This window comes from Artemia franciscana, unplaced genomic scaffold, assembly GCF_032884065.1.
Source record: "Artemia franciscana unplaced genomic scaffold, ASM3288406v1 Scaffold_188, whole genome shotgun sequence".
Taxonomy (NCBI): Eukaryota; Metazoa; Arthropoda; class Branchiopoda; order Anostraca; family Artemiidae; genus Artemia; species Artemia franciscana.
This window is the reverse complement of record NW_027062997.1, coordinates 320,025-386,169: the sequence shown is the minus strand read 5'-3', so window position 1 is coordinate 386,169 and position 66,145 is coordinate 320,025. Positions and strand designations below refer to the sequence as shown.

Sequence of the window (66,145 nt, the reverse complement as noted above, 5' to 3'; positions counted from 1 at the left end):
ACTTCTCTGTACCATAATTTTAATCCAAAGGATTGACAATGAGACTTTAAACTGCCTGAAAATTGAAATAATCTAACAAAAGGAAATTTAAAATTTACTTTACTTTAAGTCCTAAAATCAAATTTAAAACAAATGTTTTGCCCTAATATCTGGTGCAAGAGAACTCAAAGGAATCTTTCGTATACATCTTGTTCCATGTCGGGATTTCCTGGTCTTGGAATCTACATTCCACTTCTTTGACTACCCCACACCTATTTTGCAATTCCTTAATATCTCCTCCCATCATTACAATGCTCTAAAAAACAGTATGTCCATTTTATCGTTGTCTCCCCTTCAATGCCATAGCAACAAAAACTAAAGGTGAATGTAAAGAATACAACAATGGACTTTATAGCTCCTACTTGCGGTGCTGATCTCCATTTCATGGCCTTTGAGCTAAAAGGTGCAAAGGGAGGGGGACTGGGGGACAGCTACCCTTTACTCTCACACAACCTTCCTCTTTATCTTCCCAAAATTTCACCAGGTACCCATTTAGAGCTGATTTAACTTTGGCTAAGCATATAGAATCATGCCGCTGGGCCCCTTTCCAAAGTAAATAACCAGTAACTCCAGGATTTGGACCCATCTCCTAAATCAAAAGAGATTATACGTGTAACGCACTAATTTTGACCCGACTTTGGAAGCAAATTAGGGGATAGCTAATTGACATAGACTTCTGAAAAGCTGTATGAAAATTGTCCTATTCTTAGAGTTCGCATTGCCACATCAAACCACACTTGCCTCTAAGCATTAAGTTAAGCAGTCCACACAAAATAAAGGGATGGTTATCCACTATTTCATTACTGAAAGCAAGTCTTAGGAACGTTGAGAATTTCATTCTATTTTAAATTTAATTTTTTTGTGGAAGGGATTCTGAAAACTCACAAATTTATAGTTTTTAGGGCCAAATTTACCTGAGCGGTTCTTCCTATAAATATTGAGACAAGATTTCACTTCTAGTTTCTCTTCAGTCTGAGGAATATATTTAAACCATGCAAGCAATCAGGCTGTAAAATGGACTTTTAATCTCCAATTATTAAAAGTATTTTTATAGTTAAGTGAAATACTATGTGGTGAAATGATTTATTTACAGTATATTGTTAGGCGACTTTTTGTAAATCGCATTATTTTGATAGGATCCTATTTAGTTAATATTTTTCTAAGTTTTGTTTTTGCCCTTGCCCAGTCGTCTGTAATAATTAGATGTGGAACATATACCAGTTTTGTAACTTTTCAGGAGAGTTGTTTAAAATCGAATGTCTGTGGGTATCATGCCATGGCTAATAGTAAAAAAAGCCAAGACGAAGAGTCTGATTGAGTGAGAGGCAAATCTGGCTTCAACCCCCCCCCCCCCTATTAGGATTGTACAAAGTTGATATCAGGTCATTTGTTAATAGATCGGTCCATCTATTATCCGTCCATGTGTCATTCCTAGGGCAGAAGAGCTAAGGTAGATAGTCATAGAACAAAGATAGTAATAGAAGTGGGACATATGTCAAAGAACAGAAAAATTTTGTCGGCTGTGGTCGTTCTGAAAGACGAAGCAAATAGCAATACCTGATTAAAAAAAAACATACACCACTTAGAGACTTATGTATCGTTTTATATTAGTAAAGGTACGATATAATACAATTCTGAGCGCACTTTTCAATTGATCGTGCTTAGTTTAGCCTTGACACATAGATAACTCATTTCCGACCAAAAAATTTCATTTTCATTTTCATTTTTAAATCATTGTAAATGCAAAAGTTAAACTTTGGCGTAAAAGCGAAAGGTGGATTAGAATGAGTGTGATAGAGAAAATGAATAGAAATGAAATATACATAAGATTTTTATGAAGCAGAAAAATACATTAGAACATAAAATAAGTATTCCATCTACATAATTAGAGGGTTGATACTTCCGAACATTTTACTATCTACCCTCTACAGTTGACTAGAAATGAAAAAGACTAGTGCCCATTTTAATATTCAAAAGTGATTGGAAGGTAAAAAGCCCCTCACACCCATCATTTCTATAAAAACATATCTTCAAAATTTTGAGATAGCCATTTTGTTCAAAATAGTTAGACAATCCGAAAATTATGTCTTTGAGGATGCACCTCCCTATATCCCTCAGGGAAAGAGCTGTAAGTTATAGCCTGGGGGTATAAAAGTTTTCTTATAAAAATGTTTAGAGGTCTTATAAAATTTGAAAGGGTTTTGTTCGATTGCAACTTGAAAGTTCTAGTGGCCTCTTTAATAGTTATTAGTGATTTGAGGGCAACCTCAAGTCACTAAAAACCCTAAAACCCCATGCATATCATTCTTCCCAACCCCTCCAATAAAAATTTTGAATCAGTGATTTTCTTCAGCATAGTTTTAACGTCTTGTAACTAAGTCTTTAAGGAGGACGATCCTGTCCAAAGCTCTCAGGGAAAATATGTAAGTTATGCTCCCGGGGTAAGTAAAAACTCCATGTAAAGGGAGGTCGTATACACTTCGGAAAGGGCTGACAGGATTAGAAATTTAAAGTTCTGGTGACATTTTAAAGATTCAAAGTGATGGAGGGTGATTAGCCCCCCCCCCCCATCTAGACACCATTTTTCATAAATGCATCTGATAACAACTGTCACATGGCCATTTTGTTTTAAATAGCCCAAAAGGCATTTAACAATAACTCCAGGGTTGAAATAACCCACCAGATCCCTGGGGCAAAGGTTTATGTTATACCCTTTTTGCAAATAAGGCTCTTATGAAATAAATGATTATATAAACTTCAGATCGGGAATTTCATTTGAAATCGTAAGTTTTCCTTTGTAAGAGTCAAAAACAATTTGAGGGCAATAAGTCGCTCCCCCTCTCCATCCATCATTTCCCAAAAATAAAATTTTATCAAAAGTTTGAGACATCTATTTTGTCAACATTTAGTTTCAGCTAGAGATGACATTAGGGACAGTTAATTTCTTATATAGGGATTTAAGACAAAATGGTTCTAATAGTGTACTTCTTTTTTTGATTTGACTCTAGTTTCAGGAATAATGGGGTATTTTGTTTTTTACTACGGGACGAGATCGCTTTTTATTAGGCTGTTAGCAACCGCTGCGACCCAGATATCTAATTAAAACTCCTATCATTCTCTAAATTCTCTTAATTGGAATTGAAACCCCTATTATCTACAGATAATGTCTTATTCTTTAAGTTTTTGGATTTATGTCCTAAAATGTCAAATTGTTAGTGTTAATTGACTGTAAGAATGAAGCTACAAGGCCCAATAGTAAACAAAACTCTAGAAACAAAATTGTATTATCAATGGATATGTCATCGACTGATCAGGTTGATTCCAAATATATAAGACTTTTTAGACTTAGTTTAATCAATAAATGGCTAAGAATCTGCAAAAATTTGCCTGGTTCTGAAAGAAGGAGGAAGCACGCACTAATAGTCAAAGAATTCAAATTAAAATCAAACCATTAGATCATGCATATCAGAGAACCTTACAGTAGAGGGTCCAAGCCCCTACAAGTTTCTAAGTTTTGATTTGTAAATTCTACCAAAACTCTTTGAAGATGTAATGTCCTTGCGTCTTTCACTTTCAATCGACATAACTGCTAAATTATTTAATTTTTCTTATTTATTGTTGATATTAGATAGTTTTTATTTGTTTTAGCTAGGAAAATGAATATTTCAGAACTTTCAAATTTTGTTTATTTTGATGGCAGCGCGGGGTCTTTACAAATGTGGAGCCCAATTGGCTCCAATCATTCCAATCGCTCTTTAGCCGACCCTGATTTTTAAAATCCTGAAGTTTGTACAGTTTCATAAATTAGGTGAGAACACTAAGTTTCTTATGTATAAAGTTACAGCTGAGCAATATATCGTGAGCACACTGAATAAGGTAAAAGACCAAAGAACAAAATCCTGAACGGATGATTTTTACCTTATTTTACATTAATATCTTCATTTAAGCATACACTATCTTAGAAATCTCTCTCAGGGTTGCCACCCCTAGTGATCTATCACTATTTCTAGTAATTATTTATCTTGCCGGGTGATTTTCTTCTAGCTAGTTATTTATACTTATTTTTGTTCTAAAACTAGTGATGTCATCAAAATTGAGAAATTTATCTCAATATAGCTCCTAGATTCATAATTCAATCTAATAAATCATACAAGAAGATAACTATTTAAAAAAAATGCAAAATTGTGATTCACAACAGTTCTTAATATGTTCCAGATTTGCATTTACGCAAATTAACTGCCTTTGAAACTTTTGACTTCCAACCATACATTCATAGCAGATATAGACCCAAGAGTGTTATCATCAAGATAGCTGGTGTAACTATTTAATCATTGTATCGCAAAATTTTTCCATATTTCCTATTTCACAACATTAGCTCGGGTTGAATTTTTGTCTTCACATGAGTGTTTTTTTCAACTGCAAAGTATCACTTATGATACTTTAGTATGTTCTTAGTATTTAGTATTTAGTTCTTAGTATTTGTTCTTAGTTCTTAGTCAGTTCTTAGTATGTTCCAGATTTGGATTTACGCAAATATACTGCCTTTAAAACTGTTGAGTTCCAACCGTAAATTCATAGCAGATATAGACCCCAGAGTGTGGTATATATCTGTGGTCTATATTTCAACCCGAGCAACATTTGCTCGGGTTGAATTTTTGTCTTCATATGAGTGTTTTTCTCTCTGTAAAGTACTACTTCTAAATTAGATTTTCTTCTGTTGAAACCTTTGAAATAGGAATAATTGATGGATGTAAATACACCCTGTATATCTGCACTTAGAAGAGAATTGGAATCATTGAAAAATAAACAACCTTTTATTCATATAATATAATTTTCTAAATGAAAAAAGAAATCACTGAAAAAGAAAATAGGACTTGGTACTTTTTATAATAGGATTCGTAATATAGCCGGATAGATTAAATCAATCGTAGTTTGACGACTAAAGTCGGTTGAGAGTAAAGAGTGGGGGCTTTCCTCCGAAAATGGTATAAATATTTTAATTTTTACCACTAATACTAAGAGACATGATCTTCTCTTACTAGGTCGCTAGCTTCCACTAAAAAGCAGATTTTTACTTTTTTTTTTATTCTTTTAGTAAATTTACCTCCAAACTGTTGTAAAACCAATTCTTTATTAAGACTTTTTACTTACATAGGTTAGATAAAACATTAAAATGAAAAGATAAACTATATTATATTATATTTTTAAGGATAAGTGTGTCATATCATCACACATATAATGATTTAATTTTTGTTAAAATTGCATTTTATTTTAATATTTCACTTAATATGGGCTAGAATTCATTTTTTCCTATAACTTATTTTAAAATAAAAATCAGAAAAATAGGATATGGATTTTCCTCATTTGGAATAGTTAGAGACAAACTTCCGAGAATAGGGTTACTAACTAAGTCAGATATGTGCCAGAGTTCGTTCTTCACTAGGTTTCAGCCATCTCTACAGCCATGATACAGATGAAACTTAGATAAACCCTAGGCGTAATTGAATCGGACCCACGGTCCTAGAACTTTGGAAGAGGGCTCATTTCAATGGAAACTAAAATTTCTGGTGTCCTTTTTATTTGAACTAAACGATTGGATGGCTATAAGCCACCCCCACCCTTCCACGTCCTTTTTTCCTTAAAAAGTTGCTAGATCAAAAGCGTCAGATAGCCGTTTTTGTAAAGCTTAGTGGAAAGGTACCAAAACTATACATTTAGATTTAACATGACCCATGCTGCCCCTCAGGATAGGTTTTGCGATGAAAGTTTTCTAAAGATAATTTGCTAAGTATAATTAGGATGATGTACAATCTATGAAAACCAGTTCCATTGCCACCAAGACAAATAATGGGTGACGGAATTCATTGGACTTGTTTTCTTTGGGCTATATATGTGCATATTTGGAGGGTGGCTTAAATTTTGGGTTATATTAGATTGCCTTGACACCCCTTAATGTGCAAATATACAGAGCAAATTATATTAGTATATAAACTAAAGAATTATATTTTCATCATATTTGGCTTGTTTCACTAGGATTAACATAACTTTACTTCTTGGGTGTGTTCCATATAAGTAAAAAGTACCTCATTTTTTAAAGAAGCAACCTAACCTGTGCTTATCGAAATCTGTGAAGAGTAAGGCACATTTAATTCATGAAAATATAAAAGTGCCGTTTGCAAAATTGCCACTGGTGTCTCAATTATTATACTACCTCAAATAGAGGAAAAAAGAACAATATTCTCGATAATTTTTTGGATAAAAACTGATGTTTTGGGTCGATAAGAAAAAAAAATTAAAAAGCAAAATAATTATTTTGATTAGATCCCTAATAACCAATTTTCAGTGTGCAGGGTAAAAGCCAAGGGTATCAGATAAGGAAAATACAGGGAGGAAGCAAGGATTTTGTTTAAAAAATACAAGAGGGTGTTTTTCAAAATTTCAAGGGTAATTTTCGCTTGTGAAAAAACAAAACATATCTAGATATTTTTCCACACCTGGGAGTAATTTACCCCCTTCCTGTAGATGCTTATGTATAAATATAGTACGGATACAAAAAATTGATTAATTACAATAATAAAAAAAATTATAATTATAGTAATCTCTAGTCATTTATCAAGGGATTTACACGCTGGTTTAGTGATTTTTATTTAAAGTCTCTAGTAATTTTTTTACCCAGCGGCAACCCTAATCTCCCTTGACGTTGAATACATCCTGTTTTCAAAATGGAAGAAAGCACGGAAACTAGAATAATTGAAAAAGAAAGATTGGAAGGACTTTGGAGTTGTTTACCAGAAGAGGTTAGAAATACGGAAAATTCTACTTTTGGCCATTTTGGAAAGCGGTTAGGCGAGGAAAATGAAACTTTCAGGGATGGGCCTACAGGGTAAAGTAGGGGTTCCGGGAAGGTATTTTGAAGTATCTAGGCTACCTCCGCTCCTTCTCCCTCTAGAGGGTCCTGACCATTGATGACATTTATAAACCTGTTATTTACAAAAATGAAACCTTGCAAAACAGATGTTTTGCTTAAATGATGTAGCCTACATAATCATTGTTTTGTACTTAATTGTACATAGTTGTAAAACTTTGCTGAATTTACAAGGTTTTAATGATTAGGCCTACAAGGTTTAATGCAAATGTATTTCTTAAATTTTCCAAAAAACATTAATAAATTCTACTCAATTAGTAGGTATTGCATTTTCAGAACTAGAGCCAAAGAAAAAGAAACTGCTAATTGAAAATTAAGGTAGAATGTTGTTTTTCATAATTTCAAGGTAAATAGGGCCTATATGACTATCCATAGCCTATTATTGGCTTAGCAATATAGTGAACATATCACTTGATGCCTTTTTTATGCTCTTTACAAATATTATAGTTGCCTCTATAGCAATTTCAAATTTAAGCACTTTAGGATTTAACCTAGAAAGATGTTTTTTGTGTACCTTCAAACCAGAAGACCTAGAATAACCTAAGCTAAACTAACCTTATTATAAACATATTTGTGGTAAATATTTTGTTTCATCACAAGATATCTAAAGTGTGTATTACTGCATTTAGCAAGATTCTGATGATTGTATATTGTTTCTTTGTCAATATTAAAGAATCACATCCATTTTTTAGCTTTCTAAAATCCAATGAGATAAAGATGCATTAATTGGGAGATGCAAACCTGTAAGCATAAAGATGCTTACAGGTAACATTACCTATAGAGCAAAGTGTATTAATCTATAAGCCCTGCAGGCAGTAGGGCAAGGTCTATATTCTCTGTCTGAATGGTGTGTATTCTCTGTCAAGGTCAATATTCAAAGTGATAAAATCAAAAAAAAATATTAACAAACCTCAGTAAAATTAAGATAGTTCATATAACTGACCTACCAATAAAGTGAACATACCACTCAAAGCCTTTTTTTTATGTTTTTTTACAAATATAAAAATCGCTTCTACTGTAAATTCTAATTTAGGCACTTTTTAACCTAACCAAAACTAACCCTATTATAAATAATTTTAGCACTGAGAAAATGTAGTAGTATTTTTCAGAAAAGTATTATTGCATCAGAAAATGCATTTTTGTTTTGCAGAAAATGAGTGATAACTCATAGGCTACTTTAATTGAAAATTTGTCATTTTTAAGAGTTCAAAAATGCTTAAATTTGATTTTGCAGTATAAGCAATTATTATATTCATAAAGAACATAAAAAAGTCAAAAAGTGGTATATTCAGTTTATTGGTTGGCCAGTTATATGAACTGTCATAATTTTACCCAAACTTCAAACAAGGCTTATTAAATAAATATAGAATACAAACCTCAGCCTGCAGGGCTCATGGACTTATACAATTTGCTCTATAGGTGATATTACCTGTAAGAAAGCCCACTAAATACATTTTTAGTTTGCCCCATGGAGGAGGAGGGTCAACCAGAAATGGATGTGCTGCTAGATTTATAAGCATTTATATGTATAATTAGAGTATAGAAACTATGTTGCTTTGCAGCATAGTTTCCAGTTTAGACAGCTTGTGACAAAACTTGACAAAAGTTAGCTCTACACTCTAGTTTATATTAATACTGTACTAATTATTGTGTTTCACAGCACTTGTCTTAGATAAAGTGCATCCAATGTCAACTGTGTCTGTCAATAGGGTATTTTGTTCTAATTGTAAGATCCTGTGTCAAAGATTAGATTATGTTTTCAAAGATTTGTTACTAGATTTAAATGTGCAGCCAAGATTAAGCTTCTGTGTTGATACAATATTCAAGCTAATCACATACTTAATTTTTTTTTTCCACCTCTAATGGTAGAAAAATCCACTTTCTAAGTGTAATTATCAAGCTATGATTTAGCTAGTAAAGAGAAGATTAGCTAGCTGACTATTGGGTATCTTACCCTTATTAGCTTTTAACCAATTCTTTAACTATTCATCACTATCTAAAAACTAAAGTTACCTTTTGAGGCTTATATTTAGGCTGTATATTCATCCAACAACTACAAAAGTGAAACCTGAAGAAATAGGTTTTTTGCTCAGAAGAGGTATGATAAAAGTATGAAGTTGCCAAGCTACTCTACTGAAAGCACACTATTACCAGGTTACAAAACAAATTCTCCAATCAGGTAGTCAGCCTATAGAATTCCCTTATAAAAGAGAGCATCCTGGGAAAAGAGATCATCTTCTGCTCAGATGCTCTCTTGAAGGAGACAAACAAAAAGGAAAGATTTAATTTTTGATAATTTTGTTGTCATTTTCCTGATGGTGCAATATCATATATAGTCATACAATGTAGGCATATAGTCGATCAAACTAAAAAAAAAATACATTTTTAGTTGATAATATGCAGCATCTTTGAGTCAATTAGATTATAGTATTTTTTATTATTATTTGCATTATTGACAGTTTTAAGATATTGTTTTTTTCAACCCAAATTTTAAGTATGATTGCTCAGGTGAAAATGGATATCTTGAGTCTACACAGAATAATTGGTTTTATGTCACAACAAAGTTGTTTTATCAACCAACAGAGCAGACAACAAGCAAATGTTATTAGGACTGCAAATGTCCAAAATGACTTCTTTGGAAAGGAGGATAGATTAAAAACCTAATGGTTTTATTTTTTATTGTAAACAGTAAGTAAATACATAATTCTTGTTACAGAAAATGATTGAAAATTAGAGAAACAAAACTGGAAATGTTAACATTCTCATAGGCAGAGCTGTTCCTAGGGTTGGTGGTGTGCTGGGCAAAATGAATTACAACAACTCCCTCCCAATTTAAATATATACAAAAAAAATCAAAAAGGGCAGCCCCCTCAGCAGCAGCATTAAGGGCAGCTGACCCAGTTGCCCCCTTACGCTTTGAATAGCCCTGCCTATAGGTCTATTTTGTTCTGAGCAACAAAGCCCTTTCTAGCTACATTCCCATAGACCTGGTAGTGCTATATTCCCTTAGACCTGTCTCATGACAAAGAACAATAGCACTTCTTAGAAAAGTATAAAAATATGCAATTAATAAAAGAAACAGTAAACAAAGTAAACAGAAACTGAAAATCTGACTGTTGATTGGAACTGTAAAGAATAAATTTCATAAGCTTATAACATAACAAAAACAAACAGATACATCACAATTAGCAAGAAAGATACTCTTAGCAGTTCCCTTAAGGGGTACTAAGTAAAGAATATCACTCTAAGATCATATATATATTCTAGTTTGCCTTTTGTAAAGAGGTTTTAACCAAAGCTGTTTTGAAAGCCTTAATACTGCTTGTTGAAACAGGATTGTTTAGCAACATATCCAATGATTTAGTCTTTTTGTCAGATTTCATGTTGCTACTAAGACATCCCAATGATGCTGTCAACCAGCCCAAGAACTAAGAATAATAGCTTGACAATAATTTCTCAGGATACACCTACAACCCTCGATTTATTCTTCAGTTTCCTTCTCCTTAATTAACTTCACTCCAAGAAAAGCAAGAAAGTTTTACCAAATATAGATTTCGACAAGCATTGCTAGCTGCAAATCTAGTTATATTGATTCATGGTATTTGCTTTCGAATTGTGAAAACCACAACAACAAAAAATCTAAAATACTAATATTATTCCTAATATGAAATATATATATTTCACATATTATGTGAAAGTGCTTCACATTTCTTTACCGCATACCCCTTCCCCCTCCTATTGATGAAACACATAGCCAAAACTATATATTTCTCATGTGTTTTTCACTTTTTTCTCATTGGCAAAGAAGTAATATAATGGAAATCAAGCAACAGAAGAATCCCTTTGATGCCATTACTGCAATTTTTATATTAATTCGGTTTATGCACCAGGCTACCTATAAAATAAAGCATCATATAAGCACAGCACAATCATTACGTAAGCAAAGCATGGTATATGCACAACAGAGAATTAAGCACAAGCATAGCAGAATGCGATATCTTCCTTCTTTTGTCATTTAAGCTGCCTGCACTTCCTCTTACATTAACACTCAACACTCACTCCAACTCATCCACTGTGAGCAGGCTTGCACATTCTTATAACTACCTTCAGATTGGTACATGTAAGAAGGTGCTAGGCTTGCTTCATACATATTCATTAACTAGTTCACTTCTTCTTCCTCCCATACTGTCACTATTTACAGATTGAGCCTTTTAGGTGGGTTGACAGCTCTTACAGACCTGGTTTGGAGTGGTTGATGTAAACTGACGGTGGTGGTACTGGAGCTGGTATTAGGCCTCACCACCATATGCTTATCTGGCATCCCAGAACCTACAGTGGGTTTTACCTCCACATGCGGTGCAGCTGGTAGCAATTGTGTGAAAGGTGAGGGTGGGCTGTAACATTTGTGCTGTGACTCTGCTGGGGATGTGTAATCTCTGACAGTTAGTATATTGGGCAATTGCTGGTTTGGCAAAACTGATGCAGCCCTTTTTTGTTGATACTCAGGACAGCATTGTGGAAGGTCTGATAGGTGCTTCCTGTTCCTTCTTATCACCAACCCATCCTCTGTTTCCACAATATATGATTGCAGCATCTCTGAACAGGCAATGATGGTTGCTGGACTCCAGATGCTTTGTGCAGATGCTTGAACATGTGCTAAATTATCTGCAGAAAGTGGAGAAAGGGGTTTAACTGATCTGTCATAGTGAGACTTCTACTGCTGCTTCCTCTCTGCATGCAAGTTCAGAAATTCCTTTTCTGAGACTACTTTCTTTTGTTGATGTTTGGTTGTGCATGGTAGGATTGTTTGTAGCTGGTGGCTCATCAGAAGTTGAGCTGGTGAAGTTAGGCCATCTACAGGAGTGTTCTTGTACTCTAAGAGTCCTTGGTAGGGGTTGTCAGCATTTTTGGATGTCTTTATCATCAGGCTCTTGGCTGTCTGTGCTGATTTCTTGATTAGTCTGTTGGATTGTGGATAGATTTAACTTGATTTGAGCTGCCTGAATCCCCATGCCTTTGCAAATCCCTGGAATTCTGTTGAAGAATCCTGTCTGCCATTATCAGATATGAATACCACTGACATTCCATACTGAGCAAAAAGGGTTTTCAGTTTGGTAATCACTGCCTTTGACATGAGGGTACTCAGTTTATCAACTTCGAAAAATTGACTCTGATAATCTGCAGTGATCAAAAATCAGTTCCATTTCACTTGAAGTGATTAGATGCAACCTTTTGCTATGTCAGAGGTGGGACAGAATGGTTAATCAATGCCTCTTTTTGTCTATAAGGCATGTTTTTGGCAAAATATCTGCAGTTCCAGACATACTGCTTAATGTCTCCATTCATACTTTGGCAGGAGACAAGTATGCATGCCCATTGCTTGGTTGTATCCACTCCAAGGTGGGCAGCATGTAGTTGTGTCTGGATCTCAGGTTTTAAAGCTTGGGGCATCACAAGTGTCTCCTTTAAAGATGATGCCATTTGCTGTAGTGTTTATGCTTGATGCTCCAAAACATGACAATATTTGACTGGCATCCTTTAAAGATGATGCCATTTGCTGTTGTGTTTATGCTGGATGCTCCAAAACATGACAATATTTGACTGGCACCTTTTCCTGCAGCTTGGCCATCCATTTTCTTTAGCCTTGAGGAATCCTTCTGTTAGGGGTCTTTGTTGTTTTCCTCCTTGATTGCTGCTAACTTAATATCACTCACAGGTAAGTGTTTGCTGATTTGGTGCACATAAATATGAAGTTCCTGGTGTAGTTTGTCATCTGTGTTGGGTAAGTGCAGCCTGGATAGACCATCAGCCACAGGAGTTTCTAATTGAGGTCAAAACTGCAAGTGGAGATTGTAAGACTGAAGCTGCAGCATGAGTCTGGACTTGAGGAGGGGCTTTATGGACTGGCTTGGCAACTATGTCTCCAGTGGCTGATGATCTATTATGACTTTAACACATCTTCCATACAAATAGTGTTGAAAATGTTACCGCCATAGACAACCATATGCAGCTCCTTTTCAAGTTGTGAGTATTTTTGTTCTGTCTTGTTCAGTGCCCAAGATTCTTATGCTACCACTTCCCCAGCAAAGCAGAGATTGGCTCCCAAACTGCAGCCGAAGGAATCAACTTTGAATTCTACATCTGTACTTGTGTAGTTGATGAATGATGTATTTGAGAGAATGGGGTGCTTAAAATCTGACAAGACTGAATTCTTTTCTGGGCCCTGAGAGAGTGTGTCTTGTTTGATGACATTATGGAGACCCTTGTTTTGGGTAGACAGATTTAGTATGTGTTTTGCCAGGTAGTTCAGCATACCATAGAGAGTGAGGAGCTCTTTGCGTGTTTGGGGACTGGGCATTTGATGAATGGCTTTCGTTTTTCTGGATCTGGCCTATATACCTTTTGCTCCAGTGTTGTGTCCAAAGTTGCAAACATTGCTAGCACCAAACTGGCATTTGTCTCTGTTAAATTTCACCCCATTTTACAGGGCTTACTCCAGGAGTGCTTTCAGCCTCTCATCATGCTCTTCCGCATTTCTACCAAATACCAGAATATCATCAATTATAATGACAAAGTCTTCTAGCCCTTCAAATGTTTCCCCCTTTGTCTCTGGAACTCATCCGGGGCTGATATGATGCCAAAAGGCATTCTCCAAAACCTGCCATATATGGTGCTGAATGTCATTGTGTAAGATGTGCTTTGGGACAGTACAAGCAACCAGTACCCAGACTGTGCATCCAGTTTGCTAAACACGGTTGCACCATAAAGTTTCGAGGTTGCATCCTCCAGGGTAGGTATGGGGTAGTATGGGCGCTTAATGCATTTATTCAAGTCCACAGGATCTATGCACAACTGCATGCTTCCACTTTTTTTTCCACCATGACCATTGAGTTAACCCACTCAGTAGGTTCATTTACTTTTTCTATTATTCCATCCTTCTCCATCTGTATTAGCTCCTGTAAGAGTTTATTCTTTAATGGTTCTGGTACTCTTCTAGCAGGGTAGGCATTAAGTACTGACCCATCCTTCAGATGAATATTGCACTCGCCTTCCAGTCGACTGATTCCATCAAAGACTTTTTTGCACTGATCTTGTATACACGTCTGGGGTTCACCTGAGTTCACGTTGAGGATCAGCTTAATTAAGTCCAAACTGATGCTAGATTGGTAGCCAGTGATGGGAGCAGATCATGAGTCAACAATATAGAATTTATGCATTGCAGTCAAGCCAGTTTTGTGACCACATTTTAGGTGACAGGTTCCAAGAACTGGTATCTTGGCACCACAGTACCTAGTGAGTCTTTGGTTAGTTGACTAGAGTTTGGGTTTTGGGTTAAGCTGATCAAAGACTGATGTGGGAATGATATTAGCTTGAGCCCCTGTATCCAGTTTGAAGCCAACTGGAAGCTGATTGTTTATTAAGAGAGTAACAATGGCTTTGTCTTTCACATTGTCCTTATTGATGAGGTACAGGAACACTTTCTCATCTTTTTCTGAAGTTGCTCGTGTTTGCTTGTTTTCTTCATCAATTGCACTCACAGTCTTGCTTCAACAGACTTTAGCAAAATGATTTGGCTTCCTACACTGTGAGCACTTTTTACCTTTTGCTGGGCAAACATGTTTTGGTGAGTATGCTGCACCACAAAAGTAGCATTCTTCACTTTTTATAACGTTACTTGCCAACTCTCTCTGACTTCGAAAGTTATTTTGAGGTGAACTGTGTTTAACTGCATCTATTTCCTGCTTAATTGGTATGGAGTCTCTTTGACAAAATTATATTAACTGAGCCTGGGTCAGCTCGTGGGTTCTTCATCTTGCAACAGCATTTTTTAGTGTCAATGAGTCACCTTTAGCCAGTAGTTTCTGCCTGGTTTTTGATTCCACTGATAATTCTATCCCGAATCATCTCATCCTGTTCCTTATACATACATGGTTTAGCTAATGTCTAAGTCTGTAATGTACTTTTTGACACTTTTACCTTCCAACTGGTCCGGTTTTTGGAAGAGGAACCTTGCAAAGACATTATTTTCCTTTGGACTGGCGCATTTCCAGAAGTGTTCTAGGAGAGGTTCTGTTTTGTGAGCTTTGCCATCCTTAAGCTCAAAGGTATTGAATATTTCTCTGCCATTTTCCCCAGTCCAGATCAGAAGGTAAGCACCCAAGGAATTCTCAGTTTTATCTGCTAGGGGTCCAATGAACATCAGCTGGCCATGCTGTTTGAAGCGACTCCATTCTTCAGCAAGGGAGCCAGCATCCCAGTTTATGGTTGGTTGCTGGATCTCCATGGTGATTTATGGATCCTACTTCTGACACCATGTTATGTTTATATTAATAAGGCTGATTGACCCAGGCTAATTATAAAATAAACAAAGTATAAGCACAGCTCAAGCATTCCACACGCAAAGCATGGTATAGGCAAAGCAGGAAATAAAGAAGTAACAGAACAGAAATCAAGCAACAGAAGAAACCCTTTGAAGCCATTACTACCAGAAGTCTTGATTGTTCAGTTTTGGTGTATTGCAGTTTGAAATTATGTATGCTAGGTTATGTGTTTCTGTGAAAGCTCCTACCCACAATGGTTGTTATATCTAAAAAACTTAAGTACCAGTTTGAAAGGAATCTGTCGGAGTGGGTTACCCCCCCCCCCTGCCAAAAAAAAGGAAAAAAAGTATTGATTGATTTATATGAAAGAAATATATTTTCATTTACATTTTTAGATTTGTGTTGGGTAGATATTAAAGAAAAGCTACCAAAGGGATGGATGAGCAACAAAAATTGAATTATGCAGGAATTCTTTTCCTTCTGATTACCGCAGCTGATTTTGTTTTAATATGAAAATGAATGTTCATTGAAAATCTTTTAGTAAATTATCTCTTTCATGTCAAATCCTCTATGTCTCTCTATTGAAAGTCTGTTCACCTATTTGAGAAACATTGGCGAACCTGGGGTGAAGTATGTACTTTTGAAATACAAATCTCTTGAGTCTTCAAGTTAAAATGACAATTTTTATTATTACTGATTGACTGCCCTCTCTACTTTTGAACGCCCGTATCATTTATTTATTTTTGAGATGGAGATCTTAGTGTCCACATTAAATACAAAGCTGGTGTCAATTGTAAAAAATAAATACCTAAGATGTCTCTTTAAATTAAAATGTCAGTAGCAGTACATTGATATTATTGCTGTTATGACTATTATAATAAAGAAAATGATTTCAATAGTTATGATAAATGTCGGGGGTCTATATTTACTCATAGCCTTTTTTCTAAACCAAAATTTGAGGTTGACTAGACTCCTCAACACCTCACTGAAGTTTCAGCTTCATCTCCCTAGCTGTTTCTTTGATGCTGCTGAATGGTGGATACCCTTGACTGAAGAATTTTTGGTTATTCATTGCAAGCAAATGTAAAAAATACCCTTTAAATTTCAAGCCAAGCGGAGACCCAAGATAGAACTCTGTATCTTTTTATCCTATCAAAATTAGCAATAAAATGGCTATCTTCAAAATTTACCCAGTCAAATGAGCCCTCTTTGATGTTTCTAGGATCACCTTTTCCAGATGAATTGGGCAAAGGGAAAAATAAATAAAAAGAAAACATCCAAAATTTAAATAGGTCTTTACTGTAAAAGTACTTAAAACAGAAAGAATGTACTGCAAGTAATAACACCACTTGTCGTGTTATTGCTAAATAGTGTGTATAATATATGATTAAAATATGTGACGTTTTCAAATATAAGTGGTAGGTGGCATAGATCATTCACCTATCTGAGGGCTAATTGTCAACATTAATTCAACACAAAAAAGCAAGGCGCACATTGCATCCAAGTTCTTTGGTCTAGTTTATACTGTTCTAGGTTATATGCACATTCTATGAATACCTAAACTTCAGAGATGTAGAAGCCGCCAGTCAGACTTGTAGAAGCTGGTATGCAGCATTTATCAACAACAGTAAGATTCATCACAACTTGGAATTTGTAATCCACCGAAAACATAGTCAGGCGCTAGCTGCTTTATCAAGATATCCTAGTCGCTGCAAAAGGATTACAATTGAGGTAAAGTACTTTAATTGAAATTTTTACTGGACATATAACACAGGACAATAGTGGAGTAATCCCCTTTAAGGATTGGCCAAAGATCCTTCTCTCCTAAACTCTAGAACTGTTTGAGGACAGAAACCCAAGACAATTTGTTGTTTTACAGTATATACAGTTTTTTTGTAGTAAACCTACCAAAAATGGTGGTTTTTGAAATTAAGAGGGGTGGGTATATCCCCTCTACTAATTGAGACCACTAGCTCTAGAAGACTGCAGTCTAATAATCAAATTCATTTGAACACTTCGAGTTTTACAGTAAAATTGATATGGAAAATATGCAAATAGCAAGAAAATTATTTAGGGTTCAAATTATTAACTGTTCTGTTCAATACTTCGAAAAAGTAAATATTCAAACAATTTTCTTAATTGTCATATTAACTTTGATTTATATTCATTTTTATAACCCCTATTTCTGCACTTTTAAATATCTTTGAAAACTGTTTTATGCTTCCAAATTTAATTCCTCGTCTTAAAAGCCTTAGCAAGTCATATCAGTTAATTTAAAATTTTCTCTTCCAGAAAGAGGGAAGAAGAAGTCCAACTCAAAGAGCAAAGTTTGTGGTTTACTTCAGACCACAAACATTCTGGGTGTATCAATGAGGAAAAAAAATATGAAAACGTAATGATAGTTTTGATACAACCACCCTCTGAAAAATACAAATTCTCCTTAAAGTTTTGACCTTTTTAGATCGTTTTGTGGCCAGAAATGTCAATATACCAATTTTAAGAAGAAAAAAACAATTAATTATGTTGCTATGGTATGGAAAATATGTAAATAAAGGAAAATCATTTAAGGTTCAAAATTTAACTGTGGCCTATTCTATTCTTGGAAAAAGTAAATAATTCAAGTAAATTTCTCAACTGTCATATTAACTTTGATTTATATTCATTTTGTATAACCCCTATTTGTGCAACTTGTCTTAGAAGCCATAGCAAGTCATATAAGTTAATTTAAAATTTACTCTGCCAGAAAGAGGGAAGGAGGTGTCCAACTCACAGAACCAAGTTTAAGGTTTACTTCAGACCACAAACATTCAGGGTGTGTCAATGAGAAAAAAAAAGAAAATGTAATGATAGTTTTGATACAACCACCCTCTGAAAAATAAAAATTCTTTTTAAAGTTTTGACCTGCTTAGATCGTTTTGTGGCCAGATAGGTCAACATACCAATTATAAGAAAAAACAAAAACAAAACAATTATGTAGCCAATTTCGAGGCTGGACCCCGACATTTAGCATGTTGCAGGCTTGCATAAATTGATTCTTGTTGAAAGTAGCGATCTCCAATCAAATCACATTTATTTGCTACTCTTTCCTTGGGAAAATGGAGGGCTTGTTAGGGAATACATATAAGGTTGAAGGTTCCTAATGACTTTTAATCAAAAGTTGCGTAATTTATGGTATATTTGTAGGTTTGTGCTAGGTTTTACGCCACGTTTTGTTGGCGTTGAAGATTTTGACAGTGGTGTTCTTGTAACATATTATTTTTTCTCACTTTTATTTTTCGCTTGTTCTGATTTTCGTTGTTGCTTGTCTTCTAACAGCACAACTCTAAGTTCTTCACTTCACTTTTATAACGTTCTGATACTTGCTTTCTTGCTATCGCTTGTAATACTGGCTGCCACTTATCTTCTATTCTCATATTTCTTTGGTCTTGCTGTGGCATATCTTTTTAGGCGCTTATTTGTTTGTTCTTCACTTTCATTTTTAATTCTTTCTACTCCTTGTTGTTGCATGTCTTGTAACCGCATATTTCTTTGTACTTCACTTTTGTTTTTTAATCGTGTTAGTTCTGGTTGCTGTTTATCTTTGAACCGAATTGTTCTTCACTTTTATTTTTGACTTGCTGCAATTCTTGCTGACGCAAGTATTCAGACTGTATAGTTCTTTGTTCTTCATTTTCGTTTGTCATTACTTTATTGACGTTTTTTCCATACTCTTTACCTTTGCTACACATATATATGACGTTAATCTTACGGTTTTTCTTGTTTAATTTTGCCTGAATCATAGACACTAAAAAAGATACAACCACTACAGAGGCAAATACGACTTATGTTTGCTCTTAAAATGTGCTCATAAATATGACATTACTTACGGTTATTTTTTCCAAATCAAGGCTCTTAACGAATATCCTTAAACTCATTACTTAAATAGATCGTTTTTTTTAGGCCAGTATATCCAAGATTGTCAATTTTTCGATAAATACCCAATTATTGCTCGTTTAACAAGATAAAATATATGTAGATATTTTGAATAATATCAGATATATAGTAATAATTTTGAATTTACCAAGTTAAAAAGAGAAAATTTTTAAAATAAATTTTGTTTTCAGTGTATTGCTAATTGTATTCTTGTTTAAAGAAGAAGTGGGGGGCGTCTGTCCTTCTTGTCTTAGTTTTTATTCGTTTTTAGTTTGACTCGGTTATTTATTGTAATTTGTCTTCATTTTTGGCTTTATTTGTTATGTAATTTGTGTTAGTTTTACGCTTGGAAAATTATTTGACTTTATTACAGGGCTTTTTTTTAAGGTTCCTCTTGACTTTTTTGAAAAAAAAAACGTTATTCACTTTCGCCATAATCCCAATTATTTCAAATTATGAAATTCATAACAGTTTCATATGTTATGAAATTGAAACATATGAAAACATAATTCCTATGGGAGCACCTCTATCAGGCCTACTCGCCAATATTTTCGTCGAGAATCTTGAAAATTGGGCCCTAGATTCGTATTTTCTTAATCATGTGTTTTGGGGACGTTTCATGGACGACGTAATTTCAGTTTGGAATTACGGCGAAAGTGAACTTAAAGGTTTTCTAGAACATTTAAATACTTACGATAGAAACCTGCAATTCACTCTAGAGACCGAAAGAGATGGAAAAATACCTTTTTTAGATGCATTGATAATACGCAGTGTGAATAAACTTGATTTTACGGTTTACAGAAAACCTACGCATAATAATAGATACCTTCACTTCAAATCTAACCATCCTCCACAGGTTAAAAGAGGTGTGGTAATATCTCTTGTGGATAGAGTACTTAATATCTGTTCAGAGCCGTATGTTAAAAAATAATTAAATTTTATTACAGACGTACTTTTTGGCACCGGTTACCCAATTTCTCCCATAAATACTGTTATTGCTCAAAGATTAAAGATGCATTCTTCTGAAGCCTTAAATCTCACACCAGTAAATGATTCGAATAAACCCACAAGCACGATTTACCTACCTTATATTCCGAAAATACTTCAAAACTGAAAAAAGTTTGTTTAAAGAACAATTTACGGGTTGTTTTCACAAGCAATTTAAGTATAACGAATCTTCTCAATTCTGGTAAGGATAAAACCCCAATTACTCGTCTACGAGGGGTGTATCAAATACCATGTAGTTGTGGAAATTATTACATTGGTCGAACCCACCAAAATTTAGGAACAAGATTACAGCAACACAAAGAAAGTATTGAAAAAGTATTAAAATCTAAAAATAACTCCATATATTTCGATTCAGCTTTAAGTAATCATATTTTTGAAAATCCAAACCATTATGTTCTATTTGACGAAACAATTCTAATTAGCAATGACCTAGGAATCAAACAAACTGTCCGTGAGGCAATCGAAATCAAACGAAACTTAAATAATAATACATCCCTAAATAGAGACTTGGGTGAATACACACTCAACCCTATGTACACAAAATTAATTATAGAAAATAATCTAATTCAAAATATAACAATAATTGGAACGAACAAAAACAAGCCCAATATCAAAAGAACTGTCAGATTAGCTGCAGAGAAGGCAAATATCACAATAAGAAATCATTCCAATTTTTAATAAATACAGTTAGTGAAATGAATGAACCTTTTTATCTTGTAAAATGTTAGCTTTTATCAGACAGTCTTGGCTGAACTTTTCGTTAAGAATTAATGATGCCAAGGCTATTTTAAAATAAAAAAAAACTAGATTTTTAACTGAGAACTTTTATTGTAAGTGTTTTATTGTTTTTTATTTTTTCTTTGCTGAAGACGGCCCTTAGATATAGGGCCGAAATGTTCAAATAGGTTTTGTTGGTTCACTGTCTTGGGAATAAAGTTTTCATTATTCTCTCTTTTGTTGTTGTATTATGGAAAGGCAGTGTGGTCTTCGTCAGTATTTATGCTTCATAATTGCCAATAATATATGTAGACAATAATCAACAACTTTTGTCCCTTCCCTTGGAGGCTTTGGGGGTCAAGACATCCTCAAATACATATTTATTAGATTTTCTGACTTTTATGGACAAAACGACTATATAATAATTTTGATCGGAACACTTTTGGAAAAATTGGCGTGGGAGTTGGCTATCTGCCTTTCAATATATTTCGTTATTTAAAAAGGGCAATATAATTTTGGATTCCTGACCAAATGAGCCCTGTTCCGATTTTCTAAGAGTAGATAACTGATTCGATACGATCAATCTTTGGGAAAAAATAATAATAAATAAACATGCATCCATGATCTTGGTTCTCGCAAAAGAATGCCAAAGTCATGTTTCTATTTATAGGAGCTTTAAACCTCTTTAGCTTGGTTCTCTGATATGCTGAATGTGGTGATGGGATTTAAATTAAGATTACTTGATCTTTTGAGTGTTTCCCCTCTCTGTCAAAAGTTGGGCAAATTTTCTTAGGCTTTCAACTTTTGATAGGTATCATTACGCTTATTTATTTGATATAGTCTGAATAAGCATCAAAATTTTATTCTTTTGATGTGTGGATTGTTACCGAAACTCTGTTTCTTACAGTTTTGGTTACTATTGAGCCGCATCGCTCCTTACTTACTCTTTGTTAGCACATACTGTTCATTTTTTTATTTTGACTCACGGTCTTACTAAAATAGAAAGATGTCCAGCTAAGGGGTTTTTTAGGAGCCTAAAGGGTGTAAATGTTAAATCCTTAGCACGTAAAAATCTTCTCTATTTGATTTAGTGTTGTAACTCGTAAAATTGGTCATGGCAAAATTGGGTATTTTACGCCTTTTACCGTAATTGTACGGACCCTCGTAAAATTGGTATTTTACGTAATTTTTGTATTTCACCGGTATTTCAGCGGTGTCTGGTATATTTTACGACACTTTGGGATCTGTAGAGCACAAAAGTGCAAAGAGGCTGGAAGAAAAAGTATTGGATATGATTTTGTTTTGTTTACAGCTGTGTTACCTGGTTTTTAAGGGCGTCCGTCTGGCTTAGATCTCTTGTTATCAGAACGATAAAGTGTATTATAGTTCAGGCAATTGTAATTTTAAAATGGTGAAATATTTGCTAAAATAAAATTAAATTAGTTCAGAGAACTGTTAAAGACAGAAAGGGCTACAAGCAAGACTGACATATGACAAACAAGAAAAAAACAGACAAGAATAAATGCATTTTTTATTTTAAAATTTTGAAATATTAGCTAAAATAAAATTAGATTAGCTCTGTGAACTGTTAAAGACAGAAAGGGCTACAAGCAAGACTGACATATGACAAACAAGAAAATAAAACAGACAAGAATAAAGGCAATTTTCATTTTAAAATGGTGAAATATTAGCTAAAATAAAATTAGATTAGCTCAGTGAACTGTTAAAGACAGAAAGGGCTATAAGCAAGATTGACACACGACAGACAAGAAAAGCAAATAACAAAATTAAATAGCTGAGAACAATGAAGGTAATGTCAGTCAGCGGACGAAGAAGAAACGAAAATGAAAGAGGCGGGGATTTCGTTAGGGATATCCGCCCAGCCGTCTCCAGTGCTAAAAAAAAGGAGATCTAACTTTTGGTTTAACTCTAACCGAGCGAAAGGAAGACTGAATCAACAAACCAAAAAACCAAGTGCGAATAAGTGAAAGCCTATTCACCAATTAGATTGGGCAAACATTTTCTGCTTAGCGATTGGCTTAACTCGTCTATTGACTTAATTCTCTAAAAGTGTGGTCAGATGATATCAATTTAAACTGAAGAAAAATTTTATTTGAATCCTTTAATTTTAAGTTGTTGTAAATTGGGTTTATGGGAATATCTCAAGTATCTCTATTTAAAGCAAAGTCTCTATTTATGGATTTTTTTTAAATTTCAATTGCCTTCCGAAACAATTGTGAGAAGCCATTTGGTTCAAATTTTTAAGTTACCTCATCAAAAGGAGCTACATGATCTAGATTTTTAACAATGTGGAGGGCCTAAGCAGGATCAATATTCTCATTTTTATTTTAAGTTACACATCTCAGAAAGATATTGTATTCATGCCGTCTTTTCCCCGAGAGCCGGCGTTTACCACTCTACCCCCGGAAAACACCCCCACGGAATATTAACTCCTCCTCTGCAGAAAATCCTTCCACCCTATTTTCCCCTTGGATAATTCCGGATTTTCATTAGAATAGAAATGGAAATTTCTACTATTCTGTTTAAGTCAGAAGCAACCGTATAGCATTGCCTATAGTAAAGAACCATAAGGGTTTAATGGATTAATATTCGTTCACTTATTTTTTCCCAGAGGTGCTTCATGTGGAAGGGGTCGTCGAATAAGCTTTGGGGCAGGGGGGGGGGGCTCAGTCAATTGGAAATTGAAAGTTCCAGTGCCCTTTTCTAAGGTCTAGCCTGCATTTCAGTGAATTTCTACTGAATAAACTGTTACTGACTACAGTGGCTATATTAAATTCTTATTCTAGTTCACCGGTCCTTATTTTTCAGCAGTTGTTTTGAAAGAATCTTCAGATAAATACAGAATTAGCTCTAAGGCAGAGACGATGGCAGGGTGGAGGTAGAAATTGAAATGTAATCCTCAAGACCGCATCCAGGACTTTCGTTTGGGAGGAAGGCTTCGGAACAGGCACAATCACCTGAATTAGGATCAAAATCTGAATAAGAGGAGTTAAATTTGCAAGCAAATCCTGTCGAGGACAGTCTCAGTGATTGTGAAAGTGACTGAATGCTCTGCTGTTATGATCCAGTGCTTAGTTAATCAAAGTCATCAAAGTGTTACAAACCTCTTTTTTAGTGGTATTCGGTACTTATATAAATAAATGAAAAATAACATGTATATGACTTGATGAATGTGGCTGAATACGGCTATTTAAATATGCAAGCCTGTTAGGGTAACATTTATTAGGTTTAAATGTAGAAAAAAAAATGACTAATATGATTTTACTCCCAAATAATGGTAATTTTCTTTTGAAAATGGATGTCCGAAATCAGGCACTCCAATTGCTGACATATATATATATATATATATATATATATATATATATATATATATATATATATATATATATATATATATATATATGTATATATATATATATATTTATATATATATATATATATATATATATATATACATATATATATACATATATACATATATATATACATATATATATACATATATATATAGGTCAATCATTTTAGATTCAACTAGTCTAAAATAAATGGAAGCAAAATTGAGTTTTCTATGTTATTGTAATTTCTTGCTAACCGTGATTTATTTGGACTGTTTCGAATTGAACCTTCTCTGTTAGATGTTTTTCATCTTCAGTGTCCTAACTGTCTAATTTTTCTCTCTGTGTAGGACTTTGGTCTGGATACTACAGAAACAGAATGGGAACAAGTATTGGATTGTTGGAAGCTTTTTTCAGACTACGTAAATCATCTAAGGTTCTACAAGTGTAAAATAAATGAAAGACAAATTGAGAGTTTCCTCTGCTCCTGTACTTCCTTAGTGAGCCTCACTGTGGATTTTTGTGATTGTGCTGATGGTGACACGGATACAGTTTGTGATTTAATAAACTTGGTAAGCGTAACTCATCTTGAAATTAAGGATACTGGACATAGTCCTTATTCTACTGATAAAGCCCTAATAAAATTGACCAATTTCATGCCAAAACTAGTTCACCTTTCTCTGTCTTTAATTGGCGTCGATAACATACCTGAATATAACCTAGATAGTCAAATGCTACCTAGACCCGAATACAACATAGTACGACGTATAGTTGAACCAAAATTTGCCACCATCGTTTCAATTAGTGTTGATCGAAACTGTATAAGCAGGGATCAATTGATTTGTTTGCTAAAAGAACCAGATTTGCGACTAACATCATTGAAGCTATATCAGTATGACATTGTTGATGACGCTGTAATCGACACCATCGCTACTCACCAAACCGAAATAGTCCATCTATTTATTAACATCTGTTATATTTCTACTGAACATTTCGACTTGCTCTGTCGTCACTTGGAAAAATTAGTAACGTTCCATTTCTATGGTACATTATCGGATTCTTGTTGGCTAGAGTCTTTAAAGTACTTCAAGGAACTTAGAACTCTTATAATAAAAGATTTAAATTTACATAATTTCAGCAATTTTCCAGAGCCAACAATTTTACAAAGATGGTTAGACAAACCACGGGATATACAGTTGACACATTTAGACATAGGCTTTAGTTTTCGTGATGACCTCTCCCAACCCACTCTTAACATTGCCAAGATGTGCCTCCGATTTGTTGCCTCACGACTCCTAAAATTGACATTTCTTCGTTTATCGTTGTGTCCTTTGGATGAAAACTTGTTTAGAGAAATAACTACTAATTTGATCAATTTGGTTGTTCTTAGAGTGCCTATGTGTAATATAAGCGATGATGCCTTAACCGGACTCGAACATATGGAAACTGACGCCTCCAAACCTCCGCTTCACCTTTTGAAAAGTACGTATATTTGTTTTTTATTGTAATTTAGCCAAAGTGAGTGAAGATCCTATGCAGGTTTTCAGTCTGTCCTTCAGAAGCTTCATTCACGGTAAAGTCATGTCGATTAAGTCACATTTGACCAAGGAAGCTATTGATTTTTTTTTTCTATGATCATCTATCTAAATTATGAAAAGAGATAAGAGCTACAAAACAATTATCTTATCAGTTAAAGTCAAAGTCGGGTAAATAGCTAAAAAGGGGGCCAAGTGTCAATTACACTTTTTTCTGGACATATCGTATTGAAGAAATTGTTGTAGAAACATTTGCAGCAGGTATGTTTGATTTGAAATGTAAGTTCTTATATATTTATATATATTTTTATGGCACTTGGTATTAGCCAAGTGTCATATAGCGATCGCAAATTCTGTTGGTCTGTCGGTCCCGGTTTTGCTAGGTCAGGCACTTCCAGATAGGCAAGGACGATGAAATTTGGCAGGCGTATCAGGTACCAGACTACAATAAATTAGAAATAGTCGTTTCCCCGATTCGACCATCTGGGGGGGGGGACGGTTAATTTGAAAAAATTGAAAATAATGAGGTATTTTTAACTTACGGACATGTGATCGGATCTTAATGAAATTTCCGATTTAGAAGGATATCGTATTTCAGAGCTCTTATTTTAAATCCCAACCGGATCCAATGGCATTGGTGGGAGTTGGAGGGTGAAACCTAAAATCTTGGAACACGCTTAGAGTGGAGGAATTGGGGTGAAACTCGGTGCAAAAACTAAGCACAAGTCCTAGATACGTGATTGACATAACCGGAACGGATCCGCTCTCTTTGGGTCAGTTGGGGGGGTAGGGTTAATTCTGAAAAATAAGAAAAAATGAGGTATTTTTAACTTACGAAGGAGTGATCGGATCTTAATGAAATTTCATATTTAGAAGTACCTTGTAACTTCGATCTCTTATTTTAAATCCCGACTGGATCCAGTGTCATTGGGGGGGGGGACCGAAAATCTTGGAAAAGGTTTAGAGCGGAAAGATCTGGATGAAACTTGGTGGGAAGAATAAGCACAAGTCCAAGATACGTGACTGACATAACCAGACCGGATCTACTTTCTTTGGGGGAGTTGGGGGGGGGGGGGGTGGCAATTCGGAAAAATTAGAAATGAAGTATTTGTAAATTACGAACCGGTAATCATATCTTGGTGAAATTTGATTTGAAGGATCTTGTGCTTCTGAGCTGTCATTTTAAATTCTGAACAGATCCAGTGACATTGGGGAAGTTTGAAGGGGAAACCGGAAATCTTGGAAAACGTGAAAATTGAGGTACTTTTTATCTTACGAATGGATGATCGGATCTTAGTGAAACTTAATATATAGAAAGATCTAATGTCTCAAATACTCCATTTCCAATTCAAATCGGATCTGTGGACATATGGGTTTGGAGGGCGGAAACAAATCTTGGAAACTGGAAATCTCGGAAAACGCTTAGAGTGGAGAAATGGGGATGGAACTTTATGGGAAGAATAAGCACAAGCTCTAGATATGTGATTGCCATTATAGTAAGGGATCCGCTCTCTTTGGGGAGTGGGGGGGGGAGGCTAAATCTGAAAAATAGAAAAATAGAGGTTTCTTAACTTAAAAACAAGTGACCAGATCTTAATGAAATTTGATATTTAGAAGGGACTCATGTCTTAGACCTCTTATTTTAAATCCCGACCTGATCTAGTGACATGGGGGGGGGGAAGTCGAGAGGAAAACCGGAAATTTTAGAAAATGCTTGGAGTGGAGAGAATGGGATGAAACTTGATGGGTAGAATAAGCAAATTTCGTAGATACGTGATTGACGTAACTGGACCCGATCTCTTTGGGGGAGCTAGGGAGGGTGTCGAGTGTTTTGGTGAGATTGGGGCTTTTGGATCAGGGCTGCCAATTTTTTTTAAGGAGTGTGTCATATTTTTTCCGAAAATGTGCTTTTTGTGTCATCTCAAATTCCATAATGTGTCACAAAATGTGTCATTTTTTTTGCCACAAGTGGTATCTTACTTAATTGTCAAATCTTTATTTAGAGTTTTTAATATGTAATCTTTTCCAAATCAGTTTAAAAAGGAGTAAACTTAATCTTAAACTATTATCTTGGGATCGAGACGTTCTTATGACGTCATGAAAGTAATAGGAACAATCGATTAAATTAATGTTACGCACTATGGATTTGTGTCTGGGCGGCCAACAAGGCAAGTTTACATTTATAAAAGTTTTAGGGACAATCATTTCCGACTGTAAATTAAAGACTTGTCGCATGACGTCGCAATCGTATTCGGCTAAGCTTTAGTTGACACCTTCGAAAATGGAAAATATAAGACCACAGTAGGTGCGTTTGAGCTTTTTAGTTTGCGAGCATAAAACTTGTCCAAGACCTGGATTCAATCGGGAAGAAATTCGTAAAAATGAAGTATAATACCTGAACACGCTTCTTCTTGTTTTAAAATGCTTTGTGCCTACTTTTATTCTCTTGTACAGTATGTCACTTTGACTCGGCAATTGGAACTTAGTTCCCAGAAAAAAACAGTTCCAAATTTCTGTCTATCAAGTTGTCTGTGGTTCATTGTGCCCTCATTGAAGCGTAACTTAAACCAACAATACTACTAAGCTGTCTTCCTGTCTTAATGGTTACAATAGCACATCTAATGGACCTAGAGGCCGAGAAAAATGTAAGCCAAAATCAATTGCATATTTGTACTAAAAATTACAGACGAATATCAGATATATAAGCACTGAACAACTTGGTAACATCTCATACACAGACCCCCCCTCCCCAGAACTTCAAGTATATTCGACCCTGGTTATATCTAGGGCTCATTGGTCTCTTCTTCTTTCTCCTTGTACCAGGCCATAAAATTCCTCCGTATATCGAAAGGAATTTCCCAGTCATGAACGGTTCCTGAGGTACGAGAGACCAGCTGCTTTGCATGCATCAGGGAGTCTATGATGTCGAGAAGTAGACTGTTCCTGAGTTTGGTTTTTATATTTGATAGAACTGAAAATTGACGTTTTGCAGCTGCAATGGAATGCGGGAGAGCACATGGATTTAGCATGAAAAGGGACAGTTCTTTGAACTGTGGCTTGCCTTGAGCATCTTTCATATTCAATAACGTCTTCCAAAAGATCGAAGGAGACATTTCAGTTCCCATGGTTCTGATAATCTCATCTCTGTGCTCACTCATCAAGATCCACTGAGTCTCTATTACATTCCTTGACCTTTCCACTTCACCTTCATGTTTCCCAGGTAAGCTGCTGAACCGACCAGTCAGTCCCACTAGAGTGTCAACTTTTCCGCTCAAAGCAGTCACTGGGTCTAAACAACCCAGAGCTTTTAAAGTGGGATCGGAATGATCAATTCTTTTCCTCATTTGTGTGATAACTTCTACAAGGAAGTTCAAGCAGTTCAGCCTAAACTGTTTGAGATCATTCAAGGGAATCACATCCTTGTATTTCAGCAAGTGTATTTCGGTATTTGGACCAAAAGAAATCTCGGAGATTTCCTTGAAACAGCCTGAGATCATGGGTACGTCAAAAGCATCGTCATTCTCTAAGATGTCAGTTTTGATAAAAGACTTCATGATAGACTTCATGGTTGCCTTTGAGCTGGAAAGGAGTTTGTGAATGCGAGTGTCACTACTCTGGAACTCCAAATTCAAGTAATTTATCTTGTTGAGCCTAAATGCAAGGAAATGAAAGTATGCCTTAGTCAAGGGCTCCTTCATATAAGACAAGATTTTGGCAGCTTTATCTCGTGATCTCTTGTCCCCAGCTGCATCTCCAAGACCGTGATTGGGGAAAAACATCACAAGGGCATGCCATTGCTCAAGAACACGAGAAATTGCCTGTTCCATCGAAAGCCACCGAGTATTTGATATTTGAAGCATCCGGTGTACCTTCAGTTCTGTAAATTGTTGAATTTCCTTCAGCTCTACAATACGTTTGGGGCTGTTAGCAACATAGTTGATCAAATCTCTCAGCATAGGCTCAAGGCCTTCTGGCAGTCACTTGCTTGCATGACTAGCAACTAGGGCAAGAGAATGACTGGTACATCCAAGAACAAATAGCTCAGGTAGTGCATCATCAACCATCCCCCCCCGGACTTCCAGCAATAAGCAGTGCCCCAAGTCCAGCTTGAACTCCCGTGTAACAGAAGCATTGTCAAAGCCAATACCGATCATCCGATTCAGTGGTATGCCAAGCTTTTTCAAATAGTTCACAATTAAAGTTTTCTGTCCAAGGCTGCTTGAATCTTCAACCTCCAGAATTCCTAAGAATTCTTCTTTGACTGCTTGAGTATTGGGGTGTTTGTACTTCACAATAATCACTAAAGATTTGATAGTCCCTCTGTCTGTTGTTTCATCAACGACCAAAGAGTAAAAGCTTTTGCTCAAGTCACGAGAAAGTCTGCTCCGTTCATATGGGGCAAGAACATTCTTCACAATCCCTGTGATCTTCGTCCGTTTCATCTGGACACTCTTCAGCACTCCAGAGTCTGGCGCAAATGCTTTCAAAAAAGGGATAAGCGTATTGGTTTTAATGAAAGGTATGTCTTCTGAGGCAAACCATGCTGATAAGCGGATTTCTGCATTGGTTACATCAATGTCTTTCTGCCTAACAGACATCATCACTCTGGATGTAGCTGCAGCTCCTGCTTCTTTGCACCTATCAATGTGACTCTTCGATTTTGTATGCCTCAAAATATTCTTTTTTGACCCCTTCAAAATCCGATGGCAGAACTTGCACCACGGCTGGTCTTTATTGTTGGGGGCTCTAGTTCAAACATGGCTGAGTTGCTTGTCATCCTCCCAGGCTTTAACAAAACCTCGTTTCGGTTTCTTCTTGGTTTTTCTTCCTATTTTCCTGGCTTGTGCTATTTCTGTCTCACTATTGCTGCTTCCACTGTCACTCACACAAGTATTAGCTGGTTCCTTTCCTACACCTTCACTTATGATTCCTACATCTTCACTAATTTCAGACATTTCACTTTCTGAGTAGTGGTCACTCAGTTCTAGATTGTCGGAAGCCATCTTTCTCTTTTTCTTGGTTTTCTGTTCTGTGCTCAGACCTCCACTATTTTCAGGCTCACTGTCAGTACCACTGCTCAGTTGATATGTATGTTTGGACTTATTAATGCTTCCTGCCACGTTTTCAGTATCAAGAACAGATCTCTACTTACTTTTCCCTGACATTACCACTGCAGGACCACCAAAAGGATTGTTGTTTTTAAGCAAAACTGTCTCTCGGTTTCTTAGACTGGTTTCAATAGCACTACGTTCACCAACCATTTTGTCTGAAGTGCTAGGAACATCAATGACAACTCTCTTGTCACTTGCCAGCTGCTTGCTTTATTCACTTATTCTTCCCTGTCTTTCAGTGCACTCTATTCCTTCTTCCTTCTTCTTCTTTTTTAGAAAAAAGTCCAGTATCTGACTCTGAGCCCGTTTTTTCGGTAAATTCTTAGTTTCTTCCATACTAGAAGCCAAACAATTTCAATTTTCAGAGAATTTATCTGCAAAGTAAATCAGAGTCTTTAATATCCTTCTATTGCAGAATCAATGCTTTCTGACTTTACATAGCTTTATTAGTAATCATCTACTAGTTGAGTAACCACAGACAGACAAACTATTAAGTTAGATCATTTAGAGGTTGTAAAAATCATCATCAATTACCTTCCCATGCTTCATTTTAGGGAAGCAAATCATATCATAATCACAACTAGGCCCATGTCTCTTAGTTTTAGATTATTTCAGAACATGCTTGAACATTAACACCTACTTAGTAGTAGGTGTTAATTAACACCTACTACTAGGCATTAACAGCCTAACCTCAAATAGGCGTTTGTACCATTTTTATTCAAGTAGAAACAGAACCTAAAACTCAAAATTATACCTTAAAATCAAGATGAAAGATTGTTTTGCATAAGCTTATTGACTGGCTCTCACAGACACTCAGAAATACTAAGATTTTAACAAAAATTTTGTAGAAACAGCACTAGAAAATCAATACTATACATTAGAATCAAGAGGAAATACTGTATTGCCTAAACTCATTGCTTGGCTCTCACAGATAATACTGAGTTGGTTTTTGCAGTTTCTATTCCGTATCTGTGACACTAATTCCTGTGAGAGTATCAGAGGATCAAGCTCTGAGTTTTGGGACGTAGGACTTCTCCTCTTTTATTTAATACAGCAGAGGTTTGCTATGTGAACATTTGTTGATGGTAAACTTTGCCATTTTCCTGCACTTGTTGTGTCTAAATCGAACTATCAGTTAGGGAAAGTAGGTAATAAATGGTATCTGAAAAGATCTTTATAGGTGTTTTGGAACTTCATTTTACCATTTACCCCAAAACTGCCCTGTTCACATCAATGTAACTGTTCACCTCTACCTATACTGTATACAACTTAGAGTATTTGGTTCTCTTTTCAGTGTTTTCAGGAATATGTTACCAGTTTTCAGGTGTGGCACATCCCTAAAATAGGATGTGGGTACTTTCGAGATTACTCCTAAAAATGGTAATCTACCTGAAAACAGGGTTTTAGGGACCTATTTTGAGGAGTACATTAGAGGTGTTCTTATTTGAATGTTTGTTCAAATCTAAGCTTTTGAAGATCAGAATGTGATTCTCCTATATTTAAGCTTTGATTTGAGGCCAAAATCATCTCTCCATCTTGTCTCTAAGCATTTTAAATCTTTTTTAGAAAACAATATCAACTGTTGACTTTAGGGTTTTGTCCATCTAGTAGCCAAATTGGAACTATGTGCTTCAATGAAATTCTATGACACTGGGTGGTTTTGAGCTGGTTTGGGTGCATGGGGAACCCCAGCAAGTGAGTTAGATGGGAAAGTGTTAATATGATCATCAAGGTTATAGTCTAATAGACCTATTATTGCTGTAGAATGCTGAATTTTCCTCCTTAGTATCAGTAAATTTTTGTAGGCAAGTTCAGCCACTTTTTTAAATTGAAAATTAAGAAATAATATTAAATAGCTAGGTTAGGGGAGTATGGCATAATAAAACACAATTTTGTCCTGAATACAGTGGTATTTAAAAAAAAAATTTTTAGAGATGTCTTAGACATGTAAAACTGAAAAGGAAAATTCACAGCAATTCATGCTTCTATTACAAAAAATTGCCAATTTGTGCCATTAGGTGTTTATGTGGCTACCCTAACAAAATTCAATTACAACTTAGCCAAAGTAACTAAAGACAACCCCTGAAAAACCTTGGAATAGACATTTTGGATCTTCATTCTACTATTTAGACAAAAAGAGCAAAAAAACAGTGTTCAAATCTAAGTAACTAAGTACCTAAATAACCATAATAAGCTTATCCCTATCCACAGGAGGGGTACCTGACCTTGTTTTTACACTACCTCAATTTTTGCCATGAAAATGTTAAAATTATATGTACAAGCTGTCCTGACAGTCCAGAGGCAAAATATGACTTTTCTCAAAGTCATGTACCCAAAGTTATTCAAATTCTGTGCCTTTTGTCAATCTATTAGATGTTTTAAAAAGCCGTTTTCTGGCTTTTCACTTTGTTAACTCTTCCTTTTTCACCTTTTTTAAGTGAAACAAGGTAAGGTTAGAATGAAGCAATCTTGTTTGAAAATAGAAGTATGGTCCATTAGAAATGTTGAAGCTATATTTATTTACTCAATATGTAAGACATTCAACTAGCTTCAATCTAGTATTTTTGTCATATTTGTTGGTGCCTTTTTAAGCCAGATAGATTATTCTGAAGGAAAGACTTCTCTGCAAATTTGTAATCTTGTCCAACGTGGGATATCCCTCCTGTATTCCTAAAAATGGGAGTTGCTACTTATACATACAGCTTTAGTAAACTGCATGCTGTTTACTTTTTACCATTAAGTACTTACCAGTTGGTTACATCACATACTCAATCAAAAAGCTAAGATATTAGCGTGCATTTTGATTTGAAATTTCTGCCTATGACTGTTTTCTTCGCGTGGTTTAAATTTTACATATGGTGGTGGCATCTGTCCACCGCACTGTTTGTACACTACTGACACCTTTAGGTAGCACTATTCCCTTCTGTTAATTTGTAGCTTTTCTGGTAGAAAACTGAAATTTTACTTTTCTTTTATTACCATTTAAAAAACAAGACTTGGATGACAAAAATGTGTCATTTTTTTATTGAAAAATGTGTCATTTCCGCCGATTGTGTCATTTTTTATTGAAAAACGTGTCATTTTCGTCGATTGTGTCATAATTTCGACTGAATGTGTCATTGTGTCATGCAACATCAAATTGTGTCATTTTGACACAAAATGTGTCAATTTGGCAGCCCTGTTCTGGATGTGCTAGGACGATGAAAATTGGTAGACTTGTCAGGGACCTGCACAAATTGACTTGATAAAGTTGTTTTCCCCAATTCTACAATCTGGGGGACTGAGAGTGAAGAAAAATTAGAAAATGAGGCATTTTAAACTTACGAGTGGGTGATCGGTCTTAATGAATTTTGGTATTTAGAAGGACCTTATGTCTCAGAGCTCTTATTTTAAATCCCTACCGCCATTAACCCCCGGTTTTTTTCTTTTAAATCAGTCTATTGAATACTAGAATTTCACTATAGCTCATGCCATATGAGCTCTTGGCTCTTCCGACCTCGTCACAAGTGCCATATGTGCTCTTAGCTCTATTTTTCTGGTGTTGTGCTGAAGACGGCCTTTTGACATAGGGCCAAAATATCCACTGAATTGAATTCCACTTTCTGAAAAGAATTTTCCTATTATTTCTAAGTTTTTTTTTGGTTAAAGGCCTAATAACTATGCCTCTATGGTTGACACGTCCCCTGGTCAATGACCAATATTTTAGTTAGTTACTGTCAAAAGCCTTTCTAATAAGCCATCGTAATCTAATTGAGTGACCCTTGTCTTTCAGGAGTTGTTTTTAAAGAATTAGGACAAAATTCAAACTAGCAATTGAGTGAAGAAAGAAATCAGAAGAAAAGATTCGTCGAAGAAAATAAGAAATTATTGCATTACCTGTAAAGATATCTAAATTTTGAGGGTGGTATATTGTGTTGAGGCAGCCCAGTCCCTATTTCTTATCTAAAGTGCTAGAACATCGTTGAAACCTATTTTTCAAATTACAATTTACTCTACATGTTTTTAGGCAATTTTTCCAGTTAAAAAAAAATAATTTACAGAATCTTTATTTGTTTTTGTATGACTCTCTTTGTTGCCGTGTTTTTTGTCTTTTTTTAATCAATTTCTTTTTTCTTTGCAGGGCTGACTGAGTTGGACCTCAGTTACAACCAAGTGACTGACGTATCTTTGGAGTCAGCATTTACATTCTGTTCTTTAAAGAAACTTTCTTTAAGAAACTGCTATCGGGTTTGTAATTCTCTCTCTTTTTGCGTAGATACATAATGCATACATATTGATTACATATACTCTCAAAACCTCCAAAAATTTATTATTCTGCTCGACGTTCATCTAGACCGCTCAAATCCTTACTATAATTTAAGTCTAGGAGAATTCAACTTTTCCATTTAGTTCCCTGCTTCTCCGTAGCTTTTGCTCTGTTCTTTAGGATAAATCTCATCAAAATTATCTATATAAATAGGGATAGAACGCATCGCTGCACAGCTCCTGTTCAATTCAAAAATAGCCACTAACCCAGTGCCCTAGATTAACCTTTGCAATTTTATTTTTGGACATTGCACTTATCAGTTTAGCAATTATCACTTTAATGTTTATTTGGTACACCATACAGGGGTCCCATCCTTTCTTCTTCCTAAAGCGACGCTTTTTTCTCTTTAAGTATTATCACAGGATAGGTATAAAAAAGGAACTTGATCCCAGGATTTTTAGTTCGAATGGCATCATCATTCTAAGCAATTTACTTGTGATGGATCCTTACTTGTGACTCATCATTCCTATATAGGAGTTTAGTTGAAGTTTTCTAAAATTGCTATGTACCTTCCTGTTTTCAAAAAAATACTTTCACTATGTTCAGTAATTTATCTGTAGCTTTGCAACCACCATATTCAAAAGACTCATTTACCAGACTAAACAGTGCCATATTGATTATTGTTTTAATTCTTTAAGTAATGTGTTTAATCCTTCTTCACAAAATAATTCTCCTCTCACTTCCATTGTGTCAAATACTTTAGCAGGATGTGCTGTTCTGACAAACAGCAAAAGCTTGAAAATGGCATAAAAAAGGAACACTATATACTTCAATGTATAAAATTTATTGGTCAGATTTTATAATGAAAAATGATGATAAAATATCATCTTTTGAACTGTTTATTGTTTTCTGTCGGTCTTTTGCCCTAAGATATAAAATAAATTTGAAACCTTTGAAATATAAATATGGATGCAGTTTTGTTCAAAATATATGGGTATATGATGTTCAAATTGTATTAATTATGTACTTAGTATATGAGTTTTGTTCAAAGTACATAGGGTATAAATACCCTATATTGTACTTTGTAAAGAACAATAAACTTTTTTAATCTACTCTTACACGTGCTTTTCATTTTTCTGCTATTCAATTTGGACCAGTTTTAGATATAAATGCATTTATGATATTCGAATTTTTCAAATTATATTCTAATTCTAGATTACCGACTGTGGTCTTGTGAATCTTTCAGTTCAGCCAGAATCATTCAAGCGATGTATAGAAGAATTGGATTTGAGTTTTACTAACGTTACTGACTTGGGTTTGTCTAAACTCCTTCCGGAATTAAAAAGACTACGTGTCCTAAACTTGAAGGTAATTTTTAGTTGGTTGTCCCCATTTTTCAGGTTTTTTTTTTCAATAGATTGTATCTTCGACATTGCTACATTATTTTATATGTAGCCTTTACTTATTTAAAACCTTTGTGTATTTACTTTTAATAGCCTTTATTTAGTTAAAGTCAACACAGGCAGAGTACCAAATAGAGAAAAAGACATAAAAAGGGGAATAACAAAAAAATACATCATAACGCTTGTCAAGCCATTGATGAAGAACACATTTTAAACTCTGAACAACTGTTACATACATAACACTACAAACATCATTGTATAAGAAGGATATGCCACAGTTGAAACCGATTTTGTGATCATGTTCCAAAACATACATGGGTATGTATCACAATCCACTATTTTAAAATTTATGAATTTATAAATTTGTGGGTCCATGGGGGTAAATGAAGTAACAATTTTGTAAACTGAAATATGCTGAACAGATTTTACCTTCACCCTTTTTGTGTAAAATCTCCTTAAATGATGCTATATATATAAAATATGGTAGTGTTGTTGAATTATACTGTCTAGCAAGGATTATTTCGTTGGATTTTTTTTTCGAACAGTTGAGGCTTTAGACATACAACCCTTTCTTTCAAGATGGGAAATAAGAAGCAAACAGGTTTGTTTTAGTCATCGCCTAATGGAAAGACCAAGATAAAGAAGTTGTTTACTGGGTTTATGAAAAAAACGCCCCAGGTGGACCAACGATTTGGGACCTGCATTGTTCCATTTTAAAGGAAGAAGCTCAGATTTTTCACAGTTAAACTCAGTACACAGTTTAAAATATTCATTTTCGAGTGAAATGTTAGTTTTCCACTGTACCTTGTATCATCTTGCTAAGATTAAGGATATCATGCTCATAACTGACAAGTGCCACGTATGTTGCTGCCTCTATGCATGGGGATGCGGATTTTGATTGAGTATCTAAGATGCCATTGTTAAACAGAGTTGGCGAAATGATAGCACCTCAACGCCTACCTGTATAAATATATACGAAACTATCATTAATAAGGTTTCTGTTACATTCTTTTGTCAACAAGGGTTCGCAAAGCATTTTGGTATAACATTTTCTGGAAATTTCAACCTCATTCCATTACCGCTCCTGAGATGTTGCAGCTGCACTTTTTTGTCTTCCATCAAACTGAAATGGAATATATGTCTTTTTCGACTTCACTGTCTTTAATGAGCCCCAGACCAGTCTCTCATTTAGGTTGAAAACCCTAATACTTCTTTGACTCATAGATGGCGCACCATGTCTAAGTTTCCAATTAAATATTGGATGTTAGATTAGTGAAGATGTAGACGGTGCAGTGTCCCACTGCAATTCCCACTGCAGTGTCAAATCATACAGATTGAAATCCTTGCAGGAATTTTTGTCCGTAATGAAGTACTTAGGAAGTGTAATTTTTTTCAGATTAATCATATGTTTATTTGAGCAATCTCCCCATATGCATCCATTAAAAGTTTTTCTGTATTATTGTTACTAAAAAAAAAATTCCTAACTATAAATATCAACCCGATATCATGTATTTTACAGTAAAAAAATCTAGAAAAGCCTTATGAATATTCCTGATTTGAATAATAAAAAGTAATAGCTATTATAGACAAATAGAAACTATTTTTAATAATACTTTCCCCACCAGAGAAGTTTTTCAAATATAAGTAAAAAGTTACAATTAACAAATAACATTCAATATTCCTTTCTCAAATATTGGCTTTAATAGTTTTATGAGGGTCTAAGCCCATTCTTTGTGTTGATTCTATAGAAATTAAACAACTGTATACGTCTTAACATACTGAAAACACAGGAACTCAATCGTTAATGAAAAAAGATTTGTATATGAATTGAGGTAATTTTAGTACTTAGCGGGCGCCAAATTTGAAAATGTAGAACGCGTGTGAAAAGTCCGTAGAAAATGAGGAAAACATACACCATAGAGCTCTATAAAATTTAACTTTTCCGATTAATATAGCAATAGACAAACACTGCCAGTAAATCGCAAATGACCTGGTGAAAAATACTACTAAAATTACTTAGGAATACAACCCTAATGTGCTAGCTAATAGAAATTGAAAAGGATTATAGATCACGCTGTCTCTAATTTTACTCTTGCTTCGAATGTTGCAGTGGAATTGAACAAACATTCAGCAATCACCTCAGTATCTCATTTATATTAGTTATTTGCCTAATACTAAGACAAATCCCCCGCGGTATTACTATTAGACATAGTGGTAAAATGTTGATAAAATTCTCTATCAAGGTAGTCTAGATGATATACTGATGAAAAGTAAACTGATATTTCAACTTATACTTCATGAGTTAAGCGTAAGCATTAGACTTGATATGTGTACTGCTGAAATCGTTCATGCTATGAAGTGTGGGGAGGAAGCCTCTCCCGGTAGCTAAAGTAAAGAAAAGTACCCTTAAGTTCGGTTGAAGTCATGATCCCAGCTAAAGGGCAGCTAAAAGACATTCAAAAATGTGGTATCCCATTTGGTGTGACTGTGATAAGCCAAGATCTGGTCTGCTTTTCAGCCTTTTAGAAAGACAAAAGGAATATACCGAGTGTACCGAAATATACCGGATGTATAAAAATGATGTTAGTTAATTTGTTAATAGATATGTTTGTCTACTATCCGCCCATGCGTCATTGCTAGGGCAATAGAACCAAGGTAGATAGTCATAGAGCTAAAATAGTGATAGAACCTATAGTTCTCCTAGTGTTTTGTTAATTTGGCACGGGTAAATGGCGGGAGTAAGTGTGCCTCTCTTATTGGACCAATATCTGTTTCTTATCTTTTAGCAAGTCACTCCTGCCTAGAGTCCCAGGCAGGTTGACCAATAATCTAAAATTGATATAGGACCATTAGATTGCCTTAAATAAGAGGTAAACTAGGGACACCAGCCTATGGTCTTAGGCCGGTTGAACCAAGAATTTAGAATTCAACCTAACCCACTGGTTGGGTAGTGGATCTTAGGTTGACTCGGGCGAGAGTGTCTAGACTGGGGAATTTCTTGAAAAATTGTTTTTGCCTCTGCATCATTTTGGAGTTACGCACCATATTGTTGCGTTGCCTTCATATTGGTATAGTCCTAGTTATGTTAGGGTTGAACTTGAAAAGGTATTTTAACTGGGCTTACTCGTCATATTAGAGGACTCAGGAATGGTTCTATTTTAAGTCCTACTATGTTTAGCATTCTTACGACCACTGTAAATAGGACAATTAATGGAGAATTGATTGTGATATTTTTGATTTTAGTTAGATTTACTCTGCAAATGATGTGCTGCTTATCAGTTCAAGTCTTTCTAATTTACAAGCAAACCTCTGTAAAACCGTACCTAAGCAGGGGGGGGGGGGAATCACTCCTTTCACTATATTTTTCTCTCTTGGAGAATTTACAGCCTAAAATTATGTTCCTGCATTTTAATCATTCCCACCAAGGGACAATGCTTAACCCCCCCCCCCCCTCCAAGATCTATGCATCCATTGAAACCTACTTTTTGGGATCTTATAAAATATTTTGTTTGCATTTTCAGAGACCACACTGCCTTTCCATAACATATAAATAAAAGTTCAATTTAATCATTCCCTCCAAGGGACAATGCTTAAAACCTCTTTCAAGCCTCTTTACAAACCTCTTTTCAAGCAAATTCTTTGAAGCTCTTAGGACTTAATGTTGATGCTATTAAGACTGAATTTCCTGAGTATAATGCTCAATGTAAACCTATTTCATCTTTATCTGTTATTGTAGCTGGTAAATCAATTATACAATCTTATTCACTGAATTAGCTCCGCCTTGTTTATGGTCCATATAAGCATAATAGCCGTATTCTTACTGTTGACATGCCATATCACAGCCTGTGCTTCCGCACCAGCTATGCCAATTTGGCTGCATTGAAGTATAGTTATAGTTAGTGTGTACTTGCTAAACTATATAGTGCCCTAGCTCTGCCTCACGCACTGTATATTTCATCACTTTTGGATTTGCTGTCTAAAACTGAGCAGTTAAAGGTTCGATCGGGGTTTTGTCGTTTACTCAAGTTTGTAGTCAGATTCTCGCTGCATTGCATGAATAGTTTTATTTTGAAGTGATATTGCGTTCCTGACCCTTTATATGTAGTGGATTTGATAGATTACAATGCGTTTGAGAGAAGCTTAAACCGTTTACTTCATTTTCTCTCATTTAACATTATTTACCACTCCTGTTAGAATTAATCTAGTATTATCTGTCCTCCTATTTGTCTATCTTGTGTTTAGAAGTTGATTTTAGATTTCGTTTAGAAGTTGATTTAGAAGTAGAATCCTTGAATAGCTAACTATCTAAGCTATACATTAATAAGTTTATTGGTTCAAGTATTTTAAGTTTTTACGTGAATCTATGCGATAATTGACTTGCCTACAAGTAGATCTTCGAGAGATTAATCATTCTATTTTGTTAAATTTGTCAAATTAGCGTTTCAGACCTTATTATATATCAATAAAATCCTCATTCTCTTTCACTTCTGACAATATTATTTTTATTATTAATTCTTGTCATATAATGTGAGAGTATCAAATTCGATTAGTAGCAAAAATTCCAAAATACAAATCCATGTTGGATGCATAGTTATTATCATTAAAGCATTTATACGATTTTTTGGTATTGCTTTGAAGGTATTCATCCAGTATTCATGCCAATCGTTTAAAAAGCAAATAATGTCTCATCAACATTTTGGGTTTGAAAAAAAAAAATTACGCCTGAATGTCTATAAGCGAATAGTTTAGTCAATTTACGGAATTAGTTTCGACTTCTTCCCACTTTATTTCACGGTTCAATGCAACTATGTCAAGGAGAACTGTGCCTAGTGTTTTTACCTTAATATTCTTCTAATCAAACAGTTCGTGGTAACGAACTGTAGTAAGGAGCGACCCGGCTCAATAGTAACCGAAACTCTAAAAAATGGAATTTTGATACCAATAGCTACATCAAAAGAATCGCATTTTAATGCTGATTTTAAATATATAAGTTGCATCAAGTTTAGTCTTACCCATCAAAAGTTACGAGCCTGAGAAAATTTGCCTTATTTAGGAAAATAGGGGGAAACACCCCCCAAAAGTCGTAGGATCTTAGCGAAAATGACACCATCAGATTCAGCGTATAAGAGAACCCCACTGTAGAAGTTTCAAGCTCGTATCTACAAAAATGTGGAATTTTGTATTTTTTGCCAGAAGACAAATCACGGGTGCGTGTTTATTTGTTTGTTTTTTGTTTTTGTTTTTCTTTTCCCCAGGGGTCATCGTATCGACCAAGTGGTCCTAGAATGTCTCAAGAGGGCTCATTCTAACGGAAATGGAAAGTTCTAGTGCCCTTTTTAAGTGACCAAAAAAATTGGAGGGCATCTAGGCCCCCTCCCATGCTCATTTTTTTCACAAAGTCAACGGATCAAAATTTTGAGATAGCCATTTTATTCAGCATAGTCGAAAACCATAATAACTATGTCTTTGGGGATGACTTACGATTTAGTGTAAAGAGCGAGGTATTAACGAGGGTACAAACCCCCTCGTATACATATTAAAAATATAAGGTTATTAAAGTTTGTTACGTAAGTTAATTCTTAAGTTACGTATATTTTTTACTAATAAAAACGTTCGTTAAAAATTATAAATTCTAGTTGCCTTTTTAAGTAACCGAAAAATTGGAGGGCAACTAGGCCTCCTTCTCCACCCCTTATTTCTCAAAATCATCTGATCAAAACTAAGAGAAAGCCATTTAGCCAAAAAAAGAATTAATATACAAATTTCATTTTAATAATTTATGTGCGGAGAGCCAAAACCAAACATGCATTAATTCAAAAACGTTCAGAAATTAAATAAAAAAAACTAATTTTTTTAGCTGAAAGTAAGGAGCGACATTAAAACTTAAAACGAACAGAAATTACTCCGTATATGAAATGAGTTGTCCCCTCCGCAATCCCTCGCTCTTTACGCTAAAGCTTTTAATTGTTTTAAAAAGCAGAATTGTGGCAAAGAGTCAAACTTTAGCGTAAAGAGCGAGGGATTGCGAAGGGGACAACTCATTTCATATACGGAGTAATTTCTGTTCGTTTTAAGTTTTAATGTCGCTCCTTACTTTCACCTAAAAAATTAGTTTTTTTTTTTTATTTATAACCAAAAGAAAGCTCATCCCAGTTTTAAGCATGAATAGTCCTGAGATGGAGCTAGGGATCACAATATGTTTTTAATTTGCAGTCCTTTGTACTTCAATGAGAAACAACCTACCCGGGTTTGGAGTTAAATTTAGCATGTAATGGTAAAAGTCAAAAACATTACGATGAGAAAAGCTTTATGTCCTGTGATTTGATTTTGTTGGTTATACAACTATTAATTTAAACAAATAAGTTTTTCTGAGGGAAGTGAATAATGAAGCTGGGACTTAAAACGAACAAAAATAATTTCTTCACAGCCCATCTATTATATATGGACGAAACTAGTGCAAATAAAATAAACGCAGAAATATAGAAGCAACAGAAGCATATATAGAAGCAGAAGTTAACATTGCAGCATATAAAACATTTTAAATGTTTTATATTTTTCTCTTTAATATATAAAAAAACTATTACTCTAAGACTTTAAGGAATAAATATCAGCATATGTATATTGAAACTGACAATGCACATTCATTGGTATGTTTTCAGTAAATTGCAAATTATATTCGTGTCTTCAGAGGGCATGGGGATCTAGTAGTAGTAGTAGCAGTAGTAGTAATAGTAGCAGTAGTAGCAATAGTAGCAGTGTAAATAAAAGCAGTATCATTAGGATTCAAATATTGTTTTTTGGTAAAGTCAAAATCCCCCACAAAATACCCTTTTAGTTTCAACTTACATACAAAACTGTTCCTAAGACATTGCTGATATCCCCATTTGACAGACCGCATACAGACGGTCTGTTCTGATCCAATTCATCTTCCCCTGAAAATTTGCCCTTCATATCTTTAGGAATAGTTTTTATGGCACTTGGTATTAACCAAGTGACATAGCGATCGCAAATTCTGTCTGTCGGTCTGTCTGTCTGTCCTGGTTTTGCTACTTCAGGCAAGCTAAGACGATGAAACTTGGCAGGCGTATCAGGGACAGGAACAGATTAAATTAGAAATAGTCTTTTTCCTGATTTGATCATTGGGGGGGGGTGCCCGGCTAATTTGAAAAAGAATAGAAAAATGAGGTTTTTTTATTTAAGAAGGAGTGATTGGATCTTAATGAAATTTCATATTTAGAAGTACCTCGTAACTTAGATCTCTTATTTCAAATCCCGACTGGATCCAGTGTCATTGGGGGGGGGGGACCGGAAATCTTGGAAAAGGCCTAGAGTGGAAAGATCAGAATGAAACTTGGTGGGAAGAATAAGCACAAGTCCAAGATACGTGACTGAAGTGATCTTAGAATGAAGAGTGATCGGATCTTAATGAAATTTGAAGTTTGGAAAGATATCGTGTCTCAGAGCTGTTATTTTAAATTCCGACTTGATCTGGTGACATTGGGGGGAATTGAGGGGGGAGCCTAAAATCTTGGAAAACGCTTAGAGGTGAGGGATCGGGATGAAACTTGGTGAGAAAAATAAGCACAAGTCTTAGATACGTGATTGACATAACTGGGACGGATCCACTCTCTTTGGGGGAGTGGGGGGGGGGTTAATTCTGAAAAATTAGAAAAATGAGGTATTTTTAACTTACGAAGGAGCGATCGATCTTAATGAAATTTGATATTTTGAAGGATATCATATCTCAGAGCTCTTATATTAAATTTCAACCTTATCCGGTGAAGCGGATGTTGGGGGGGGGGGCGGAACCTAAACTCTTGGAAAATGCTTAGAGTGGAGGGATCGGGATGAAATTTGGTGGGAAAAATAAGCACAAGTCCTAGATAAGGGATTGACATAACCGGAACGGATATGCTCTCTTTGGGGGAGGGGAGGTTAGTTCTAAAAAATAAGAACAAATTAGAGATTTTTAACTTGCGAAAGAGTGAACGTATCTTAATGAAATTTCTTATTTTGGAGGACCTCAAAACTTATATCTTATTTTTTATTCCGACCGGGTCCAGTGTCATTAGGGGGGGGGGGATTGAATATCTTGGAAAACGCTTAAAGCGGAGAGATCAGGATGAAACTTGGTGGAAAGAATAAGCACAAGTCCATGATAGGTGACTGACATAGCCGGACCGAATCTGCTCTCTTTGGTGGAGTCGGGGGGGGGGGGTGGGTAGTTCGGAAAAATTAGAAGAAATGAGGTATTTTTAACTCACGAACGGGTAATCAGATCTGAATGAAATTTGACATCTAGAAGGATCTGGTGCTTTAAAACTCTCATTTAAATCCCGACCAGATCCGGTAACATTGAAGGTAGTTGAAGGGGAAAGCCGGAATTCTTGGAAAACGTGAAAATTGAGGAAACTTGATATACAGACGATTCTTATGTCTCAGATGTTCCATTTTCAATTTTAATTGGATCCGGAGACATAGAGGGTTGGAGGGGGCAAACAGAAATCTTGGAAACCGGAAATCTTGGAAAATGCTTAGAGTGTAAATATCGAGATGAAACTTCATCTGAAGAACAAGCACAAGTTATAGATACGAAATTGACATAGTTGGTACGGATCTGTTCTCTTTGGGGGAGCTGGGGGTTGTTAATTTGATGTTAGAAAAATTGAGGTATTTTCAACTTAAGAACGGGTGACCAGATCTTAATGAAATTTGATATTTAGAAGGGAATCATGTTTCAGAGCTCTTATTTCAAATCCTGACTAGATCTGTTGACATGGGGGGGGGAGCTGGAGGGGGAAACTAGAAATCTTGGAAAATGCTTATAAATGTCGTAGATACGCGACTGGCGTAACCGGACTGTATCTGGTCTCTTTGGGGGAATTAGGTGGTGGGGTTCAGTGCTTTGGCGAGTTTGGTGCTTCTGGACGTGCTAGGACGATGAAATATGGTAGGCGTGTCAGGGAGCTGTACAAATTGACTTGATGAAGTCGTTTTCCCTGATTCGAACATCTGGGGGGCTCAAGGGAGAGAAAAAATTAGAAAAATTGAGGTGTTTTTAACTTGCGAGTGGGTGATGGGATCTTAATGGATTTTGATATTTAGAAGGACCTCGTGACTCAGAGCTCTTATTTTAAATCCCGACCGGTATTAAGCCTCTGATATTTTTTTTAAAGCAATCTAATGTTCTTAGAATTTTGCTAGAGCTCATACCATATGAGTTTTTGGTTCTTCTGACCTCGTCACAAGTGCCACATGAGCTCTTAGCTCTTGTTATAATAGCCACAGTTGTAGTATTAGTACTAGTAGTAATTGCATTGGTATTAACAGTAGTAGAAACTTGTGCTAGTAGCAGCAGTTGTATTAACATATTGCCTTTTGGTCAGTTGAACATATCTTTCATGAAGTACTGAAAGTTTCTACTTAATACAATTAGCCATTGCTATGACGATGCCGATATGTATTCTTCTCAAAATTTCCATCTTAATGCTCTTAGCCTTACATGCAGTTGCAATAGAAGTAGTAGTTGGATTAATAGTAGTAGTAGTAGAACAACTAAATGTAGCAGTGGTAGTAGTATTGCTAGTAGTGTAAGAGTTTGAGAGTTTCAACTTTATGCACAAATCGATTGGTAAGATATACTCTTTTGACAATCTCAATGAACATAGTGCATTTTAATTTAGTTCAAATTTGCTCTCAATATTCTCTAAAATTTTCACCTCCATAGACTTAGCCTTAGTAGTACTAGTAACACAGTAGTTATGGTGGCTGTAGGAAAAGTAGTAGCAGTAGTAGTGTATTAACATTAGTTGTAGTTATGGTAGTAGCAGTAGTATCAACTGGAGTGGTAGCATGAATCTGTTGCCTTTTGGTCAGTTGAATATCCCCTCCATAATGCCCGGAAATTATCACTTTGATACGGTAAGCCCATCGAAAAATATTACTGATGTGCCCTTTGGACTCAATTAAATATCTTTTTGACTTGAATATTCAAAGGCTTACAAGTTGTTGCAATGGAAGTAGTAGCTTGAATAGTTTAGTAGCAGCAATATCAGTAAAAGTAGCAGTGTTAGTAGTGGGCAATGCACATGTTACCTTTTTGTGAATTGATTTTACCCTAAAAGTAATCTCTATAGTGTAATATTCAAGTTAAGACTCAAATATTTCCATGAGATACGTTTTTTTAAAAACATGCATGCACATTGTGTGTTTTGATTTTGTTCAAATTACACCTTAATATTTTGTCAAATTTCTCCCTTAATATGCATAGCCTTAATTTTACTAGTGTCATAGCAGTAATGGTAGTAGTAGGAAAAGTAGTAGCAGCAGCATTAATAGCAGTAGTAGCAGACACACGTTGCCTGTTGGTCAGTTTAGCATCCCACCCATTATGCCCCAGAAGTGTCCTATGGATACGGTAAGCCGTTCCAAAAATATGGCTAATATGATTGTATCAGCAATATGTATCCTCAAAGCATCTAGTTAAACTTTGCCCTCAATATTCTGTGTTATTTTCTCCTAGCCTTAAATTTTCTCCTAGTATCTTCTCATAACCTCAATTGTACAATATCATGGTAGGGGTGGTAATAGTAGGAACAGCTGTGGCAGTACTACTACTAACTAATCACAGCACCAATATATCTAAGGCCAATACAGCTACGCACACTCCTCTTCCACCCTAATCTAAGCAAAGCCTCCCTCTTTATACCCTCCCAGGAAGTTCCAATTTTTCTTAAATCTTTCCTTACAACATCTTCCTACCCAAACTGTGGATGACCTGCTTTCCATTTAGCCCAAGACGTTTGGCCGATCAGGACGATCTTCGGCGATTTGTAATAGTGTATTATTAGTAGTAAGAGTAACTGTAATGGCAGTAGTAGTAGGTATACGTTGCCTTTGGGTCAGTTGAATATCCCACTCATAATGCTCCAAAATTTCCTCTTGATACCGTAAGCTGTTACAAAAATACTGATCATACGCCCGTATCAGCCATCAGTATGCAGATAGTATGTTTTGATTTAATTCAATTTTCCTGTCAACACTCCCTGAAATGTTTATTTCGATATCCATAGCCTTTGTTGTTCTTTCTTCAGAAGCAGTTTTCTCATTGAGCAGTAGTAGCAGTAGCATTATATTTACCAGTAGAAGTAGTGGTAGTTCTAGTTGTAATAGCGTGTAAACGTTGCCTTTTTGGTCAATTGATCATCTTGCTTATCATCTCCTGTAAGTTCCAAATTAGTATACTTTGGCATTCTTGAGTTATGCCCTTTTGACAACCCGTATGCACATAGCCTGTATTAATGTTGGTCAAAATTTTGCTCGATATTCTCTGAAAGTTATTTGAATGTCTTTTGTCTTTGAGGTTTATACGACCACCCATACCATAAAACTTTATATGCCAGGGGCGGATCTTGAAAAAATATCTGGGGGGAGCCACTGAAACAAGGGTGGCGTTGTGATTCTAAATTCTTGGTTCAACCTGCCCAAGACCATTGGTAGGTGTGCCTTGTTTACCTCTCATCCCAGACAATCTAATGGTCCTAGGTCAATTTAAATTCTTGGTCAACCGGCTTAGGCGTGCCTTTCAAAAAGCTAACAAACAAGTATTGATCCAATAAGAGAGTCATATTTACTCCCGCTGTACCCTGCAAAGTTTAATTGTCTCCACAGTGCTTGTAAATATTTCACGGTTCTGGTGTATTTGTTTAATTCTCTCAGAGTTCAAGGCATTCCTGACTTCTTGATCCTTTTGCTTGAACGAAGCTAAAAACGCTTCAGCTCTACACAGGTAATTCATATAATACTGTGACTTGGCATATTGTATAAGTGCACCATTTTTACCCCAAGACACAGCCAACAGCCCTCCGCCGCTAATGGAGGTTCTTATTATGACACAAACACTACACCCAAGTCCCTCGTGTTCTTGGTGACGGCTCACCACAGCCAGGTAAACCTAGCAAGAAGCTCAATGTTAAGTCGACGAGTAACTTCATCCCTCTTTCGTTTTTCTATTGAAGTTGGAACTTAATTGAAGTTGGAACCTAAAAAACGTAATATCTCCAGATGTTAGTTGGTTTGTTTCTTTTAGTATCACTGTGAAACCGAAGTCAGAGTTTCGGCGTGATGCCGGTGTGAAGCGAGGAGGATGTACTGCTACTTGGGTGTGTTGTCTCCATCTGCTGCATCTTGGTTCTTGTATCATCTCTCGATCCTTCTGGTAACTGATCAGAATGTTTCACTTCAATGTCAGAATGTTTCACCTGTCTGTGTTGGAATCGTGGGAAAAAGTTGGCGGTGACAGTTCGTTATCCTTGGCGAAGTTGGTAGGCAGTTTCTCTGTAGTCGATTCTGTGTGAGAATTAGAGGCAACGGGTAACTGCAAAATTGTCGTCAGAGTCTTTGAATTTTAATGAGCATCCTGAACTGAGGGAAACAACAGACTTCTGGCACCTGAAAGAAATTTTGTTTGTGTTTTTTTTCTTGTTAAAAAAACTTTAAAAATCCTAGTGAAGATTAGCAACTCAAAATAATTGATATTTTTCTCAATACTCGTCGACCGTAAATCCACAGTGTCTAAGCAAATTCGTTTTTCTGAGTTAACTTTTTTTCTAAACGAATTTATTGGGTTTCATTAATTCTGTCTGATCAGTAAATTGACCTCCAGTGCTCAATCAAGTCTTTAATTATCAATCTGAGCATTTCTCTCGTTACAACCAGTTAGGTCATTTTTTCTTTGTAAAATTCCCCACTAAGCAGTGAAAAATAAGAAAAATATTTTCAAAAATGCACCCTAAGTAGAGATACAGCATTTTTTTATGTTCACTTCAGTTCAGTTTATTCTCCACTTCAGTGTTTCAATATAGATGATTTTGGAAGTTCGGCCTTATCTCAAAAAAGTTTGTTGTGCCGAAACACGGTCAAAACGCTGTTTTTACACGTGTATTAATAATTTGCATCTTAACCCATTAGCGCCCAACTGGGAACAACTTACTTCAAAATTTTTTATGACTAACACGGTAGCATCTAGGGCAAATTTTAAGCGTCCCTTAAACTGTCATAAGAATCAGAGAAGTTCCCAAATTTTTAAGGACCTGGATTTGGTTTAATTTCGTTCTCTGGATTTTTTTTTTAAATATTGGAAAAAGTATGTTTTTTGAAAGCTGTCGGTTTCTAACGGAGTACAAGGGAATGCAAGTGGTTGAAACCTCTTGTTTTAGCGTTTTGTTCTTCTATAATCACCACTCTTCGAATCTATGAAATAATTGCACCAAAATATCAACAAATAGAGAATGCAGTTAACCGAATGTACTCCCAACCGGGAACGTTGGGCGTCTCGCAGACCTAAAATTTTTCACCTGCTGTTTTGCAGGCCATCACTTCTGTTTTGCAGATGGGTCCCAAGAAATGTGCTTCTATCAAAGAAGCTCTATGGGTAATAATAAAAAAAATATGGGGGTAATATTGGGGTAGTCAATGACGAAAGGAAGGGAGACAAGGGCAAAAAAAAAATCTGAATAGTCTCCCAAGTTGTCTTGCAGGGACGATAGAGCTAGAGATAATTGATCCTTGTAAATCAGCCAGTCTACATCGACCTTGTCAATCTGGGTAGTTTCCAATTTTCAAATTATGTTAAGATGACACAGACGACGTTCCAGTAGGACTTCGTCCTAGGATGATGGTATTTTATCCTGTATCTTAATATAGTAAGGAAACTCAATAAGATAGAGCATGTGAATTGTCTCTCCCAAATCCCACTCGGCAAATTTAAATATCCAACATGTTTTCCAAAACTCCGTTTATAATGCGCCTCCTTTCCCGGGAGCCATCCTCACACCTCTATCAATAAGTCCCGGAAACCGTACCCTAAATTGACGGGCTCTTTAGAAAGAGAATCGAAAAAAATGTGCCAAAAAATAAAACACAATCTGAAGATGGAGATCTGCCCTCAGAATCAGTACTTCAACTAGCAAGCAAGTTTAATGATATGAATAAATTTTCTTGAAAACGAGGTTTTTCTTATAATTTTATGACGAAATGATTCGTAAACTGATCGTTCGAGTTGTTTCATGTCTAAATCTCTAACAGATGAAGCGCAAAATCTTGGGCGAGGGGGCCACTAGACCAAGGGCGCCAATGTGACTCGAGGTGGGCACTAAGTTGACAAGTTTATTTTAAAAAAGATTTGAAAAAGAAAAAAACAACGGAATAAGAGTACCAGAAATATCTTGGGGGAGGCTCGCCCCCTCCGACCCTTTGGAACTGTTCTTGACCTAAATTGCTTTTAAACTCTTTCATTCATCTAATTTCAACCAAATTAGCTATGTCATTAAAATAAATAGATGGATAGATTTATTCAGAAAGAAAGCCCTATTGGGCCATGCGCTATTTAATTAGTCACAAAACTAAAATTAAGGATTCATTTGAGGAGGGAGGGGGTTTATTATTAGCCAAAACTTACCTTTCTATTTCCGGATGTTTTATTAAAATATCCGGAAATATCCTTCGATCCTCTTGCACATTCGGCCATCAGTCTTCGTCTCTTGTCCATTAAATGCTCGTATCCAAATTCTTTCTTTTTATCCATTTTGAAATTTTAGTTACAAAGCTACTTATCAATCTAATGTCAAATTGTGAATTGACCAATAGCAATAACTTCCGGTGTTACCGAACGTTTTCTGGTAACACGAAACAAAGCTGATTGATCAAAACATGAGTTTCTATGCTCGTAAAATAGGTGGAAGCTAGCGGCAATCAAAAGATTTTTATGTCAATTTTGTAGATATATGCTGAACCGGCTGAAGATAAATAATTTTTGTTCGTTATAAGTTTCAACTTTGCTCTTTATGTTCATAGGAAAGCTTTGTTCTTTTGTTGTTAATTGGGTAAGTAAGCTACGAATAATTGACCAAATTGACAAGTTTACTTAAAAAAAAATAGTAAAAAAGAAAACAGAACGGAATGGGGGCGCCAGAATATCTTGGGGGTCCAGGCCCTCCCCCCTGGCCCCCTGGATCCACCCTTGGTATATGCCCCCGGAACATAAACTTAAAACTCGCCCCTGAGCCCTGGAGGATTTTGTCAACCTTGAGGGCACTGCTTTAAGTTCTTTGAACTTACTTTCGATGGCTATCTCAAAGAATCAATCAGATGCGTTTAGGTAAAAGAGGAATTCGGGGGAGGGGATGTTGGTTGGCTTCTATCTCTTTTGACTCTTAAAAAGGGAACAAGAACCTTTAGTTTCTAATCAAATGAGCCTACTCTAAAGTTTATGCGACCACCCCTTCCACAAAAATCTTATATGCCCCTGGGCATGAATTACAATCCTTTCCCCCATTTTCTGGGGTTTTCTAAACCACGAAGACCTTGTTATATGATCTTTGTACTGTTTTGAATATAATGGCTATCTATAAATTTCTATTTGATACATTTTGGGAAAAGAGGACTAGGGGGCACTAGTTAGCCTCCGTTCACTTTTAACTCTCAAAAAGGGCTTTAGAACTTCTTATTTCCAATCGAGCTTGTCCCCTCACCTTTTCCGCAAAATCCTTATATGTTAAAAATGTGCAACTAGTATAACTTATAGCCCCCGCCCTTAAGGGCTTTGGGGGTGGAGAAAGTGGTCATCCTCAAAGACTTAATTCCAAAAAGTCCAAAGACCTGTCAACCATGTTGAACAAAATGGCGATCTCAAAATTTTGTTTTGGTATGAATGGGGAAGTAGTGATCGTGAGGGGGGGCTGATTGCCCTCAAATCGCTTTGACTCTAAAAGAGGGCACATGAAGTTTCAATTTCTAATCGAATGAGCGCCTTTCGAAGATTATATGACAATCCCTTGTCTAGGCTGTGCCTTGGTCAAAAGAAAAGATTACATTGTCCTAACGTTGTTCTTTACATGGCAAGGCAATTGTTCTGCTATAATTTTTGCTAATATTGAATTACTAATGGGAATAGTCAATTAACTTGACATGTCTTCAAAAGCATTGAAAAATGGAAAAACAAAGTTTTGAATATTAATTGTCAAACAAAAAGAGTAAATGTGCAAAAAAATTAAAAATGAATTCTTCATATTCCTGCTGTTAATTTTTTTTTCATATTATTTTACAATTTAATTGTTTTACATTTTCCACGAAAACAAAACAAAAGATAAGAAAGGTGAAAGCATAGAGAAGCATTTTAAATTAATGTCGATTTTGTTTAATTGCCATAGAGTTGTTGTCTCTTTTTTTGAAATCATGAGCTTAATTTTCTCTTCTTCTTTCCAGGGTTGTCGTAAAGTGACTAGAAAAACGCTCGAAACTGTGAAGACATATTGTCCAAAGCTTCGATACCTGCGTATGTCAGATTTAGCTGACTATATGTTAGATAAACGCAATTTATTTGATGCTCTGCCGTTACTGAAATTGGATACCGACCGCATTTCTTCTATAATTTTCGAATAACATTAGGCCTGTTGGACGACAGTCATAAGAAAGGGAAAATCGTAAATCGTATACTCTCTTGCGAGGATTGAAAATCACTTGAATCTGGCTTTACAATGGAGAAATACTCACTTTAGGTGCCCGCAGCATAAAGTCATGTGTTCTTTTCACGTTCGTGATTGGCTGGGAGTTACCGACACATAGATTTAAATCTGCTACAATTTATAGTACTCTCGAGGGACGGGAGACAATGTAACAAGGATACCATGTTAAAGAAGTTGGTAGTATTTCAGCCCACCCTTCGAAAGTATATCGATTAACCAAATTAATTGAATTCCGGTCATGGGGCCAGTCTCCCTGCCGGGGATGTTATGTGAATAGTCTTAAATATGTATAGTTAAAGAATATTAAAGAACTTGAAATTGAACAAACTAATCTAGTGCATGTACAAGCATGCAATACCACAATTTCAAAGGCAACATGAAACAAAGAGATAGGTAGCGTCCATGCAGTATTACAATACCATAACCAATTGCTATATTAATACAGTCATACCCGGACAACAGACTGCCAGTTCGAGCCTTTTCCACATATGCCACAGAAAAACATCTCTATTCGGGTGTGTCTTGCCATGTGTGCAATAACCATTCTTTTATCTTTGTGTCTAAATAAAAGGATTATTACTAAAGTCTAAGTTTTGCCAAGCAAATATCTATTTCAAACTGAACCTACGTATACTCACAGCAGCAATGTTCAAGAGAGGTTATCATAATTAGCTGTATCAATATAGTAGGAATAATAGGACGTAAAGATAGGAAAACTGTTAATTTATTTTTGGCCTTTCATGTCTGATTATAAATTTTCGGCAGGGGTTAAATATTACAGTGATGATTCCAGTGATTACAGTGATGGTAGTTCCTTGGGTTCCGGCGATTCCTAAGATTACTGCAATATTATTACTCCGACGATGAGGATTACTTCAATATTTTTTTCTCGTGAGTTTTTGTTGTCCAATAGCACAGCAAAAGCATATCTTGCGAGACTGTGATCAATATGATATTTCATTGTTTTGATAATAAAAGTTGTTCTACTGCTACTAATCAATAACCTGTATTATTTTTACTATATTCATTGTAACTTTAGCAGTGAAAGTAGTTTTTAGTTTAACGGTCTTTCAAGCTGATACTGTCTTATTTGATTTTTATTCAACAATAAGTTGTGGCTGATCGTTTTATATAACTATCTTCTAAATTAATGTATGTTGTGCTTTTTTGCTTACATCATTACAAAAGAAAGTTCTGAATACGAGTAAATTGTTCGAATCATCAAAACTTTCTACAGTTTCCTGAAAAACCAAATAGAATTAAAATGCCTTAAGAAGCTTCATAGGAAGCATTTTAATATAGAAAAAAAATCGAAACTCATCTCCTACAATCTGAAAAAAATTCAGGCAGTACTTTCAATTTTCCATTTGCATGACTTTGATGACATAAAATAGTGGTAATCAGCCAAATAATACAAGCAAAAACAAAATGAAGTTAAAATGAGAGAAACAGCACGACAATAAAAGAGCAGGGAATATTTTTGAAATAATGCATGTTTTGATTTTGGCTCTCAGCACATAAATAATTAAAACACAATTTGTATATTAATTTTTTTCGGCTAAATGGCTTTCTCAGAGTTTTAATCGGAAGATTCGGAGAAAAAAGGAGTGGGGGAGGGGGCCTAGTTGCCCTCCAATTTTTTGATTACTTAAAAAGGCAACTACAACTTTAAATTTTTTACGAACGTTTTCATTAGTAAAAAATATATATAACTTACAAAATAACTTGCGTAACGAACAACTTTTATATTCGTATGTTTTTATTACGTATATGACGGGCTCACCCCCTCGTCAATGCCTCGCTCTTTGCACTAAAGCTTAAATGTTGTCCCAATTCTTGAAGAATGATTTAAAAATGCTAAACATTGAAATTACTAAAAATGCTTTAGCGTCAAGTGCAAGGTATTACAAGGAGGTGAACCCCTCATACGTGTGATATTTTCTGTTCGTTTAAAGTTTTAATGCTGCTCCTTACTTTCAGTTAAAAAAAACTTTTCATATTTATATTTTCATTGTATTTTTTAAATAATGCTAGAAAATCCTGCGCTACCTTCATTGAAGTTCTGTTCCTCCATGGCAAATTCCTCCATAGAAAGATCCTCCCACGTACCAAGCCCCCTCAACCCCCCCCCAAACCAAAAAAAACCCTAAAAAAGTCTGTACACTTCCCAATAAACATGACTATATGTAAACACTGGTCAATGTTTGAATCTTTTAGCCCCTCCCACGGGGACTTTGGGGGAATAAGTCGTGCCCAATTTCATAGTTTTTAGGTTTTTTTTACTATGGTGAATAAAATGGCTATCTCAGAATTTTGATTTGGTGATCTTGGGAAAAAATAAGCGTGGGAAGGGGCCTAGGTGCCCTCAAATATTTTTGGTCACTTAAAAAGGGCACTAGAACTTTTAATTCCCGCTAGAATAAGCCCTCTTGCAATATTCTAGGACCAGTGGGTCGATAGGATCACCCCTGGATAAAAGAAGAAAAAATACGCTGAATGCGATGGTGTGAATCAAACAGTTCGTGATAACGAACTGTAGTAAGGAGCGACCCGGGTCAATAGTATCGAAACTCTAAAAAACGGAATTTTGATCCTACAAGATACATCAAAAGAATTGAATTTTCATGCTGATTTTAAATATATAAATTTGATCAAATTTAGTCTTTGTCGTCAAAAGTTACGAGCCTGAGAAAATTTGCCTCATTTTGGAAAATAGGGGGAAACACCCCCTAAAAGTCATAGAATCTTAACGAAAATCACACAATCGCATTCGGCGTATCAGAGAACCCTATAGCGAAAGTTTCAAGCTCCTACCTGTAAAAATGTGGAATTTCGTATTTTTTGCCAGAAGACAGTCACGGGTGCGTGTTTATTTGTTTTTTTGTTTTTTTTCAGGGGTCATCGTATCGACCAAGTGGTCCTAGAATATTGCAAGAGGGCTCATTCTAACAGAAATGAAAAGTTCTAGTACCCTTTTTAAGTGACCAAAAAAATTGGAGGGCACCTAGGCCCCCTCCCACGCTCATTTTTTACCCAAAGTCAAGGGATCAAAATTTTGAGATAGCCATTTTATTCCGCATAGTCGAAAACCATAATAACTATGTCTTTGGGAATGCATTTACCCCCACAATCTCCGAGGGAGGGGCTGCAAGTTACAAACTTTGACCAGTGTTTACATACAGTAATAGTTATTGGGAAGTGTTCAGACGTTTTCAGGGGGACTTTTTTGGTTTGAGGGGAGGGGGCCATGTGGAAGGATCTTTTCTTGGAGGAATATGTCATGGGGGAAGAAAAATTCAATGAAAAGGGTGCAGGATTTTCTAGCATTACTATAAAAAAATAATGAAAAAATAAACATGAACACGGTTTTTCAATTGAAAGTAAGGAGTAGCACTGAAACTTAAAACGAACAGATATAATTACGTATATGAGGGGTTCTAAAAATACTTTAGTATAAAGAGTGTGGTATTTAGGAGTAGATAAATACCTCGCTCTTTATGCTAAAGCATTTTTAGTAATTTCAATTATTTATTCTACGGCCTTCCTGATTCAGGGGTCATTCTTAAAGAATTGGGACAAAACTTACGATTTAGTGTAAAGAGCGAGGTATTAACGAGGGTACAAACCCCCTCGTATACATAATAAAAATATAAGAATATAAAAGTTTGTTACGTAAGTTAATTATTAAGTTACGTATATTTTTTACTAATAAAAACGTTCGTTAAAAATTAAAAAATCTAGTTGCCTTTTTAAGTAACCGAAAAATTGGAGGACTACTAAGCCTCCTTCTCCACTCCTTATTTTTCAAAATCGTCTGATCAGAACTAAGAGAAAGCCACTTAGCCTAAAAAAGAATTAATATGCTAATTTCGTTTTTATAATTTATGCGCGGAGAGACAAAATCAAACATACATTAGTTCAAAAACGTTCAGAAATTAAATAAATAAAACTTGTTTTTTTAACTGAAAGTAAGGAGCGACGTTAAAACTTGAAACGAACAGAAATTACTCCGTATATGAAATGGATTGTCCCCTCCGCAATCCCTCGTTCTTTACACTAAAGTTTGACTCTTTGCCACAATTCTACTGTTTAAAACAATTAAAGACTTTAGCGTAAAGAGCGAGGGATTGCGGAGGGGACAATCCATTTCATATACGGAGTAATTTCTGTTCGTTTTAAGAAGAGTCAAGACAGAAAGTCAATAGCTCAAGAAGAAATCAAAGTGGCAGTTAATTCCGGAAAAATTTATGTTGACCCTATTAAAAGTTAAAAGCACGGAAAGAATGTAAGATAACAGCGTGCAAGTGCGGTTCAACATGTTTCTGCTCCTGTCACACAATCAGCCAAGAAAAGCAAAAAGAGATTTTTGAAGCGTTCCGGACTTTGTCAAAAGAGATGAAAAAAATTTATATATTAAGACTACTAAAGGCCTGGCAAACAGAGAAACAAAAAAGGAAACTAGGAAAAAGAACACCCTCTTTTATTACGTGACAACCAAGAAAAAAAACATACTGTATACACAGACTTTTACTTGTCAGCGTAGGACATTGAGCAGAAACGGATTTATTATGCATATAATACAAAGACTTCTGATGAAGTACCCTGTCCCAAAGGAACTCCACCACCTACAAACAAAATAAATTGCATTTAAATGAGATCAAACATAGCTGTAGCAGCACATTGCAAGACCAACACAAGGACCTTAGTAGTCAAAGACCGTCGTTAATCTGATGCAATACAATACAATTACATGATAAGAAAAAAAAAATATTTTGCTGTTTTTCCTCGTGATTCATAAACTTGAAATGAAATTTGTAGTTGCACTTTAAATTAAACCAAAGTAGCCTGCTTCGGAAACTAAACAAGTAAAATTAAAATGCTTTAAATTGCATTCGTATAATTGCATTCGTTAAATTGCATTATTTTTTTCAAAACTATAGTCTTATTACCGTTGCTCCAAAATTTCTCGTGAATATCTTGACCGTGTCCGAAAGCTTATTTCACAAAGAATGCTGCATCCAGATGCAGGGTTAATTCTGAATACTCAGTCCGAAAGCTGTTTTCGTCATTTGTTCTTTGAAGCTCAAATCTCTACTCAACAGCAACGCAGTAGTAGGAGAAGAAACAGAAATCAACCATCAGATTGAAAACAGCTTCTATGTAGCTCCTAATCACTTTGCTACTACTGCAAATTAAAGTACTGGACATGCGTTTGCTCTGTCTGATGGAGGAGCAATTTTTCTCTTACAGATAATGCATGCACAATTGTCAAGATTTTGTATAGTTTAAGTCAGACACTGGGTATATCTAGCATTTACCATAGTCTTTGGTAGGCCTCTGCCTAACAATAAGTAAGGCCCAAGACTTTCTTATGATGTCAATCAAGATTGAAGGTCATCACTAGATTCAAGGATCAAATTTTCTCTGGCCCTTGAAATCTAGTGGTCATGCAAATTGGGTAATCATTAGATTTGTAACATAGTGCATATCCACTTATGCACTAAATATACCTCTAGAGAAATTAAAATGTAAATGTCTCCATAACCATCTAGACCATATCTAGTAGGCTAATAGAACTGAGATTGTCCATTGCCAAGCTGCTGCTAAGAATCAGAAACACAAAGAATTCAGAATAAAAAGCTGTTGTTTTTATAGGCATTGATTATTTAGACCAATAAGATCTGTCAAGTATTTCACCACCTTTTAGCTGAATTCTTATGTTTTGCATTTGCTTTGCTAAAAAGTTGTCTTAAAAAGTGCCAAGTTTAGAGAGTTATGTTAATATTTTTCTTGCTGATCAGAACAATTGTCTTTACAATTCTTTCTGTTAAAAGCATTCCAGAGAGTTTAAAAGCGCACCATGGGCATATTGCAGTCTCAAATGAGCTTATGGAAAACAAATAGGAAATATAATTTTTCTTATTTTGCATTATTTTAAGACTGGAATATCACAAAACTAAGCTTTCATATTGCTTATTGTATCTTAAGTAAATACAATTCCTGATGGAGTTTTGTTGATACCTGTCTTAAATTTACTTTTTCTAAATAAAATGCATATTGTTTATGGGCAGCAACTATGGCTTGAGTTTTTTTCAATATTTTCTTTTTTCAAACAATTGTTGTTCTGTGGTCACATTTGTGTTCTTTCCTAAGTGGCTGGCTCTCTAGCTTGAGAATCCTTGTCCAAAGGGCACAGGTTTAATTCCTGGCATTACCAGTTTATTTGGTTTTGGACAGGGATCAGTGATGTGACTATCAGCTTGTCTAGAATTGGCCCAACTTTAAAAGGTTACCTAAAGAAATGTGGAGCAGTAAGCAGGAAGGGTATGCAAAATCATAGGATGGCTCGTCCCTGGCTTCCTATTGTACTTCCTGGCTAAAGGAACACATAATCCTTTACTGGCCTACTGACTTGGCCTTATAAGCTTTCTTTTAAAATTATTAAACATAAGTACAAATCAATTTAAAGATTAAAAAACAATCATTTAGAATTCAAACAAGACCAATAAATAAATAAAAGTATCCCTTTATTGCAATTTAATGAATTGTCACAAATGTAGGTCACTCTTAAGATTGAAATGAACAAAGCTTCAATTATGAATCTGTTTTTTTTTAAACAAACTGAAGGGGCAAACCTTCAAGCTTTGGCAAATTCAATCTTACTTTTGGGCTCTTTTCAATGGGAACTTTCTTTGGATTTTTTTTTTTACCAACTAAAAACAGTGGGGAAAGCATCAGGCATAAGAGACTTGACAACATTTAGAAAAAGCTACATGCAACCTGATCTAAATAAGGATGCTATTGTAGAGTATCAAAGAGAAGTCTACAGGTATATCCCAAATACAGTAAAGGCATATTACACAGAACAAGAACAGGTTCATAGAATACCATTGAAGTGGTAAAGAAACAAGAAAATTGCAAAAATTGAGATTATAAGATTAACAAGAAACTATGAAAATTGCAAGTACTTCCAACCTCCTTCCAACAGGACAAATAAGGGGATTCACACCCCAAAGCTCTGACTATTTTCAATCACACCTTTAGGAGCCAAAAAAAATTATACATTTTTTCACATATGTCAAATATGACAGTTGACTCAGGAGTTCTGGGTCAGGGATTCAACACTCTGTGGTGCCACAAATGGAAGGACCTTTGCTGTCATAAGCATTGTTAATCCTAGCACACACCCACACTCAAATATAACATTCTGTAAAATCACAAACATCTTAAACAGCAAAAATAAAAGACTTTTTTTATTTTTGATAAATATTATTTGAAAAAGGACACTACAAGGCAAATATCAGGTTCAACAGCATGCTAAATTTGATGTGTCAATGATAAGATTTCTTAAATCTTTTCTGGGATCAAATGTGTTAGCTATAGATAACACAGACATTGCAATATCTATTTGTCCATCCATCTGTTTGATTGAGATTCTGAGACTATGACCCTAAGTCAAAAAGGCTAAGGCTTTTAAAGTTTTTTTCACTGACCTTAGGTCAAATAGGGAAAGAGAAGGGGGTTCTATAAACAAAAAGTAGAATTTTTTGTTGATTTGCTGAAGTTAGTGAAAGGAGTATCAAATTTAAATGAAAGATGGAATAAATGTACATAGCAAAATATCACCAAATTGGATCCTACTAGAATTTATCAGTTTTGTTTAGTATAATTTCAATCATAGGCAAGGTGCTGTCTCTGATATTTGACCAAGTTTAAAAAAAATCCTTTAGACCAAAAAGCTTAAAAATAAATTTGTGTCTGATACACAATATAGTTAAAGATATGTAGTTAAAGGAAAAGCTATCATATTTTTGATCCCTGGGAAATTAGTTTAAAGCCCTATCTTGATTAGAAGAGGTAGCTCACATCAGGTTACTCAAACATAATTCTAAAGGAGCTAGACCATGGTTAAAATGCTAATACTGCACTGATACTTAGTTAACTATACTGCTATTTCAGCTTAATTGCATTGTGATGTTGACAATGGGTTTGCAGCTTTAATGTGATGATTGCTTGAAGACAGGATTATCACCCTATTTAGGGCAGATCAATTTAAATTGAAAGAAAATCACTTGGTAAAATTCTAGTTGATTGACTTCTTGCTATCTCAAAAAGGGGTTATGTTAGGAAAATGAAACTTCCAGGGATGCATCTACAGGCTAAAGTATGTCCTGGGAAGGTATTTTGAAGTCCCTACCTCTATTCCTTCTCTCTCTAGAGGGCCCTGACCTTTGATGACCTTCAAAATATGTGTTATAAAAGTGAAATACTGCAAAATAGATCTTCTGCTTGAATGAAGTACAACAAAATTGTTTTCAGCTTCACAACTTTACTCAATCCAAATTATGAGGTTTTAAAGATATGCCAATACATTTCCTAAATTTTGGAAAAAAAACATTGATATGGCTCAGAATTCTACTCATAACAGGAATTGCATTTTCAGAACTAAAGGCAGAGAAAAAGCAACTGGTAACTAAAAATTAAAAATTTTGACAAACCTGTTAAAACTGTCAAACCTGTCATGTAGGCGAATTTCAGGGCTCTCTAGAGGGAGGAGTGGAGGTGGGTATTCTAGAATACCTTCCCAGGATATACTTTAGCCTGTAGACCCACCCCTGAAAGTTTCATTTTCCTAACCTTACCCCTCTGTGAGATAACAAGAAGTCACTCAACTAGAATATTAACAATCACTTTATTAAACAACTATCAACAACTGCTGATAAGCTATCACTCTGCTTAGAGATAACCTTTAGCAGGGCATGAGAAATTTTATGTTTTCTCTTTGTTTAAAACAGCTTAATTTTTTTTGCTTCAAGAAAAAAACAAAAAGTCAATGATCATTGTATTTAGCAGTTAACATAAAATTAAAGCTCTATGATCAATGAGCAAGGTGAAGATCTACATCCTTAATGATAAAAATCTAAAAGCTGCTGATCACAAATGATTATTTTTTTATCTGAGATATTCTTAGCCACTTACATTGGAAGTTTTTTTATTACACATTTCTAAAATTTGAAATCTCTCTGGAAACAGATCTTTCTTCCTTATGCCCTGGTCTTCCTTAGGCTTTGGATATGGATCGCCACTATCTTTCTTTAGTTTCTTCTGAAAAACCTCAGATAAATGCTGCAATTTCGTAGAATCTTTCGTAGGGTTTTTTGACGTCATAACCCTGCAATAATTACAGATGAAATTCTAGTCCGGACTGAGAATTCTTCAAGGAATTCCAGACGGATGCGAAATTAATTCTGGATACTTGAGCTTTCGGACACGCTGGGTGTGTTCCAGGGACTTACTGTAGTAACCGAATGGTTACTATTTCCGTTCCTAGCGGGAAAATGGTTACTGCCCAACCCGCTGGGAACGAGAATAGTTACTGCCGGCAGTAACCGCAGTAAGTGATTTTTTTACCGTGCTCAAAAGAATGGTTAGCGCAGTAAGTACATAATTCACCTTCTTCAACAAAAATCTCATTCAACAAAAAATGAATATGGACAAGAATGAAGTAATGGAATATGAAGTTATTTGCTTGGAAGAAGGTGGGATAGTGATTTTGCAAAAGAAAGAGGGATCTGAGCCAGGTTAGTAAATCACCATATTTTGGGATCAACATTAAAGGACACCCTGAGTAGTAGGCTATCTATTAGCAAGTAGGTTAAATCAATGAAAAACTTATTATTCAATTTAAAGATTTCCATGTTTTCTGGCATATCCAGGCATAATTATTACCTTAAATTGCCATTTGGAATCATTCTAAGGATTGACTTCTTCCAGGTAACATCGAGGCTCCATTAAATTGCCACATGGTAGCATTCTAAGCATTAACTTCTTTTAGGCTCTGTAAACAGGCCTAGGTGAAGTATTACAGATAAGTTGAGGATTTATGGGCTGCCAAATCATTATTCTGAGACTGTCTTTAATCCTATTGAAGAAGTAGGCTAGGGTAGACTATTCAGTCTATTCCAAAGGATGGTAATTTTATCCAGTAAAATTCTAGTTGATTGACTTCTTGCTATCACTGAAAGGGGTTAGGTTAGGGAAATGAAACTTTCAGGGATGGGTCTATAGGCTAAAGTATGTTCTGGGAAGGTATTTCAAAGTACACATCTCTACTCATTCTTGCTCTAGAGGGCCCTGATCTTTGATGACCTTCAAAAATATTTATAGCCGAAGTTACATGTTTCCCATTGATTCTGCCAATCTATCCCTCAACCTTTAACTCCCTGTTAATTGAAGCAACTGTAAACAAAGCAAGAATGGGGGAAAAGGTAAGAGGCGACAGAATACATTGGAACTACATAATTTTGGCTATATATTTGCACATTAGGCAGGTTGGAGGTAAATTGTAGTATAGAGATGCATGCTTTTCCCTTTGGTATGTAGGCTAAGTAGAAGGTCACTTGTAACCTGATGCTGTCCGTGTTGTTTTTAGTTGCATGGGAAACATCCAAAGAAAGTTTCCTTTGAAAAGGAAAGGTGAGAATGCCCAAAAGTGAGATTGAATTTGTCAAAGCTTGGAGGTTTGCCCCTTCAGTCTGTTTAAAGGAAAATGGATTCATAATTGAAGCTTTGTTCATTTCAATCTTAAGGGTGACCTATATTTGTGACAATTCATTAAATGGTTGTAAAGGGGTACTTTTGTTTATTCATTTGTCTTCTTTGTTTTCTAACAGTTTTTTTAATCTTTAAATTGATATCCATTTCTTACAAATTTTTATTGATACCAGAGGTTCATTTGCAAGTTTTCACCTACTTTGTAATCCCTGGTCTCACAATTATATTTAAATTTACTGAAGCTAGGAAACATAGAGCTACTATCTATTTAAAGAAAATCAATGGATATAAGTAGGTTTTATTGTATTTAATCCCTAGGGCCATGGCAATTAAAGACAAATTAAAGAAGATTAACTTTAAAATACTGGACATTAAATAAGCATGATAGTCACAAAGAAAAACAAATAACAAAATTATACTTCTGTGTTCAGTTGCCAACCTGAGCAACAGTCATAAATTTTTTTAATCTTGCAGAACATTCACCCCAATTACATTCACAAGCTATCTCTCATGACCCACACTCTTGTCCATACATCCACATTTCAGGGAAATAGAAGGACCATCATACTGGTATTCTTCATTTTTACTTATATTTAATGGGTTTGAAAGAAAGTTTCTATGGCTAAGTCAGTAGGCCAGTAAAGGACCTGGTGGTCCTTTAGCCAGGTAGTGCAATAGGAAGCTAGGGACCAGCCAGCCTATGCTCTTGCATGCTCTTCCTTCTTACTGTCCCTAGATTTCCATCTGTACTCATTTAAAGTTAGGCCAATTCTAGCTGAGGTTAGTCATATCACCAACCCCTATCCAAAACAAAATAAACTGACAATACCAGGAATTAAACCTGTACCCCTTGGACAAAGCATTCCAGCCCAGAGTGCCTACCACTTAGCAAGGAACACAAATTTGACCAGAGAACAATAATTATTTTTAAAAAAGTAGAATATTGAAAAAAAAAACTTGCTATAGTTGTCCCACTACTATCCTGTAAATGCTATAGGCCCATTTTATTTAGACAAATCAATTTAAGACAGGTATCAACCAAACTCCATCAGGGATTGTATATGCTTAAGATACAATCAAGCTATTTGAATGCTTAGTTTTGTGATATTCTAGTCTTCAAATAATAAAAAAAGAGAAAAAGTATATGATCTATTTATTTTTCACCAGCTCATTTGAGCAAAATCATTTGTGACAGCCAAATGCCCATGGTTGGCTTAGAACCTATCTAAATGCTCTGAAACAGAAGGAATAAAAAAAATTATACTAATCAGCATTAAACTGTCCCTTAAATTTAAACACATGCATTTAATTCGAAAATGACGCTACTGCTGGTCAGCTTACTGTGCCGTTCCCACTGGCTCTACTGCAGTTAGAAATGGGCAGTTACCGCGCAGTTACTGAAAAACCGTCAGCTGGAACACACCCGCTATTCATAAATGAAAGGATCAGACACATGTCCATTGTTGCCACATTGTCAGCGTAAAAAAACGCCCTGGCATTTTCAAAATAAGCCCGAACAAGCCCCGACAAATTTTATCGAAATAATCCACTTTTGAGGCTTCACTTTATAGTGAGCGTGTCCAAAAGCTTGTTCCACGGAGAATGCTACATCTGGATGCAACATTAATGCTGAATTTTCAGTCCAAAAGCTATTCTCATCGTTTTTTCTTTAAACTTCACGAAGAGTCGTAATTTTGTTTATCTCCCCTCAACATTCACAGGGAAGAAGGATAAACCAACCCAGCAGACGGAAATACTTGACTTTTTTTGTTGCTTTTAAGTTTGAAATATAAAAAAATTACCTTAAGCTGTATGGCAGCTTAATATTTTGGACTCAGGGTTTTTCTTCTGAAGCTAAGCCTTTGCATTAAAAAACTTATGGTGCGAAAGTGAAATTGACTACTTGGAAACAAATTCGTCCATGGAATTCTCAAACTTGAGACTTTTGAAATCAAAGAACATGTGCTCAGACGTAGGATCAAAGTTGGACGATTTAATTGTAACTGCTGCTATTTTAGATGAAAGCAAAATAAAAAAGACGAAGGGGCCATTTCCCAGCCGAACCCTCGAGGTACATCTTAATATGTTAATATTCCTTACAGTTTTAGTTTTCCCTCCAAATTTACACTTTTCAACAGAGTTGCCGCCTCTCCATACCCTTGCGAAAGCTAAATCCCTATACAAATAAAGCCACTTCCCCATGCCCTATCTCCCTAATAAGGGATTTTTTTTTTAATTTGTCACTAAATACTATATTTCCTTTATGTTTATCTCTTTAGAAACCTATTTTGAAGCAAGATTATAATCTAAAAATTACCTTAAGCTACGTGGCAGCTAAGTATTTTGAACTTTTATGGTTATTTAAGACAAGACTTTTTACTGAAAACCTTCTTTTTTTCTTGTCACCTAGTTTTAATGAACGCGGCTTTTAGCTAATTCTTAATGCATTGACATCGTAATACAACAAAAAAATTTCACGAGTAACAGAAAACGCA

The 66,145-nt window shown here is 35.4% G+C and overlaps 1 protein-coding gene across 2 annotated transcripts; it reads left to right on the top strand.

Annotated features, from left to right (window-relative positions):
- The first annotated feature begins 6,696 nt into the window (after positions 1 to 6,696).
- Positions 6,697 to 55,099, top strand: LOC136042735 (uncharacterized). 2 transcript variants are annotated; one of them, XR_010621405.1, is made up of 7 exons: positions 6,697 to 6,836; positions 16,819 to 17,016; positions 24,629 to 25,760; positions 35,045 to 35,151; positions 36,386 to 36,538; positions 48,662 to 48,896; positions 52,837 to 52,973. XR_010621405.1 is itself a non-coding variant. In XM_065727699.1 (6 exons), exons 1-6 carry the CDS (start codon positions 6,762 to 6,764, stop codon positions 53,011 to 53,013), a joined length of 1,842 nt encoding a protein of 613 aa, XP_065583771.1. In that variant the 5' UTR covers positions 6,697 to 6,761; the 3' UTR covers positions 53,014 to 55,099. The 2 variants fall into 2 exon arrangements, 1 of the variants encoding a protein (XP_065583771.1); XM_065727699.1 differs by lacking the exon at positions 48,662 to 48,896 and having other exon boundaries at positions 52,837 to 55,099.
- The last annotated feature ends 11,046 nt before the right edge of the window (positions 55,100 to 66,145 follow it).

Bases quoted from the DNA above. Each gene is read 5' to 3' on its own strand.
- LOC136042735 (XM_065727699.1), top strand. From the start codon at position 6,762: ATGGAAGAAAGCACGGAAACTAGAATAATTGAAAAAGAAAGATTGGAA. The intron at 6,837-16,818 runs GTTAGAAATACG...ATACTGTTCTAG, and splicing joins GGAGTTGTTTACCAGAAGAG to GTTATATGCACATTCTATGA. The intron at 35,152-36,385 runs GTTTGTAATTCT...TTCTAATTCTAG, and splicing joins CTTTAAGAAACTGCTATCGG to ATTACCGACTGTGGTCTTGT.